The sequence below is a fragment of the Budorcas taxicolor genome, chromosome X, assembly GCF_023091745.1.
Source record: "Budorcas taxicolor isolate Tak-1 chromosome X, Takin1.1, whole genome shotgun sequence".
Lineage (NCBI taxonomy): Eukaryota > Metazoa > Chordata > Mammalia > Artiodactyla > Bovidae > Budorcas > Budorcas taxicolor.
Genome location: NC_068935.1, coordinates 118,807,948 through 118,880,036, shown reverse-complemented (window position 1 = coordinate 118,880,036; position 72,089 = coordinate 118,807,948).

Here is a 72,089-nt window from a genome sequence, read left to right as displayed (position 1 = left end):
CTTGAAGCCTGGAGAGAAAAGAAGGTCCTAGGTATATGATTTCCTAAAGGAAATCAACACTGAATATTCACTGGAAGGACTGATGCTGAAGCTCCAATACTTTGGCCACCTGATGCTGAGAGTCGACTCATTGGAAAAGACCCTAAGGCTAGGGAAGATTGAGGGCAAGAGAAGGAGGAGACGGAGGATGAGTGGTTTTGACGTGAGTTTGAGCAAGCTCTGGGAGATAGTGAAAGACAGGGAAGCCTGGTGTGTTTGCAGTCCATGGGGTTGTAAAGAGTTGGACACGATTGAGTAGAACAACAATATATATTATGCTGGACTTAACTTCCTGTTTCACTGCTATGCCTCTAAACATAAAATCATTTTTTGCCTTATTAATTTTATTCTTCACATTTCTGTAGCTTGTTCTTCAATAATACCTTTTCCAGAAAAACATTATATTAAGTTAAAATAATAAATCATATGGCTATATTAATTTCAATATATTTATATCTTAAGTAAAAAGAATGCACATATTTGGTATATGGATTTTCACATACAGGAACTTAGTATGTATATTTTAGTATCTTTTTCAGTTTACCTCATTTTTTTTCTTAATCTTTCAGTAGAATTTTAGGTTTTTAATATAGGTCTTGTACTTTTCTTGGTAAATTTATTTCTTGATATATGATACTATAGTTCACTGTGTTTTATATTTTTTATTGTGATAAAATACATTAGAAATAAAACTTACTATCTTATCCATTTTTCTTTTTTAATATAAATTTATTTATTTTAATTGGAGGTTAATTACTTTACAATATTGTATTGGTTTTGCCATACATTGACATGAATATGCCACAGGTGCACGCGTGTTCCCCATCCTGAACCCCCCTCCCTCCTCCCTCCCCGTACCATCCCTCTGGGTCATCCCAGTGCACCAGCCCCAAGCACCCTGTATCATGCATTGAACCTGGACTGGCGATTCATTTCATATATGATATTATACATGTTTCAATGCCATTCTCCCAAATCATCCCACCCTCTCCCTCTCTCACAGAGTCCAAAAGACTGTTCTATACATTTGTGTCTCTTTTGCTATCTCACATACAGGGTTATCGTTACCATCTTTCTAAATTCCATACATATGTGTTAGTATACTGTATTGGTATTTTTCTTTCTGGCTTACTTCACTCTGTATAATAGGCTCCAGTTTCATCCACCTCATTAGAACTGATTCAAATGTATTCTTTTTAATGGCTGAGTAATATTCCATTATGTATATGTACCACAGCTTTCTTATCCATTCGTCTGCTGATGGACATCTAGGTTGCTTCCATGTCCTGGCTATTATAAACAGTGCTGCGATGAACATTGGGGTACACGTGTCTCTTTCAATTCTGGTTTCCTTGGTGTGTATGCCCAGCAGTGGGACTGATGAGTCATATGGCAGTTCTATTTCCAGTTTTTTAAGAAATCTCCACACTGTTCTCCGTAGTGGCTGTACTAGCTTGCATTCCCACCAACAGTGTAAGAGGGTTCCTTTTTCTCCACACCCTCTCCAGAATTTATTGCTTGTAGACTTTTGGATAGCAGCCATTCTGACTGGCGTGAAATGGTACCTCATTGTGGTTTTGATTTGCATTTCTCTGATAATGAGTGATGTGGAGCATCTTGTAATATGTTTGTTAGCCATCTGTATGTCTTCTTTGGAGAAATGTGTTTAGTTCTTTGGCCCATTTTTTGGTTGAGTCGTTTATTTTTCTGGAATTGAGCTGCAGGAGTTGCTTGATTATTTTTGGGAGTAATTCTTTGTCAGTTGCTTCATTTGCTATTATTTCCTCCCATTCTGAAGGCTGTCTTTTCACCTTGCTTATAGTTTCCTTTGTTGTGCAGAAGCTTTTAATTTTAATTAGGTCCTATTTGCTTATTTTTGCTTTTATTTCCAATATTCTGGGAGGCGGGTCATAGAAGATTCTGCTGTGATTTATGCCGGAGAGTGTTTTGCCTATGTTTTCCTCTAGGAGTTTTATAGTTTCTGGTCTTACATTTAGATGTTTAATCCATTTTGAGTTTATTTTTGTGTATGGTGTTAGAAAGTGTTCTAGTTTCATTCTTTTACAAGTGGTTGACCAGTTTTCCCAGCACCACTTGTTAAAGAGATTGTCTTTTCTCCATTGTACATTCTTGCCTCCTTTGTCAAAGATAATGTGTCCATAGGTGCGTGGATTTATCTCTGGGCTTTCTATTTTGTTCCATTGATCTACATTTCTGTTTGTGCCAGTACCATACTATCTTGATGACTGTGGCTTTGTAGTAGAGCCTGAAGTCAGGCAGGTTGATTCCTCCAGTTCCACTCTTCCTTCTCAAGATTGATTTGGCTATTTGAGGTTTTTTGTATTTTCATACAAATTGTGAAATTATTTGTTCTAGCTCTATCTTATCCATTTTTCAAGTGTACAATTCAATGGCATTAAGTATACTGAGCCATTACCACCAATGGATTGTAAACATAACAACCAATAGATTGCTGTTTAAAATTAACCTTTTCAGTGGTATTTTTGAATGATCATTTTGTTATGTATCAAAGTTAATGATTTTATAAAAACCAGCAGCCATGTTTAATTTTCTAATTTTTCAAGCATTGTACATTTGTTTCTCATAAATATTCTAAGTACAAAATGAAGACATATGATGTCTTCTCTTCTCCAGTATTTAGACTATTGGGAAAGGCAGTCTCCTGCATGCAGTCTTTCTACCTCCACTCAGCCAAAAGGGAATGGGCCTTGGGCCTGGAACACTTCCTTATCAAGAGATAAACTGGACACAGGCTGTGTGAACTATATCACCATGTGTGGGAATATCTTTCCTTGTTTCAGATGTAACGAGCACTCGTTTGTTTCTACTGAAAGTGTGTGTCACATGGCACCTGACCAAGCCCACTGTTACGTCTGTCTTCTGAAGAGAGTAGAGGAGTTTTCCTTCCGCTGGAGCACCAGAGAGGTGCACACAAGTGAATTGTCCTGTATCTGGTCACCGGGAGGAACTCACTGGCTGTAGGGGACTGACGCTCACCACTGGAGTTTATTCTGCTGTCTCTTCTCTAAGTAAGTGAAATTGTCATTCCATCCAGTGCTTGACGGTGCTGCTTCTCTTGGCAACTCTGATACCAATATGCAATGGGCAGAAGTGTTTAGAGATTTACCCTAGAACTGCTAACTGATACATGATGGTCTACACCTTTGGGATTGATAACTAGTGCATGGTTCTCTGTCCAACGTAGATTTCTCTTGCTTTTTTTTTTTTTCCCAACTGACTGCATTTGCAGTGGTGATGACAGTAAGCATCGTCCCTTTGATCTGAGAACAATGGAAAAAATCTAGGATTTCAAACAAGGTTATTGCCTTTGTTCCCTCTCTCTGCATTTCTTCTTTAGATATTCCAATTATTTATAGATTAGTGCTTTATACTCCAGTTTTTAGTGCTTTACACTCCAATTTTCACATCAATCCTTTTTTTTCCCATCTTTCACTTTTCTGACCTCTTTTCAGGAGAACATTTATATACATTATTCTCTACATCAATTTTGTGTATTGCCAATCCTAATTTGTACCTTGTATTGTGAGTTTTAATTTTACACTTTCTTTCGTAGTTTCCTCACCAACACTGAATACTTCTATTATTTCAATTTCGCAGAGTATTATTTTAATATACTATCTTTTCATCTTGCTGCTGCTGCTGCTAAGTCGCTTCAGTCATGTCTGATTCTGTACGACCCCATGGACTGCAGCCCACCAGGCCCTCTGTCCATGGGATTTTCCAGGCAAGAGTACTGGAGTGGGTTGCCATTTCCTTCTCCAATGCATGAAAGTGAAAAGTGAAAGTGAAGTCGCTCAGTCGTGTCCAACTCTTAGCGACCCCATGGACTGCAGCCCACCAGGCCCTCCGTCCATGGGATTTTCCAGGCAAGAGTACTGGAGTGGGGTGCATCTTTTTATCTTAGTCCATTCTTAATACTCTGGATTCCCTTTCGATGGAGAGTAATATCAGGTGGTATAACTTGGGATTTCTTAAAAATGCACAATCTGAGGCCACCACATAGAACTACTAAAATTAGGATCTATTCTTAAAAGATCCCCAGTTCATTAGTATGTACTTTCAAGTTTGAGAAGTATCACCCTCCTATTTTACCCATTTGTTGTTTAGTCACTAAGTCATGTCCAACTCTTTGTGATGACATGGACTCTCCACCAGCCCACCAGGCTCCTCTGTCTATGGGATTTCCTAGGCAAGAATACTGGAGTGTATTGCCGTTTCCTTCTCCAGGGAATGATCCCAGGCTAGGGATCAAACCCACGTCTCCTGAATCTCCTGCATTGGCAGGAGGGTTCTTTACTGCTGAGCCACCTGGGACACCCATTTTATCCATAGCACATATCATTTTCAGATATGTAACTTGTGTTTATGTTTATTTTAATTGAAGTACAATTGATTTACAATATCTTAGTTTTAGGTATTCAACAGAGTGATTCAATATTTTTGTGGATTAGTCTCCATTTAAAGTTACTATAAAATATTGGTTATACTCCTTGTGCTGTACAATATATACTTATAGCTTATTTATTTCACACATAGCGGTTTGTACCTCTTAATCCCCTAACTCTATCTTGTCCCCACCTTACCTCTCCACACTGGTAACCATTAATTTATTCTCTATATCTGTAAGTCTGTGTTTTCTTTTTAGCTATATTCATTCATTTTTAAAATTCCACATTAAAAAAACAGTATTTCTCTTTCTGACTTATTTCATTAAGCATATCCTCCAGGTTCATCAATGTTGTTGCAAATGGTAAAATTTCATTCTTATGGTTGAGTAATATCTCACTGTATATGTACATACCACATCTTCTTTAACCATTCATCTGATAAAGGGAATTTAGGTAGCTTCCCTGTCTTGGCTGTCATAAATAATGCTGCTATAAATGGTGGGGTGTATGTATCTTTTTAAATTAGTGTACAGTGACCATTTAACAATTTCAGAAATTAAAGAAAGGTCATCATTACTGATACCATGATGATTAAAAGAATAATAAAGAATACTACAAACAACTCTATGCCTACAAATTTGATAAAATAGTCAAAATGGACCAATAGCTTGAAAAACACAAACTAACAAATCTTACACAAGGAAAAATTATCTGAAAAGGCCTGTATCTATTAAAACTAAATCAATAGTTAATAACCTTCTAAAAAAGAAAACACCAGACCCAGATGAGTTTACTGATGAATTCTACTAAACTTCTAAGAAATTATATCAATTTCCCACAATCTTTTCCATGAAACAGAAGCAGCAGGAATGCTTCCTAACTCATTTCATGAGGCCCACATTATCCCTTACCACAACTAGATAAAGATGTTTAAAAATAAGCTATAGACCAACATTTATAATGAATATAGATGCAATATCTTCCACAAAATAGTAGAAAATCTAATCCAAAAATGTATAGAAAGAGTTATAAACCACAAGCAAGTGGAATTTATTCCAGATATGTAATGCTTGCTGCCACAAGAATCCAGAACTGACAAACAATCTAACTGTATTACAAATGTATGAAAAAAAACAATGAAGAGAATAAGGCAAAAGGTGGTGATGTAAGTACCTCTGGAAATAAGCCTAATATGTAAGACTGAGGCAAAAGAAACTGTATATAGTGTAGTACTCTAGTTGATAACAATGTTTCCCACGGGGGTTAAGGTTAACCATCCTGATACAGCTATACACATATACTGGAACTGAACAACTAAGTAAATGAATCATAGATAGTGAGAGCCAGATTTTAATAATTGATAGATCAATCAGAGTGCAATGGGAAATTACAGAGAAGAAAGAGAAGAAGCTAGTATGGTTCATGTAGTAATGAGAGTTGGAGACATCAATGTGAGCTCATGGTAAGTTTAGATATGTGTGTATATATGGATTAATATATTAAAACACATGTATATTCCCTTGTTTTGTCAGCTGAGAGGCCTAAACAATGACACCCCAGTAGCAATAAGTTTACCCAGTGCTGGGATCTTGGTTTCTAAACCTTTTCTTCCAAGGAAAGGAACTGGGGCTCCTTTGGGAAATGGCTTGTTCTAGGACTGAGGCAGGGAATATGCAAGACAAGCCTGGAACATTTTGCAATGCTAGAATCTATGAAGGTATGTCAATGGGGTACAGGATCCAACTGAGAGACCTCCCAATGGACAAAAATGGAAAAATTTGAGTAACAAAATAAAGAGGTATCACATCATAATGCCAAATAGAAAAGAAACACCCATGAGCTCACACATTTATAAATAAATGATTAATAATTAAATGGGAGAAGTAGACAAATTGCCCATGAAGAAGAATTTCAAGTAATTTATGTAGATACTTTGTCCCCAAGGAAATAGAACTTAACTCCTTGGAGGAAAAGTTATGACAACCTAGATACCATATTGAAAAGCAGAGACATTACTTTGTCAACAAAGGTCTGGCTTAGTCAAGGCTATGGCTTTTCCAGTGGTCATGTATGGATGCGAGGTTGGGCTGTGAAGAAAGCTGAGCGCTGAAGAATTGATGCTTTTGAACTGTGGTGTTGGAGAAGACTCTTGAGAGTCCCTCGGACTGCAAGGAGATCCAACCAGTCCATTCTGAAGGAGATCAGCCCTGGGTGTTCTTTGGAGGGAATGATGCTGAAGCTGAAACTCTAGTACTTTGGCCACCTCATGCGAAGAGTTAACTCATTGGAAAAGACTCTGATGCTGGGAGGGATTGGGGGCAGGAGGAGAAGGAGATGACAGAGGATGAGATGGCTGGATGGCATCACTGACTCGATGGACGTGAGTTTGAGTGAACTCCAGGAGATGGTGATGGACAAGGAGGCCTGGCATGTTGCAATTCATGGGGTCGCAAAGAATCGGACACGACTGAGCGACTGAACTGAACTGAACTGAACCCACCCCTTAGGTGTGGGATGGGCATAATGGGTTCTTTCCAGAAATTTAGTGCCTTTTATGGAAAGAGGAGGAAAAGAGTAATTACCCAGTGCAGAAAACCTAACAAACACTAACTAGTGCAATTAAGGTTAACATTAACAGTGATAAGGCATGATGACACAAAGAAAATGGCATCTTTATGGACTTCCTCCTCCAAACACATTACTCAAGTCTAATTGTGAGAAATGCATCACACAAACCCACAAATCCTGATCAAGTGAAATGCTACAAAATATCTGACCAGTAATCTTCCAACTGTTAAGGTGATTAAACAATTAGGACTATCTGATCAACTATCACAGCCAAAGAGAGCCTAAAAAAACATGATGACAAAATGTAACATGGTACTCTGGAACAAGAGCAATGAAAAAACACAAACAAAAATCAGTATTGGGTGAAAACTAAGGAAATCTGAAAGATTATGGACTTTAGTTAATAATAATGTATCAACACTGGTTAATTAGTTGTAACAAATACACAATACTAATGTCACCTAAGATGTAATAGGAGAGATTGGATGTACGGTATACAGGAAATCCGCAATTTTTATTAAATCTAAAACTGTTATAAAACAAAAAGTTTATCTTTAAAAAGCAGTGGGGAGCTGTTTCCATGTGTAGGTAAATCCTGACTTGATCCTTTCAGGATTATGAAGTTGTATAGTCCCTGCTTCCACATAAACTCTCTGCTCATTTTGACTTTAATAAGAAATTGAAGAGGCGAAGGCCTGTTCTAGGAGGCTCAGTGAGTAAACAGGATTATAAGCATCTCCTTTAGGGACCTGAAGTGTGCCCTGCTTTTAACCCAGGCCTGCTCACCTCAGTCTTCCTCTTCAAGAACAACTCAAATATAAATGTGATTATTAGCTTGATATTTTACTTGCATACAAGCAAGAATAATGCATACATTCATTTCACCATGAAAGGCAGAAACAGGATTTAAACACTAAAAAGAGCAAAGAAGAGTAAACTGCCAACTTTTGAAATAGCAAATTCTGTTTTCTTATTCTTGAGCCATTTGCTGGTTTCCTAGCAGCCACCACTAGTTGGGGTATCCAGCCCTTGGGCAACTAGGTGGGTTATCAAAGGAAGCAGTTAGGTTGTTTGTTGCTCTGGAAAACCTTCGGAGTTTATGCGGTACATGTGACAGGCTGCTTCTGCACTATGTCTTTCAGTGTCCTTTTCAGCATTTTCGTCTTAGTGATTCCAAGTCTTCATCTTTTCCCTCACAAAAGTTCTCTCCCTTCCCTGCCTCAGTACAACTTTATGCATCTTCTCTCTCAAATACGAAACCCCATTTCCTTCTTAAGGCGCTGTAATCATCTTACACATTTGCTGACATCCTGAAGCATTTTTGTATGCCTCCTTTACATCCTCTCAAACTTCTGGTAAAAAGGTTTCCCTCTTATAGAAATGCATGTTCTTGTTTACTATCTGTGTTACTAAAAACCTAACCTGTAAGTCTAGAATTAGCTCTGCCCACATCCCCTTCATTATCATGGGAGTCCCCTCTACTTAGTTTCAACATCAATTCTGTGTGTAAAAACACTAGCATTGTTATACAGCACAAGGAGCTCAGCTTGGTGCTCTGTGTTGACCATGCGGGGTGGGATGGGGAGTAGGGGTGAGAGGGAGACTCAGGAGGGAGGGGATGAAAAGTGAAAAGTGTTAAGTCATTCAGTTGTGTCTTACTCTTTGTGATCCCATGGACCAGGCTCCTTTGTGCATGGGATTCTCCAGGCAAGAATACTGGAGTGGGTTGCCATTTCCTTCTCTGGGGGATCTTTCCAACCCAGAGATTGAACCCAGGTCTCCTGCATTGCAGCTGGATTCTTCACCGTCTGAGTCACCAGGGAAACCCAGGGAAGGGATATATGTATACTTACAGCTGATTCACATTGAATGGCAGAAACCAACACAACATTGTAAAGCAATTATCCTCCAATTAAAAAAAGAAAAACTAGCACTGTATCACGTTTATAGTCTGGGAGCATGATTTCAGGAGTCAGCATTTATTCTTTTATACCTTGAGATCCTGGTTTCACTTAATTAATTACAGGTAGATTTTTCTATCTTTTCAGAGCAAGCTGAACTAATGATTTCTCTTTGCAATAGAATTCACAGTTGTTTATATGCTTTCTAATGATCCTCTGCCCTCTTCTCCAAGGAGGGAGCGAAAGCTATGTGTGTGACTGTGTGTCCACACACTTGTGAGAGTTTATTCTTGTTCTTTACTTTACAATGACTGCTTCTAGTCAGGGATTTTGATTCTTACTGGATTCTTCATTTCTCATTTCTGTTTTGAATTTTTCAAAAGTGCTTTTCTACTCTTAAGTGTTATACTTCTGACGTTCTAGATTTCTTTTTTTTTTGCTAAAGTAAAACGTCACTACAATTTATACTCTGATTGTTTTTAGGCTTTTCCAAATTTTACAAAATGAAATAAGCAGTGTAAATGTGTTGTCATTTTCAAAATTTTAGTATCAATCCTGCAAGAGGAAACTTCTTAGAAATTTTAAGTCCGAAGTTTAACAAAGTTCAAAAGTAACACAAGGATGGAAATAGTCTGTAGTATGTGCTTTCCAATATGGTATTCACTGTCCACACACAGCTAATGAGCCCATGAAATGTAGCTAGAGCAACTGGGAAGCTAAAGTTTTAATTTTATTTAGTTTTAATTAATTTAAATATGAGTGGCTACCATTGTAGCTCTAAGGCCGGCAGATACTCTTGTGTACCTTCACTGGGTGCTTTATTACATTTTATTACAGCATGACTTAGTTCCTTCATCCAAAAATCATTAAAAAAAAAAAAAAACTATGTGAATTAAAGGTTGCTGATAATATAGGGTTGATTGCCTCCCAAAGACAGGATACATCAATGCAGACAGAATGACTTTTCTTCCAAAATAACTGAACTATACTGATGTCTGCCATAAACGATAATACAGTTTACTACTGGTATTAGTTTACTATTGTTGCTGGAACAAACACCAAAAATTTAGCAGGATGAAACAATAGAGATTTACTTTCTATAGTTTTGAAAGTCAGAAGTCTGAAATGAGTTTCCCTGGGTTAAAATCAAAGTGTCAGTGGGCCTGCACACCTTCTAGAAACTCTAGGGGAAAACTTACTTGACTTGTGGCCCCTTCCTCCATCTTCAAACCCAGCAGTGTAGTTCTGACTATACTATCTGACTCTGTTTCACCTGTTTCATCTGCAGTGTAGTTTTGACTAAACTGTCTGACTCTGTTTCACCTGCTTACCTTTATAAAGAATACTTTTGGTGAGACTGAGCCACATGATAACCTCAAGATTCTTAATCACATTTTCAAAGTCTTTTTTTTTCTTGCCATTTAAGGTACCAGATTCACAGGCACCAGGTATTAAGGTATTTTTGGGGGGACCATTACTCTGTCAGTCACACGAGTATAATAAACATATTGCCTAAGAATTGAATGATAATGACTTCTGAGGTGTGAATTTTGAAAAGTGGTTCTTTCTAGGGTTGCCCATGACTGAAATTGATCCTGTGGTGGGCATGACCCAGTTACCCTGGTCTATCATCTTAACCACATCCAGGTATGGTCACTAGGTATCTGCAGGGACATTTAAAGACTTCCCTCACAGCAGGAAAACCCAGGTCCTGAGAATAGTAAATGTAGTTCAGACATATGTATGCTATGGATGGATGTAGATAGCATCTCCTCATCATTCATTTCTGAGCTTAGGTATCTCTTCCTTCACTGATCATGGCCCAGGATTTAGTTAGATACCAAATGTATCTGCAGCACCCCTGCATTTACCCTATTTTAATGCATTTTATTCTACATTGTAACTGATCATTTACCTGAACTTTGTAAGAAAACCTATATCCTCTCCTAAAGTAGTTTTTCCCCCCTGTTCTCTATAAATCAGTAAATGTAACTTTTAGTGCCTGGTCACTTCAAGTCAGAGGCCTGAAAGGTTCTGAGGCCTCACTCTGCTCACCACTACTTGTCATCACTTCATGGCAAATAGATGGGGAAACAGTGGCTGACTTTATTTTTCTGGGCTCCAAAGTCACTGCAGATGGTGACTGCAGCCATGAAATTAAAAGACGCTTACTCCCTGGAAGGAAAGTTATGACCAACCTAGACAACATGTTAAAAAGCAGAGACATTACTTTGTCAGCAAAGGTCCATCTAGTCAAGGCTATGGTTTTTCCAGTGGTCATGTAGGGATGTGAGAGTTGGACTATAAAGAAAGCTGAGCACAGAAGAATCAATGCTTTTGAACTGTGGTGTTGGAGAAGACTTTTGAGAGTCCCTTGGACTACAAGGAGATCCAACTAGTCCATCCTAAAGGAGACTAGTCCTGGGTGTTCGTTGGAAGGACTAAAGCTGAAACTCCAATACTTTGGCCACCTGACGCAAAGAGCTGACCCTGATGCTGGGAAAGATTGAGGGCAGGAGGAGAAGGGGACGACAGAGGATGAGATGGTTAGATGGTATCACCGACTCAATGCACATGGGTTTGGGTGGACTCTGGGAGTAGGTGATGGACAGGGAGGCCTGGCATGCTGCAGTTCATGGAGTGGCAAAGAGTCAGACATGACTGAGCGACTGAACTGACTGAACTGAATATTATCTTCTCTATGTCTCTGAAACTCATCTATTGCTTTCCAATGCCATTTCCATATAAAGTTAACAATCCCTAAAATTATTCCAACAGCCTCTAACTAGTCTCCTCTTGCCTCCCTCATGTGATCTTCCAACAGAAGAAATAGGATCCTAATCTCAGCCCCATCACGGCACCTACCTTCCCCAAATTCAATTGTTCTCCTTTTCTTTTATGGCAAAAAAAAAAGGAAAAACAAAAACATTAAAAGGTTTATAAGGGCCTTGTTTTGCTAACCCCTCCATCCTGTTTGTTTTCACTATGACAGCTGAAAATATAACGTAATGACTGCAGAGTACAAGGCTCTGGAATTAGAATTCTGGTTCATCTTAGTGCAAGTCTGGTGATTTGACAAGTTCCTTCCTTCTGTGATTCACTTATACCATCTGTTACATTAGGATAATAATAGACTCTTCTTAATTGGCTCATGAGAATGCATAAAAAAGCCTCACTACACGTTCTCATGCACTTTTAAATGCTCAATTAATTATGTTGTAATTATTAGTACTGTTATTCTTAGTTACAGGTGTCTCAGTTTGCATTCCTCCAGAATTTGAGCTTCAAATAAGGGTTCCAGTATAAATAGTATATTTGGGATGTGATCCCACCCAATAACCAACTGGAGAGCAGAGAGGTCAAATACGGAAGGACACCACTAAAAAATGATGTTAACAAGCAGGTCATCATTATAATGGAGTAAACTTCACCTCACTGTGAACATGCCTTACAGGCACTTTACCCAAGGAATAGGAAGCCAGGTCTTAATCTCCAACTTGCATTCCCTCTTTTTTCAAGTCTGTTTCCAGGAACATCAACAACCAAACACTTCTGGCCTGTTTCACTCACAGATCAAACATGCTCTGCTAGTCTAACAAAGCCTTCGGGCCAGAGTTCTAGACACTTGAAACAGGCAAGACATGCACATGATCTGGCAGTCAGGGCATATGTAGCAGATAGCATCTGCTAAAACAGGCCAGAGAACTGAGGCTCAACAAGGCAAATGACTTATCCAAGATCATTACTACAAAGTATTTGAGTTAGGATTTGAACCCATGGACATGTAACTCCAGAAAATTTGAGGTTCTGACCAAATGATGGTAGTTATCAGGTTAGCGGTAGAAACTAGAGAGAAGTAAGGCTAAATATGAGGCAATCAGTCAAAAAATATGAGGCAATCAGTCAAAGAAGTAAAGACTGAGCCAGGCTGGTCATTATAATTCAAAAATCGGCCACTGTCAGAAGCAGATATTCAAGAAATATCCTTATCCACCAGCTTCCCATTTGGTACATGTTTGCCGGGGAGAGCATTACATTAGGGTATGTTCTGGTATGAATTACATCGTGCATCATAAAATACATTTTATATTAAGATTACGATTTGATTCTGGCAGTATGATTTTAGAATCTACTCTCTTACACTTAACTGCTTTTCATATTCTAACTATTTAAGATGCTAGAGTAATGCTCAGAATTGATTCTGAATCTTGTATATCTAATCAAATACATATCCTTTGGAAAAATCATTTGATCTACTAATTCCTTAATTTAATTTTCCATAAATGGTTCTCATATAAGTATCTACTTTATATAGAGGGCATAATAACTAGTATGAAGATTCACTGAAAGTGACTAGTATATGGCAGAAAGCAACACAATATTGTAAAGTAATTATTCTTCAATTAAAAATAAATAAATTTAAAAAATCAAAATGAAAAAGTGATTGGTATAAAGAATTTGAAAAACAGACTTAATAAAAATCAAAAACATAAAGAGCAGATCTAAAGTGAGAAAACATGGCAAACATAAACCACAGGACAATGCAGAGCAAGCATGCAACATTCCCAATAGTGAAGAAAAGACCATAAATAAATTCTAATAGAGTAGAGGATATACATGCTGAAATAAAGGGAGACTTAAGTCCGTATTTTAAAACAATCGGCATGTTTCATGTTCCAGGAATAATGAACAGAGATCAAAATAAAATTATACTCTGTAAAAATGTTCACAACTGAAGGATAAGGAACAAATTCTGCGATCGTACTTTTAGAAAACCAATGGGAAATGTCAGGCTCACCCTTGAATTATGTCTGTTTCATCGAAGACAAGAAAGACTGTAGATCAGAAATCCACAGGATTCAGACAGGGCTCCTGGATAAAAAGAGAATCCCTTCCATTCCCCAGGGTTGGAGCTCATCTTGTCCTGTCTCTTTACTTTGTTGGTGAGCCAACACCTGGGCCTGACCTGAGAATTCTGAAAAGCAGGGAATATTTAACAAAACTAAAGAGCTGGAGGACTTTCCTGGTGGCTCAGACAGTAAAGAATCTGGCTGCAATGTGGGAGACCTGGGTTTGATCCTTGGACGATCCCCTGGAGGAGGGCACAGCAACCCACTCCAGTATTCTTGCCTGGAGAATCCCCATGGCCAGAGGAGCCTGGCAGGCTAGAGTCCGTGAGGTTGCAAAGAGTCAGACATGACTGAGCGACTAAGTTCAGAAGCACAAAGAGCTGGAGAGGAAAGAGCCTCATGGGACACCTCAGTCAGCTGGGCATGTGCCAGGCCTGTTTCTAGGACTGTGAGAAGAGAACAGCCATCAAGCACATCTGGTCCCTGGAAATGACCTGGAAAAGGAGGGAACCACAGAAGGCCTTGGGAGGCATGGGGCCAACAAGCCTGGGTTGGGACCCTTGAGGGTCCCACTTGCCAATGACCACTGAAGTGGCCTCAGGCAGCCATTGTACCTCCATGGGCCATGGTTTCTTCTTCCCAACATTCCCACTGCTTCCACAGTATAATGTTTCCAAATTCCTGACCAATATCCTAGAATTGGGAAATAGAGACAAGATGTATGACCTTGTTCAAGGTTATGGCTAAGAAGTAAAGTGCCTGGCTGCAAACCCAGGCTCTGCCCCCACCTTTTATCCTCCAACCCAGATGAAAAGGCCCAGCTCCTGCCCTGACTCAGCCCCTCAGGGCAGAGGACAGACTTACTCTCAGGTGGTTTCCCTAAATTAATCATAACACAACACATTCTCCCTACTCCTCCCAACCACCTCAAGAGCTCCCTGAGGGCAGAACAGTGTACCATTTCCTCACTCAGCCCACCACTGAGCACTCAGTGGAATGGCTCTGTATTGATTAGTTCAGTTCAGTTCAGTTCAGTCGCTCAGTCGCGTCTGACTCTTTACAACCTCATGAACAGCAGCATGCCAGGCCTCCCTGTCCATCACCAACTCCCGGAGTCCATCCAAACCCATGTCCATTGAGTCGGTGATGCCACCCAACCATCTCATCCTCTGTCGTCCCCTTCTCCTCCTGCCCTCAATCTTTCCCAGCATCAGAGTCTTTTCAAATAAGTCAGCTCTTTGCATCAGGTGGCCAAAGTATTGGAGTTTCAGCTTCAGCATCAGTCCTTCCAATGAACACCCAGGACTGATGCAACTATTTCCTCGAAAAATAATTAAAACCAAGTGGGCAATGGTAGCATCAACTGTTATGGTGGCAAGTGCTGCCTTGGTTATTTCTGGAATAATTAATGACTGTGCTTGTCTAATCTTACTAGAGGTGTTAGGAGCAGGAAAAGGTGGGAAGTTACTGTATCTGTCCCATGAGGGATTTGGAAGGTTATTTTTATAAATTCAGCCTCAGAATCTCAGAGTGTTTGCTGAGACAGCCCCTTCTTCCCTGCTGGGCAGCTTCAAGATGACAGACAGTTCTGATTAACCTCCCCTTGAGGAGAAAAATCTGAACACATTTTACTCATACTCAGGCCCACACATCTCCACATACAAGCACTTATGACTGTCCTTGACAGCCATAACCATGGGGTAAAAAAGACAAGAAAGATTGTAGTATAGGACCTCCCAGGTGGCTCAGTGGTAAAGAATCTGCCTGCCAGTGCAGGAGCCACAGGAGATACCAGTTCCATTCCTGGGTCAGTACAATCCCCTGGAGAAGGAAATGGCAATCCACTCCAGTATTCTTGCCTGGAGAATCCCATGGACAGAGGAGCTTGGCAGGCTACAGTCTATGGGGTCACACAGAGTTGGACATGACTTAGCAACTGAGCATAGCACAAGACTGTATTAGTTTCGATAATTTTTCCCTGCAAATTACAGGAGTCATGACTTAACAAGTTATAAAGAATAAATAATACATATGTAAAATGATAGAAAGTCCATAGATAAGTTAGCTCATTCATTAATTCACTCATCTCATTGAAGACCCACATAATTTCAAATCTTCTTTGCTATTGTCAATGTTGGCTTGATTATTGATTTACATGCAAAATGGCTGGCTGTCAATGGATATACAGACAAGATGATATTCAGAGGAATATAAAAGACTATCTCTTATTGGCATTCTATCTTAGGAGTAAAAATATCTTCCCCAAGAGTCTCCAGTAAATTGCACTTATGAATTTTTAGAATTGATTCCCATGCTGAATTCTGAACCAATTCCCAGTAATAGCAGTATGATCCTTATAGATGAATATGAAGCTCAGGATAGGCTCAACATCCCCTCAGCCATTTGGCTAGGAAGAAAGAGAAAAGAAGGATGAGATAAATGATCAGGATCAGGGTCAGAGAAGAGAGAGCAATGGATACTAGGAAGGCAACTCACAGTGTGCACTGCAAAGGCAATGTAGTAAAAAAAGAGCAGATTCTAAATAAATTAGAAGGGAAAAGGCTGTGACCCAGAAACTCTATACTTAGGCAACTTTCCATTCATATGTAATATTTTCTAAAGTTTTCAAGTAGGTAAGGACTCAGAAGATCCAACAACAAAGACAATCCTTAGAAAATTGGTGAATTCTAAAGTCAGCCCAACTGAATTACTGAAATATATAAGTACTGATGAGGAGTCCTGAATTCAGTTAAAAATAATGAAATTCAAATTACTATTTTACTTATTGTAAAATCCGATTTCATATTAAAACTCCTAAACAGACGTTACAAAATTTAACTAAAATAAACTGAAAAATTCCAGAATGTACTACAGTTGACAAGAGAAAATAAGGTATAAGAATACCAACTATATTTACTAACATCTCAAAGAAAAAGAAAATATTTTCTGAAATTTTAAGTATAAACAAAAGTAAGTAACATAACTTACAAATTAATTATTTGAGGATAAAAATAAAGCAAAATAGACCATTAAGCTAAAAAAGAAAATAAACATATTAAAAGGGGGAAAAAAAAACAGAAAAACACAGAAATAAGAGCACATAAAGGAATTCAGCTTGACATTTTTTCACAAGAAAAATAACAAAGTTTATTATATTTTCTCCTCTGTAAAAGTATAGGCTTGGATAAGGCTTATAAGCACTTATCCAAAACCCTTAGGGCCTGATGTGGTATGGAATTATTTTTGGAATTTAGAAGACAGTGTAAGGCTTATACTCTTCATGGCACTGTTCCCAATCACTTCCCTAAATAATGCTAATTAGCTTATATAGGAAACCTCTGCATTCTGCTCTAGGAAAAATATGGGGCTTCCCTCTTGGCTCAGTGGTAAAGAATCCTCCTGCCAATTCAGGAGAGGTGGGATTGATCCCTCAGTCAGAAAGAGCCCGTGGAGAAGGGTATGGCAACCCACTCTAGTATTCTTGCCTGGAGAATTCCATGGACAGAAAAGCCTGACAGGCTACAATCCATGGGGTCACAAAGAGTTGGACAGGATTTAGAGACAGAGCACACACACTATGTAGGATGTATTTCCAAGTTTCAGAGTCAGCTCAATATTATATTAGCAGAACACATCAAGCTGGCATTTCAGGAGTGTAGGTATTCTGTTAATATAATCAACTGCGTAAGTAGTTTAAAGGAAGTAATAAAAAGAATCATGAAGAAATTAAAAATCTAATCATGGCTCTTAAGATAGAAAAGGGAAAGAAAGGAAGGTTCTTGATAATCTTATCACTGAAGAAAGAAACTAATCATGACAGAGTATTTTCTTCAAACTAATAATTAAAAATCAAACAAGTGAAAAAACAAGAAAAATTTCCATTCAAATCAGTTCCTCCAATAAAAGAATGCCCAATTCTACTGTTATTTAATATTGTTAAGGATTTGAGCCAGCAACTTCCCTGGTGGTCCAGTGGCTAAGACTCTATGCTCCTAATGAAGGGAGTCTGGGCTCAATCCCTGGTTAGGGAACTAGATCCCACATTCTGCAATTCAGAACTGGAGCAGCCAATAAATAAATAAAAATTTTTAAAAAAGAATGTGAGCCATTTTAATAATGTAAACTCAAAAAATAAGATAACGTGATCAAAGAACACAAGACAATTTAGTGAAAAACAATTTCTAGAGAATTTGGTAAAACAGCATACTAAAAATATAATAAGATACAAAAAAGATATAAAAAATGGCATAATATATGAGTTCAGTCACTCAGCCGTGTCCGACTCTTTGTGACCCCATGAATCGCAACATGCCAGGCCTCCCTGTCCATCACCAACTCCCGGAGTTCACCCAGACTCATGTCCATTGAGTCTGTGATGCCATCCAGCCATCTCATCCTGGGTTGTCCCCTTCTCCTCCTGGCCCCAATCCCTCCCAGTATCAGAGTCTTTTTCAATGAGTCAACTCTTCGCATGAGGTGGCCAAAGTACTGGAGTTTCAGCTTTAGCATCATTCCTTCCAAAGAACACCCAGGGCTGATCTCCTTCAGAATGGACTGGTTGGATCTCCTTGCAGTCCAAGGGACTCTCAAGAGTCTTCTCCAACACCACAGTTCAAAAGCATCCGTTTCTTCGGCGCTCAGCCTTCTTCACAGTCCAACTCTCACATCCATACATGACCACAGGAAAAACCATAGCCTTGACTAGACGGACCTTAGTCGGCAAAGTAATGTCTCTGCTTTTGAATATGCTATCTAGGTTGGTCATAACTTTTCTTCCAAGGAGTAAGCGTCTTTTAATTTCATGGCTGCAATCACCATCTGCAGTGATTTTGGAGCCCCCCAAAATAAAGCCTGACACTGTTTCCACTGTTTCCCCATCTAAATAGATAAATCTAAGTAATTTGTAAATAAATTAGACAAACTGTATTTAAAAAACTATTTAAGGCCAGCACTATCCTGATTTCAAAGTCAGATAAACATACTACAGGAAAACAAAACTATAGATCAATATCACTTATGAATATTGATGCAAAAATCATCCACAGGAAACTAGCCAGCCAAAGCTAAGAGCACATTAAAAGAATTATACACTATGGCCAAGTGGAATTTATCCCTATAATTGCAAAAATGTTTCAACATATGAAAAGCAACCAATATAATCCATCACATACACAGAATTAAGGAAAATCACATGATCATCTCCACTGATGCAAAAAAGAGATTTGACAAAATTTAATATCCTTTCACAATAAAAACAACTAGGGAAATAATATCTACTTGAAAAAAATAAAGGGTGCAAATATGATAAACCCACAACTTTTCCTCTAAAATCAGAAACTGGACAAGGATGACTGCTCTTACCAACTATATTCAACAACAACATATTCAGAGTTATAATAGCCAGAGTAATTAGGCAAGGAAAAGAATAAAAGTCACTGAAATAGGGAAGGAAGATGTAAAATTCTGTTTGCAGACAATATCTTATATGTAGAAAACCCTAAAGATTACACACATACATAAAATAGATAACTTATAAGAACGTACTTTATAGCACAGGGAACTCCACTCAGTATTCTGCAATGACCTGTACAACAGAAATTAACATAACACTGTAAATCAACTATACTCCATTAATTTAAAAAAAAAATTTTTTTTTAAAGATTACACACACGTCCTTGTCAGAATAATGAATACGGCCATGTTGCTGGATAAAAAGTCAACATACCAAATCCCTGTTTTTTACATTTCTATGCCTGCTGTACGTGCTGTCACTTCAGTCGTGCCCGACTCTTTGCAATATTACAGACTGTAGCCTGCCAGGCTCCTCTGTCCATGGGGTTTCCCAGGCAAGAATACTGGAGTGAGTTGTCATGCCATTTCCTCCTCCAGGGGATCTTCCTGACCCAGGGATTGAACCTGTGTCTTTTATGTCTCCTGCATGGAAGGCAGGTTCTTTACCATTAGCATCACCTGGCAAGCCTTTCTATACACTAACAATAAAAATTTCAAGACAGAAATTAAGGAAATAACTATTTTTAATAGCACCAAGAAATAAAAAGTAGTCAAGAATAAACTTAAAGAAAAGGTGAAGGACTTGTATACTGAAAACTGTAAAACACTGCTGAAAGAGAGTAAAGGCACAGAAATAGATGTGAAACCATCTTGTGTTCATGGAATGGAAGACTAAGTAATGTTAAGATGTCAATATTACTCGAAGTAATCACAGATTTAATGTAATCTTTATCAGTGATCTCAGTGACATTTTTTCCTGTGAAAATAGGAAGATCCACCCTAAAATTCATATCTGGAGAAGGGAATGGCAACCCACTCCAGTATTCTTGAGAATTCCATGGACAGAGGAGCCTTGCAGGCTACACTCTATGGGGTTGCAAAGAGTCGGACACGACTGAGTGACAAACACACACAAAATTCATATGGCATCTCAAGGGACCACAAATAACCAAAATAATCTTGAAAAAGAAGAAGAAAGTTGGCAGTTTCACACTTTCTGATTTCAAAACTTACTACAGAGCTACAGTTATCATTATGGACTCATGGAATGGTTAAAAAACAAAACTGCAAATCATGAATCTCATAAAGGACTAATATCAAGCATATTTAAAGTCAACAAAAATCCAACAACCCAATTGAAAAATGAAAAAAGGACCTGAATAGATATTTTTCATCAAAATGCATACAGACACTAATAGACACTTGAAAAGACGCTCAGCATCAGTAATTATTTTAAAAATGCAAATTAATACCACAGTGTGATACCACTTTCCACACATTAGGACGATTATTACTAAAAGCAGAAAATAAATATTGGGGATGATGTAGAGAAAATACAACTTCTATGCATTGCTGTTGGGAATATTGTGTCGCTGGTGTGAAAAACAGTATGGTGATCCCTCAGAAAGTTAAATATAGAATTACTATATGATTCAGCGATTCTGTTACCAAACAAGTTCGTTCTCCCCCTCCACTTGAAAGTGAAAGTGAAGTTGCTCAGTCGTGTCGACCAACTCTTTGTGACCCCATGGACTGTAGCCTACCAGGCTCCTCCATCCATGGGATTTTCCAGGCAAGAGTACTGGAACGGGTTGCCATTTCCTTCTCCAGGGGATCTTCCCGACCAAGGGATCGAACCCTGCCATCTGAGCCATGAGGGAAGCAAGTACACAGGCCATCTCAATCTTCCAGTTTAATTTGTGTATCTCCATTGTGTGAACTGCCTGCCTGGAAAGTTTACTTGTTGACTTAGTTTTAGTATTTTCTACACAGAAAATTTACTCTGATCAGGGCATCATCATTTCATGATATTATTTAAAAATGTAGCCATGACTTTAATTGTCAGTCTTCTAGCTTTCTACTCAGTAATCCCACTGGAAGTGCCAATGGTCTGAGGTCTGATTATGGGAAATTGTTCTTGGCTGGGCAAGAGGCTTCTGGGGGGGCATATAGGATGCTGGCTATGACTGTGGCAGGTGGCTTGCAGTAGGGATGAGAATATGTGGGAGTGTTTGGCACTGCAGCATGGGGGGACATCTTTATACCCCTGCAGAGACAGCAGGAGTAAGGAAGCATAATCATGCTAATAAGTGGAAGGTTGATACCACTGCTGTCAGCATGTAGCAAGGGAAGAATGGATTAGGTCTAGACCAGTGCTTTTCAAACAACATATCAATCCAGAAACATTAGGCGGCAGCAACATATGTAGTCCTGTGGGCAGCAAAAGCAGATTTGAAGTCTTCTTCCTCATTCTGGAGAGGTTTTAAAACCTACAGAAAAAATAAGATCTCCACAAAAGGAAATTAACCCTGAATATTCATTGGAAGGACTGATGCTGAAGCAGAAACTCTAATACTTTGGTGACCTGATGTGAAGAGCTGACTCGTTGGAAAACACCCTGATGCTGGGAAAGACTGAAGGCAGGAGGAGAAGGGGATGACAGAGGATGAGATGGTTGGATGGCATCACTGACTCAATGGACATGAATTTGATCAAGCTCTGGGAGATACTGAAAGACAGGGAAGCCTGGCATGCTGCAGTCCATGGGGTCACAGAGTCAAACATGACTTAGTGACTAAAGAACACAGAAGTACGAGTTTGAAAATACAAACGTTCTAAAGGAAAGGGGAATATCTTTGATGATAAACAACTGTTTACTTACTGTATCAAGTGGTCTCACTGCTTTTGCTTGTAAATGTGTCATATCTAGGGTAACTTGAATGTGTGTCTATTTTTTCCCACTTGTGGAAACTATCTCTATATACATGATTTCAGGTAATAACAGAAGTTAATTTTCTCTGGGCTGCATATCTTTGCAGTTTTTTATTCAATATGTTTCTTTTTCTTTTTTTAATTTAAATTTATTTATTTTAATTGAAGGCTAATTACTCTACAATATTGTATTGGTTTTGCCATACATCAACATGAATCCGCCACGGGTGTACACATATTCCCTATCCTGAACCCCTCTCCCACCTCCCTCCCCGGACCATCCCTCTGGGTCATCCCAGTGCACCAGCCCCAAGCATCCTGTATCATGCATCGAACCTGGACTGGAGATTCATTTCATATATGATATTATACATATTTCAATGCCATTCTCCCAAATCATCCCACCCTCTCCCTCTCTCACAGAGTCCAAAAGACTGTTCTATACATCTGGGTCTCTTTTGCTGTCTCGCATACAGGGTTATCGTTACCATCTTTCTAAATTCCATATATATGCCTTAGTATACTATATTGGTGTTTTTCTTTCTGGCTTACTTCACTCTGTATAATCGGCTCCAGTTTCATCCACCTCATTAGAACTGATTCAAATGCATTCTTTTTAATGACTGAGTAATACTCCATTGTGTATATGTACCACAGCTTTCTTATCCATTCGTCTGCTGATGGACATCTAGGTTGCTTCCATGTCCTGGCTATTATAAACAGTGCAGCGATGAATATTGGGGTACACGTGTCTCTTTCAATTCTGGTTTCCTTGGTGGGAAGGAAACCCAGTGGGATTGCTGGGTGACATGGCAGTTCTATTTCCAGTTTTTTAAGGAATCTCCACACTGTTCTCCATAGTGGCTGTACTAGTTTGCATTCCCAACAGTGTAAGAGGATTCCCTTTTCTCCAGACCCTCTCCAGCATTTATTGCTTGTAGACTTTTGGATAGCAGCCATTCTGACAGGCATGAAATGGTACCTCATTGTGGTTTTGATTTGCATTTCTCTCATAATGAGTGATGTGGAGCATCTTTTCATATGTTTGTTAGCCATCCATATATCTTCTTTGGAGAAATGTCTGTTTAGTTCTTTGGCCCATTTTTTGATTGGGTCATTTATTTTTCTGGAATTGAGCTACAGGAGTTGCTTGATTATTTTTGAGAGTAATTCTTTGTCAGTTGCTTCATTTGCTATTATTTTCTCCCATTCTGAAGGCTGTCTTTTCACCTTGCTTATAGTTTCCTTTGTTGGGCAGAAGCTTTTAATTTTAATTAGGTCCCATTTGTTTATTTTTGCTTTTATTTCCAATATTCTGGGAGGTGGGTCATAGAGGATCCTGCTGTGATTTATGTTGGAGAGTGTTTTGCCTATGTTCTCCTCCAGGAGTTTTATAGTTTCTGGTCTTACATTTAGATCTTTAATCCATTTTGAGTTTATTTTTGTGTATGGTGTTAGAAAGTGTTCTAGTTTCATTTTTACAAGTGGTTGACCAGTTTTCCCAGCACCACTTGTCAAAGAGATTGTCTTTTCTCCATTGTATATTCTTGCATCCTTCATCAAAGATAATGTGTCCATAGGTGCATGGATTTATCTCTGGGCTTTCTATTTTGTTCCATTGATCTATATTTCTGTCTTTGTGCCAGTACCATACAATATATTTCATTTTCAAGTTAAGTCATGAAATGTGAAGGTACCTGGTAGTCCATTCCTGTTAATAAGTCCGAGGTGAAAGCTCTGTCCAAAGCCTAAAAGAAGCTGGTCAGCACATGAGCTTTGTTTTCCATTGTAAGAGGCCAAGGTATTGGATCTGTTCTCCAGTGTTTGTGTTCCTATGTGTATGTAAATATTACATATTCTCCACAATATCAAATATGTATTCCTGTGGTTAGTGTGGACCAGAGGATTAAAACCACAAATATTTGTGACCTCTGAAATGACAAATTATTTTAGAATGAGGACAGGTTAATTAAAAGTTATGGAGGGCTGGTAAATCAGAAAGTCATTTTGTACAATTCTGTCCATTTGAATACATACTTAATGAGTGTCTAAAAGGAGGTCAGCTACTTTTCTTTGTTTCCATTCTCAGCCTTCATTTATTTCCTCAAAAGTGTAGGCTAAGAGGATAATTAGATTTGCACAAGAACATGACAGGCAGGACAATGAGGATCAGGGTCGTGGAGAAAAGCAAACAGACAGACAAAACACTGTACTCTGTAAGAAGAAAAGCAGAGAGCTGCCACTTTCAGTTACCCACTGGCTTCCTAAGTGTTCACTTTCTCAGAGACCTTACATGGGAGTTAAACTTTGGAAGGAAGGAGGAGATGATGGCACGTTCTGTTAATAGACACCTCTTCCATAGGTTACCATGTGCGGCTCTATTTTCACAGGCCCCCAAATGATCTCCCATCTTCTCTGACACATGTACCCTAAACTGTTAACTCAACAGACTAAGCAAATTGATTGATAGTTCTACAAAAATCCTTTCCCTGGTTACAAAATTTAATCGAAGTGGGAGTTTAGTGGGGGTGGGGGGTGGGGGATGTTTCTTTCAAGAAAATCTGGGTTAAATAAAACTTCTTTTATGCTGTAAGAGTTTCCCATATAAGGTGAACCTTCATTTCTGAGGATGAAATTCTAGTGAAATAAAAGGAGTGCACATTACTGATGCTTTCACACAGAGGTCAGTATTGGTCACTGTCCACAGTTTTATTTATAAATGCAAGATTTCCCACAAAAATGCTCTGCATCTTCATAGTCTACTGTTGGTATTTACTTTCTGGGCTTATTATTTGGTGTGGTCGATAAATGATTAACTGCAGCTTATTTTGTTTTAGCCAGAGCATTGGCTAGACTGCATTTCTCACTTTGTCTTCTCAGCAGTTGTGCGGATTACGGAGATGAGCTGTGGCTCTAGCGGAAAATGCATCATTTATATATGTCAGTTGGATGGCATCACGTGACCGCTCTGGACTTTTTCTCAGAGGCTGGGAGATTTATGACCGTCATAAAAACTTTTTTTCCCTCCATAGATCATGCTAGTAGAATACTCATACCTTTTCTGGACTTTACCCTTTCAGAGACCAGCCAGGTTCAGAAAGAGCAAAATGGCGTTTTGGTAATTTTTACCAAAATGAGAAAATGACTCCATTCTCCCCAAACTTCCCTCTCTTGCCTAACTACTAATTACTTAACATACATAGAGAGATCTAGCAGATTATTTTTCCCTTCTGACATTTCTTGTTTGGGAAAAAAAAGCATATATTTATTTTTACAGAAATCTTTTTAGAGCAAAAGGTATAAATTGCTTAACTTGGCAGAGGAAAACTCCATGGATTTAGTGTAAAAATGCACACAACAGAGTGCTGTTTTCACTAATGCCTCTCCACTTCTCAGAAATACATATGTATTTTCATTTGTTTCATCCAATGATTATTTACCATTGGTATCATCTAACCAGAAAATAATTTTCATAATCAGAGACCACTTCTGAAGCAGTTATATATGTGGCTGAAAGCACAGTAGACCACGGTGTAACATCACCAAGTCAAAGCTCCAATTCATGAAGTAGCTGCTTAGAAAAGGGAGGTCCATGCTTGATCTCTCCTTCTCTCAGTTTAGCCTGCCTCAGTCCCTCCCCAGTCCCTCTTCAACAATACAATGAGGAATAGAACCTTCTTCTTACTTTGAAAAATAGCACCAATTAGCAAAAAGAAAAGCACCAACAACAGTGATACAAAACATACATAATAGAAGACAAAGTGTGGTGATAGGAGGACGATGAGATTATCTGAGAAAATGGACATAGGCTTCAAAGAGCTAGAGTTTTGAGAAATATATTTCCCTTCTGGCTGAGACTTCTATCAGTAAGGAAAGAGAAAATCAGCAAATCCAAAGTATTAAAAACACAGGTAATGAAAATTATGTTATATATCAAGTTTTCTAAAAAGAAAAAAAAAAACACCAAAATAAAGGTAGTGGAGCATATAGAATCAGAAAACAGTAATACAGGACTTTCTTGGTGGTCCAGTGGTTGAGAATCCGCCTGCCAATGCAGGGGACATGGGTTCAACCCCTGGTCCAGAAAGATTCCACATGCGATGAAGCAACTAAGCCCATGCTGCAACTACTGAAGCCTGTGCACCCTAGAGCCCGTGTCCACAACAAGAGAAGCCACTGCAGTGAGAAGCCCGCACAGCACAACTACAGAGCAGCCCCGGCTTCCCAGAATCCTTGTGAAGAAATGAAGACCCAGCATAGCCAAAAAATGTAATAAATAAAAATTTTAAAAACAACATAGTTTTAGATGGTAATATATGTAAACACGCTGAGTCACTGTTGTATTAACAGAGGTATTTATTGTATCTATGAAAGTGAAAGTTGCTCAGTCATGTCCGACTCTTTGCAACCCCATGGACTATACAGTCCATGGAATTCTCCAGGCCAGAATACTGGAGTGGGTAGCCTTTCCCTTCCCCAGGGGATCGTCCCAACCCAGGGGCTGAACTCAGGTCTCCCGCATTGCAGGCGTATTCTTTACCAGCAGAGCCACAAGGGAAGCCCAAGAAAGCTGGAGTGGGTAACCTATCCCTTCTCCAGGAGATCTTCCTGACCCAGGAATCAAACTGGGATCTCCTGCATTGCAGGTGGATTCTTTATCAACTGAGCTATGAGGGAAGCCCTCTATTATATCTATACATTTACACAATATTTATCTAGATATACACAAATACATACACAGCATATACAACAGCAAAGACAAACATCAGAAGGCAAAACTTGTTTTTGAATGAATGAATCATCTTTGAGCAACTACTCCTGTATCTTTCATTTTCATTTGTCCCTTCTTGCAGCATCATCATAGATTAAAAAGGGAATCTCTTTCTCTACCAATTTTCATCTTTTTAAATATTTTCTTCATTGATTTTCCCCTTTTTTGCATGAAATCTTGAAATTTGTAAAAATGGGGTTTATTTACATTTCTACAGTCAATTCATAAGCACACATTAAAGGCTTACTCTGTGACATGGAAATATGACTATAAAAGGTTTAGATTGAATATGTTGTGACTTTAGGAAAAGGAAAAGCAAAAAAAAAAAGAAAGAAAAAGTCTTGGTATGAGCTTCTTTCTTGGTGACTTTTTATTAATGTCTCAACATTTAATTCATCGAAGATTTATGATATTGAGTCTTGTTCTCCCTTGGGAGGACCAAAGTTTGTCTGTGTGTCACTGAATCATATTCAATAAAAGGTTATGTGATCATCTAAGTTATGTAATAGAGAGACCAGTTATTACCCTGACAGCATGGGAAAAAGAACCTAAATTCATAGATTTAGGGAGTATTCAAGATGGAAAGACCATAGAAATGTTTGAACATATCTCAGTCATACAGATGGAGAAGCTGAAATACAGAGAAAAATGTAGTCAGGATCCTACCTTAGGTGTTACTGATTATACTGGTTTAGTAATATGGATCTAGGTATTTTTATTTATTTTTTTTTTATTTTACTTTATTTTACTTTACAATACTGTATTGGTTTTGCCATACATCAACATGAGTCCACCATGGGTGTACATGAGTTCCCAATCCTGAACCCCCCTCCCACCTCCCTCCCCATACCATCTCTCTGTGTCATCCCAGTGCACCAGCCCCAAGCATCCTGAATCCTGCATCGAACCTAGACTGGCAATTCATTTCTTATATGATATTATACATGTTTCAATGCCATTCTCCCAAATCATCCCACCCTCTCCCTCTCCCACAGAGTCCAAAAGTCTGTTCTACACATCTGTGTCTCTTTTGCTGTCTCACATACAGGGTTATCATTACCATCTTTCTAAATTCCATATATGAAGAAAAGTTATGACCAACCTAGATGGTATATTCAAAAGCAGAGACATTACTTTACTGACTAAGGTCCATCTAGTCAAGGCTATGGTTTTTTCTGTGGTCATGTATGGATGTGAGAGTTGGACTGTGAAGAAGGCTGAGCGCCGAAGAATTGATGCATTTGAACTGCGGTGTTGGAGAAGACTCTTGAGGGTCCCTTGGACTGCAAGGAGATCCAACCAGTACATTCTGAAGGAGATCAACCCTGGGATTTCTTTGGAAGGAATGATGCTAAAGCTGAAACTCCAATACTTTGGCCACCTCATGCGAAGTGTTGACTCATTGGAAAAGACTCTGATGCTGGGAGAGATTGGGGACAGGAGGAGAAGGGGATGACAGAGGATGAGATGGCTGGATGGCATCACTGACTCGATGGACGTGAGTCTGAGTGAACTCTGGGAGATGGTGATGGACAGGGAGGCCTGGCGTGTTGCGATTCATGGGGTCACAAAGAGTCGGACACGACTGAACGACTGAACTGAACTGAACTGATACTGTATTGATGTTTTTCTTTCTGGGTTACTTCACTCTGTATAATTGGCTCTAGTTTCATCCACCTCATTAGAACTGATTCAAATGTATTCTTTTTAATGGTTGAGTAATACTCCATTGTGTATATGTACCACAGCTTTCTTATCCATTCATCTGCTGAGGGACAACTAGGTTGCTTCCATGTCCTGGCTATTATAAACAGTGCTGTGATGAAGGTATTTTTAAATGAGTTTCTTTTTTTAAGCAATTAAGCAACTTATATTGAATGTCTACAGGCTCAGACAATAAAGAACCTGCCTGCAATGTAGGAGACCTGGGTTCGATCCCTGGGTTGGAAGGATCTCCTGGAGGAGGGCAACCTACTCCTGTAGTCTTGCCTGGAGAATCCCAATGGACAGAGGATCCTGGCAGGCTACAGTCCATGGGGTCACAGAGTCAGACATGACCGAGCGACTAACACTTTCACATGCAGTAAAGCTAAGGGTCCATCTTTATTAAACATTTATATATTTTTGGTGCTGCTAATCCTTTAGCTATTTCACAAGTTCTTTATATATACAACTAATAGAATTTCTCAAATATCTTATTTTGAATTAAATTTTTTATAATATTTTTATAAGGAACTTGAGAAGCCTTCTGCATATCCTTGTGTGCCCTAAATGAAACAAGAATTTGAGTTTTTCACTTTATACCATAATGGAACTGATCTATCCTTAGGAAAATTAGTCTTCCATGTAAATATCTATCTTTGACAGGAAAGGAAGCTTAGAGATAGGTGAAAAAAAAAATATATATATATATATATATACTTTTACAATTTAATACTCTACCATCAGAAAGTGCCAAAATACCTGCAAAGAAAACTCTTGTCAAAATCAATTTTATAAGAATGTTGATTTAATGAGTAGTTTTTATGGGGCACAGAAATCTCTGGCATCTTCTCTCTTTGTTGCCAACCAGTTTCGTTAATCACAAAGCAGCTAGATTTCACGACCAACTACCTGTCCTTTAGAACTGATTTCCAGGACTTCAGCAGATCTTACTTCCAAAAATTCTTCAGCAACACAGAATTACTTTCTCTAAGAATATAGGGTCTCGAACTTAAAATCCTGTAGGTTGAAACAGTCATTCTAATTAATAGGAGTTGGGGATGGGATACATTTTGTATTATTTAATATTAACTAGAATGGAATGTCACCTTCCTATCATTCTAGCACAAAGTTTACACTAAATCCTTATTACCTGCTCAGGAGTAGAAGGGGATTAGCAATGAAGTGACCTTAATCACAAAAGACTGGGCAGATCTACGAAAGCCTCCTAAATTCAGAGCAAGTGGCAGTCCAAAATACATTATTATAATCTCCTCAGGCCACATGGTTGATTTTCAGTTTTGTCAAGGAACGCTATCTTGTGGTAATTCCAGTAGTTCCTGTGGTGCTGTTACTTCTTAGATTGTCAACTTTTACTTTCTGAATTTTAACTTCCACAAAATTTTTTCATTTTTCTGATTCTCCCTGGAATCAGAAAGGGCATTCATAGTCAAAGAAGAATTGAACAGGAGATTCTGCTTTCTTAAGGATTCAGAAATATATACCTTGCACAGTCCTGGGCCAGCTTAAAGCAAATATTTTAGAATAGATCTTTTAGTAATTTTAGTTTGTGAATGCTAACATTTCAAAGTTGATATAAAATAGAGCTGTAGATGCACTGAAGAGACTATGTTTGAAATTTTAAACATATCTTGACCCCATTCTCACAAACACAAAGAGTTTTAAAAATCTTCTAAGGGATTTCAGTTCCTGGTGATATGATGGGTTAGATACCCTAATCAACTCCGCAAAGAAAAAAAGAAATGAATGAAATACATGAACTTAATTAAATGTATACCCAAGTTGGCAAGGTAAAAAACATTTCAACTTCAAAATAAAGTGGAAATGGTAAAAGTGGAAGACCACTGTTGACGTAAGTTTTTGAGGTAAGGGTAACTGCAGAAACAAGGTGAATCTGAGCTTTTTTTTTTCTGATCAGGATTACAAGACAGGAAGAAAAGCTATGGTTTGCCTTTGCCAGAGAGTCTAAAAAGAGGGCTACCTCCTCCTTGTGATGTTAAAGAGAAATAAGCCTGTCACACAGAAGAGGATGGCAACACTGCAGCAAGGAAATTACCTATCTTGACATGAATGCTTAAAGTATCTACGGTAGGGACTTCCCTGGCAATCTAGTGGCTAAGACTCTACACTCCCATTGCAGGGGGCCCAGATTCGATCCCTAGCCAGGGAACTAGATCCCACATGGTGAACTAAGAATTCCATGCCACAACTGAGAGTTTCGAAGTTGTAACTAAAAGATCCCACGTGCCACAACTAAGACCTGGAGCAGCCAAATAAATAAATACAGATATCTTTTAAATCTATGGTAAACACTAAAGGATTATATATAATAATTTATAGTCAAAACAAATTAAATTGAGCAAATAATCATAATACATAAATATAGACAAATGTATTCAATTTTTAAAAGGGCTTCCCAGGTGGCGCTTGTGGTAAGGAACGCTCCTGCCAATGCAGGAGACTTAAGAGATGTGGGTTCGATCCCTGTGTTGGGAAGATCCCTTGGAGGAGGGCATGGCAACTCACTCCAGTATTCTTGCCTGGAGAATCCCATGGACAGAGAAGCCTGGTGGGCTGCAGTCCAGTGTTGCAAAGAGTTAGACACGACTGAAGCAACCTAGCACGCACGCATGCATGCACTCATTCAATTAAAAGTAAAAGAAATTCAGTCCCGAGTTCACTATATCTAGCAATATGTTTTTATAAAAGGGACCCTCAAAACATTAGGACACATAATTCTGTAACTATACATGGTGATGGATGTTAACTAGACTTACTGTGGTGATCATTTTTCAGTATATATAAATATCAAGTCATTATGTTGTATGCTTGAAACTAATATAATGTTGTATGTCAAGTATATTTCAATTTAAGACAAACCCAAAAAACCCTAAAACATTAAGATATAGAAGTTTGAAAATCAAAGAGTGGAATCATATATACCAGGCAAATACTAACAACAAAAAAGTTGGTATAGATAAACTAATAACAAACAAAATAGACTCAACAACACACAAAAAAGTATGTATTACTCGAAATAAAGAGGATCTGGTCATATGATAAAAATTTCAATTCACCAGAAGACATGCAAACTTTAGATTTGTGTGTATAATACAAGTATTAAAACAACTACAACAAAAAATTACAGAAATAAAAGGAGACATACACATATACATTGACAAAGTGGAAGATTTTAAAACACTTCTCTCAATAATATATAGACTAAGGGTATAAAGATCAATCAGTAAAAATAAAAGAGATGAACAAGTTTTATCTGTGATATATGGGGTGCTAAACCAAAAATTTTATTCTCATTTCTCTTCAAAAACACATGAAATACTTAAGGAAACTGATCATGTATTAGGTCATAAAGCAAGTTTCATCAAAGTTCAAGGAAATGCTATAACACAGATAATATTCTTTGACTATAATTTTAAATTAATAAAAATAATGTTAAATATCCATATCCCTGGAGATTCAAAACACAAACTTTCAAATAACCTATGGATAAAATGAAAGTAATGAATATTAAAAAATACTCAACACACATGTGTGAATGTTATACCTCAAGAAAGCTGTTCAATATAGTTAAGATCTAAATACACACCTAAATTATCTTTATATCTCAATCCTTTTAATCAGAATCCTAATAGTGATCCTCATGGTAATGTATAAACTGATTCTACCATGCTTATGTAAAAGCAAAGGACAATAGTCTGAAGAAGAACAGAACCAAGATTTGGCCCAACCAGATAGCAGGACATTAAAAGCAGTGTTAATTAAGGTATATAGATTTGGTACTGTGATATATACTGCTCCCCTGGTGGCTCAGAGGGTAAAGCATCTGCCTGTAATGCGGGAGACCCGGGTTTGATCCCTGGGTCTGTGATATACAACCTGATCCAAAGATTGGAAAATGCAGAAATTGGGCAACAGTGGATTATTCAACAAGGCACTGAGACAACTTGTAATCTACAAGGAAAAGCAAATTAGATCCTTACCCTTATACTACTATAAACATTGAGTTGGATTAAATCATTATAAAAGTAAAAAATTAAAACTTTTAGAGGACAGTATAGATAACTAATTTATGAACCCTGGGTAGGGAAAAATTTCTTAAACAGGACTAAAAATGCATAGCCATAAGAAAAAAAATTGTAATCTGAAAACTAAAAACATTTGATTAACAAGAGACACTGGAGGAGAAATGAAAATTCAGGGTACATACTTGGAGAAGTCATTTCCAATTTGTATAACTGATAAACGAATAGGTGTCTACTTATCTATCATCTATCAAAAGGCAGATAAACAATAAGAAAAAAAGCAGACCCTCCAAAACCTCACGAACAATAGTTCTCAGAAGAAAAAAATCTCACAGAGATCAAGAAAATAAAATAAAAGCTGCTCAGACTTTTTAAGAATAAAGAAAAGTCTGAGAAATTAAGTGACATTAAGAATGGATGACAATAGGAATTATACACTGCTGAATGGATGGCACAATCATACAAACATTTAAAAAAATGACATGGCATTAGCAAGCAATTGTGATAGTACAGATAATGATGACACAACTGACCAACTCCTAGGCATATACTCTATAAATTCTTACCTTTCTGCTCCAGGAGACAAACACAAGAAAGGTCACAGTCCAGTAGCCACATTTACTCTGGGAGTTGGATGGGATCAGTTTGTGTAGATTACTGGTGATTACAAGTGAAATGACACAGAACATGCGAGACACACAAGAGACAGACAGGACACCACTCTGGCCAGAGGAGCAGAACTGGGCAAAAAACTAATTGCCATTTATTATTATAAAGCCCCCTGGGCAGAATTCCATACTGTATGAATAAGCCTTTTCAGTACAGTGCAGGTGCATACATGTTATTGTACAGCAAAGGGGAGTGAAATCTCTGTCTACTGCAGAGTCTGCCCAAAGCCCCCATCTCCTTCTTATCTCAAGAAGGGAATGCTCCCTCGTTTGCAAGGGACCATTAAACTCAAGGCTGTGTCCAGACTCTTTGGCAGAACACCTCGTATGCAAGGACGCTCAGCCCAAGCAGAGAGACCTGTTTGCAGGCACATCTCTGCTACCCTATTAACCCTTCAGTTTGGACATCATCACTTGGCCCCCTTGCCTTCCAGCCAAGGGGAGGCTCTAGAAGACTCTGAGAGGCTTGAAGGAGGGTGAGGTCTGTGCATTTGTTCCAGAATCACCTCCCTGCGAGGTCATCGTGAATTGGCTGCCTTTTACCTCTGTGGAGACCACAATTCTCTTCAGGCAGTCCTCTCCCTATACTTTCTCTGTGTCTATTGTACCTTCTCCAGATTTCTGTAACTGCTTTCTCTCCCTTCAGATCTCCAGGGTTGGGAAGAGCAATCCACTATTGCACTATCGATTGCTGGTTTGCTGAAACCCTATCACACTTTTGAAAAATAGCCCCTGTATTAAACTCTATCAATGTGCTAAGTTTGAGTTAGCCATCTGATTCCTGTGCAGATTGTTACTAATACAGACTCAGTGAAACACTGCTAATAAAATGAAAATATAATTTGCATTACATTTATATAATTACATTTGTATAATTTAGATTGTTTAAGTATAATAGAGTAGTAAAATGTATGAATTATAGGTGTATGAATTAATATGGTTATATCTCCATAACTTTACTGAGCTAATAAAAAAGACAGAAGGGGCCTAAGTATCATTTCATTTATGAAAAGGTATAAAAACAGAACCAAACATATATATTTGCAAATACATTCACATATCGTAAAGCTATACATTTAAACAAAGAAATAAATTGGGTTCTTATCTGGATGGCAACTATAGGATGTATAGGAGAAGAAAAGTGGGCATCTAACATTTTGCTCCAGACTTTTGCTATCTACAGTGCCAATGTAGACACTTCATTATAGAACTGTTGTTGCTGTTATCAGTCAGCATTTAGAAGGACATAATGCATGGTTTAAAATGGCGATCCTTAGATCTCCAGTTTCACTTATTATCTGTACCCTGCAATTGGGCTTCAGTATGCATAACTTCCTACTGTGAGCTCAAGTTTAATAAGTATAGGGCATTTGCATTTCGAAGAAGAAGGGTTCTAAGTCCTCATACCAAGAGGAATATTTGAGTTCCCCCAACAAAATGAAAAACTGTGAGAGACTAGAAGGAAATGAGTCCCAGAAGAGATGGAAATAGAATTCTATTACGCATGCTATTGTTTCCTCTTACTGCCTTCCCCACCCATTAAAACATTACAGCTGATGACAGTTTTTTATTTAATTGAAGAGGCAGGAAAGTAGAACTATTCCAAGCCAATAAAATAGTCTTTGATCTGGGTGAACATCTAAATAGTAAAATGGAATGACAATTTTGAAGCATGGGTTCAAAATCTGCCTACTTGAGGCATCAGCCTACTCATTTTCTCTCTACTTCCTCTTGAGTAGAATCTTTCAGGGATTTAAATATATGTGGGGGGAAAAAGCTAATGAACAACATTTCAAATCCTTTTCAAGTTGGTCTGAGAATTTGAACCATGAAGTTCAAATGAAAGGAGTCCTTGTTAGAGGAGGGAGATTGGGTATAGGAGGACAAAGCAGTCCGAGAAAGGAAAATGCATTCTTACCACTAAGGGATCTCCTGTGTTTCTCTTATACTTTGTAGAGGAGGAGAAATAATTTTCCCTCTTCTAGGTTCTTGGCTGAGACCCCATGTAATAAAAAGACAGACTAACAGGAGAAAAGCAAACAGAAGTTTAATAACATGTATGCCTCCTATATGGGCTTCCCTGGTGGCTTGGTGGTAAAGAATCTGCCTGCCAATGCAGGAGACATGGGTTCTATCCCTGGGTCAGGAAGATCCCCTGGAGAAGGAAATGGCAACCCACCCCAGTAATCTTGCCTGGGAAATCCTGTGGACAGAGGAGCCTGGTGGGCTACAGTCCATGGGGTCACAAAAGAGTCAGACACGACTTAGCAATTAAACAACAACAATATCACCTATATACACAGGAGAGACCCAGGAAAACTGAGTAACTGCAGGAAAAGATCCAAGCTTTCACATTAAGTACTGTCTCCAGCTAAAAACAAAAGATGCTGGGAGCAGGGAGCTTGTTATGAAAGGTTTTCCGGAAAAACACAGTAAGCAAGAGTAAGGTTGTTTTGCATATCTAAACTGTTGACTTCTCTACTGCTATATATAAAATAGACAAGGACCTATTGCATAGCACGGGGAACTACTCTCAATACTTTGTAATAACCTATAAGGGAAAATATCTGAAAAGGAATATATATATGCACACAACCGAATCACTGTGTTGTACACCTGAAATTAACATGATATTGTAAATCAACTATACTTATCAAAAATAAATTACAAAAATAAATGAATAAATTGGTGCCTTCTCCGCTGATAAGAGATTCTAGAGATTTCATCATCCCTTCTTCTTGGTATGGAGAAGGAGACACCCTTACAGATGAGGTTTTAAATATTTAAACATAAATGTTTCTAACAAAAGGCTAACTTTTACTGGGTTTTCAGAGTTTCTCCGATGTCTGCAGATTCTTAAAAACAATCAGCCTAAAATAATTCTTATGCCAAAGAGGCATATTTTGGTATGGCAAATTTTACTCCCCTTCAGTGTCCCATTAAGTAAATTCTCAAAGAGCAGGGAGTTCATTCTTTCATTACTGCTCCCATCAAGTTATTTTAGTAAAGAATATTTGTTGGTTGATGACATGATAAACTCAAATATCTTGTTGACACTAGGATAGTTACACAGAAGATTTACTGAGAGGTTATTTGGGGATGACCCGTAAGTTTTATTATTAACTTAAACCAAAAGGTAATCAGTGGAATTCCAATATAGTATTGCTGGAAAAAAACAAAAAAAAAAAACAAAAAAACACCTATAAACTCTTTCGGAATCCTCAAGTTCAAAACTTGAGAAGGATTTTCACACAATTTATTCATTGAACTATTCACTCATTCATTAAATACATTTTGAGTGACAAACACTATTTTAAAAATTGGAGGTACAAATATGAATAAGACACAATTTTGATTATTGTTGGCTAGGAGGAAATTTCCTTCTTTACCCCTCTTGAGTTCTTGTGGCTGGACTAATAATAAAATTGACACAAGACTGATTAACAGAAGAAAAAGAAATTTTACTTCGTGCACACAAAGGTCTCATAGAAATGACCTAAGAAATAGCCAAAGCAGTCTGTTTTTATACTTTTTAGACAAAGAAACAGTAAATTTGTGAGGAGTTGACAGGACAACGAAACCTGGGCTTCTGTGCTTAATTAGTGAAGACTAAGGAGAATTTGAGCTCCGGGTAGTAAATTAAAGACTTAACAAGGTTTGTGTATATAGGCTTCTCTGCCTGATCTCCCTATTTTTGGTTAGAAGAGTATCCTGCCTCCAGATGCAGGGAGTGCATCTTCCATATAAGAGATTTATTTCCTGCTTTCAGGGAGACAGAAAAGGGAGGTCAGGGTGCCCCTCCTGCATTAACCATTTCTTAAGTAAGTTTAACTCAGAATAATCAATATGCTATTGAGGCATATTTTGCAGTGGCTCGCCCCGGGTTGCAGCAATATTTAGGATTTCATGGTCTATTTTGAGAGATGTAAACATGAATCATTATATTTCTATACAAGGTAACATGGACTGTACTAGCAACAGTAACAAAATACTGTACAAAACAAAAATGTTACGATGCCTGCAATGTTCAAGGAAGGATTCACAGTAGAGGTGACACTGTGTTTTAAAGAACCAGTAGTAGAAAAAAAGTGATAAAGCCATTAAAGCTGTCCAAACTTGATGCTGTTGATGAAGAAATTTTTCTATTTGCAGAAATTTCTTTATGCAATATTCTTTGATGTGATTGCTTCAATAATCACATGAGCTGGGCTTCAACTCCATATTTTTTTTCCAAGGGAATAAACAGAAGTTCAGAGGGATTAAATTATTTGACCAAACTTCATGGCTGCTAAGATAATAAATGAAAATCCCCCAAAGGGAATTGTCCATCTCAGGAAGTTGGGAGTCTCCCACTATGGTGGATGTTTGGGAATAAATTAGATGAGCAGTTGGCAGGAAAGATAGATTGATGATTAGTACTAGGAAGTGGATGAATCCTTTTAAATCTCACCATCTTGTAGTTTTCAGGGCTGTAGTAATTATGAATTTAAATAATGAATGTAAAAGAGCTTTGTAAATAAAGAAGAACCATCATCAGCTTCATTTATCAGGCACTTCTTGAAATACTATCCCAATAGCAGAAATGCCATATTGGGAGCTTGGGATACTAACTGAATAAAGTTTGGCCTCTGCTTATTAAAGAAGAGAGCATGTACTTCAGTTACATTTCTGTACAAGTTAGTAGTAGTAGTAGTAGTGGTATAACTAGCAGCAGTAGTAGTAGGGTCATTTAATTATCATGTTTATTTAAGATCTGTCCCAAATAACTAAGAATTATCAGTGTTTTCAATATTGTTAATAGCCAGGAAAAAAGAACACACAAAGAGAAATGAAATATAAAGGCAATTATTCATGTTGCTTGGGAAAATCATTTGAGAAAAACATTTAGACTCCAAAAAGTTGCAAAATTATACCAGTTATTCAAGTAGTTAGCACATGCAAGGGCTTATATAGTCTGAACAAATTAACTGATTATTTTCTACACATCTCATATGCTAAATAGAGTGTGAATCACTGTCATACTGCTACAAAAATATGTCAAGGTCAATGTCTTCATATTAGAAGTTATTTGCATTTTGTGATACTGGAGCTTATTCTCACGAAACATATTAAGAAACAAAATCAACAAATGCCGTAAAAATCTCTCAGCTCCGCCGCCCTCCCCACTTACCATCCTCAACCTAGGCAGCTGAGTAATTCTTTCTCATCCACTTGCATTCAGTATTCCAAACCTAGAAAAGCCCCACAAGTGATCCTCTGTCTTTGGATGATTTGCCCTCTGCTTATAGTATCTTCCCTCTCTTTTACCAGTTTCTAATTAAGTATGCAATGTTGCAGACCCACCAGTGAGCTGATCCATTAAAAGACATTGTGTTGTTAAATATTTCATTGTTATGAGCTCACACTTAAATCCAAAGAGCAATCAGTGAGAGAACGAAGTATTCAAAGATTTTATAGCCCATAAAACAACCCTCTGAGCCACAAGTCAACCAAGGGCACTGGATGGTTAAAGACCCAGGATCTTCCTGCCCACTTCGGGAACTCCTTCCTTGTGCTGTGCTTAGTCACTCAGTCATGTCCAACTCTTTGCAACCCCTCTGTAGCCCACCAGGTTCCTCTGTCCAAGGGGATTCTCTAGGCAAGAATACTGGAGTGGGTTGCCATGCCCTCCTCCAAGGGTTCTTTCCAACCCAGAGATCGAACCCAGGTCTCCCGCATTGCAGGTGGATTCTTTACTGAGCCACCAGGGAAGCCCAAGAATACTGGAGTGGGTAGCCTATCCCTTCTCCAGGGGCTCTTCCCAACCCAGGAATCGAACCGGGGTTTCCTGCATTGCAGGCAGGTTCTTTACCAGCTGAGCTACCAGGGAAGCCCAACTCCTCCTTTAAGAAGGCTCATTTCCATGTCTGTGATCAGTACTGTACCACCACCACTAAGAGGACTTCCTTCCGTTCTGCTTCCACTCACAGCAATTAGCAAGTAATCTCAACTGGCATCATGAAATAATTTCTCACACAATGTAGGGACACCGGAAAACTAAAGGAAGCAAGAGGAACGCACCAGCAGAAAGCCAGGAACAGAGGAAAACCACTTTGAAATATCAGGAGAGCCAGGACTCCTGGACTTGTATGAAAATGGTGCTGGGAGGGTGAGAGATGCCAATTTTGCCATCTTTACTTCTGGGTCTGCTGCTTGCCCTAAAGCATCTTTTCTCCTCTACTGAGTTTCACTGACAACAACACCCTTCCCTCGGGGTCCTAAAGCTGTTTGTTGCAGCTGTGCTGGCAACTAAATGATTTCCTATCATATTGCTTCCAGGGTGAATGTATTAAGTTGAATCTTTGTCTCTTTTGACACAAATAGTTGAGCTCCATGTGTACCGAGAGAATAGGCAAAAGGAAATGGAATCAGTTGAGCTACCACTAATTTAACACTGAACAATGACATAAAAAAATAAATAAATAAACCTTACTGCTGAAAAGGACAAAAAGAACTTCCTGTTAATTCTGTACCTCCTTTATTTTAAGCTCTCATTTGAGAGATGAAAATTTTAATTTCTGAAAATAATGTGACTGATTAGCGATAATATCAAATCACCAAGGCAGAATGATATACTATTCATATAAGAATAAATTTCTTACTCTAACCACATGGCTAAATTCTTAAAGCTTCTCCATAATATTGGTTTCATAATAGGCATATTAACCTACGCTTAAATACACCCAGAGGGAGAACACTCGTTTCTTGCGCAACCAAAGCATTTTGGAAATTTTAGGAATTAGAAAATTGTTTTACTGTTCACCTGAAAGTTATGTTTCTATATGTTCCATTTCTTCATTCCCTTTGACCTTTTGGAGCCAAAGAGAACTCACATATTTTAACCATGCTTTCAACAACTTTACTTAGCCCCTGCCCCACCCCTCAGGCAGTTTTTCTCACTAGAGATATTATATTTCTTCATCTCCTTTTCTCTCTGCAAAGAGCTACATATTCTCCAATCAAGGCTTCCCAGCTACCGAATATTAATCCATTAGTACAGGCGTTTACTATATCTCAACTGTTGGCTGGTTTCCTTCATTTATTTTCATAATGATGTTGATTTTGTCAGACAATTTTGACCACCTGGTACCACTGGACACTTATGCAAATACGTCCATAAGATAAAAATGTTGGCCACTGAATTGCCAGATCAAAACATTTGTGTACTATTCAGGGAAAACATTTGTATTCTTTTACCAGTCTCTTATCTACCAGCTATATCTGTCCAATTTTGCTTCCACGAGACAATTTGTAAGCTCTTTGAAAACAGAGTATGTGTGCATGCATGCTAAGTTGCTTCTGTTGTGTCTGACTCTTTGCAACACTATGGACTGTAGCCCATAAGGCTCCTCTGTCCCTGGGATTTTCCAGGCAAGAATACTGGAGTGGGGTGCCATGCCCTCCTTCAGGGGATCTTCCCGACCCAGGGATCAAACCCACATCTCTTATGTCTCCTGCATTGGCAGGCCACCTGGGAACCCCAGAAACAGAGTATGCCGTAGAGGAAATCAGTGCTCTGAATGTTATGAACTGGGCATGAAACGGGCTTCTTGTGATTTTGAGAAGGTATCAAGGGCAACGTGTCTTAATTTATAAAAAGGTGGGTCATTCCCTAAATGGGAAAGAAATTCAAAAAAGAGGGGGATATATGTAAACATATAGCCATTTCACTTTGCTGTCCAGTAGAAATTAACACAACATTGTAAATCAACTATACTCCAATAAAAATTTTTTTTTTAAAAAGAGTCACTCCATCACTGGCATTCTTTCTGCCCTCCCTTCATGGCACTTCATAACTTGTACTTATGTTCATTACATATTCATTATCTTGAAGTTTTTAAATAATCTTCACATGTATTTTCAATGTTTTATGCTATCTCTTTTCTATCAATATGGCTTTTCAAAGACTCTTTTAAAATGTAGAACTAGAGATAACTAACAAGAACCTACTGTATAGTACAGGGAACTACACTTAATATTTTGTAATAACTTACAGAGATCCAACCAGTCCATTCTGAAGGAGATCAGCCCCGGGATTTCTTTGGAAGGAATGATGCTAAAGCTGAAACTCCAGTACTTTGGCCACCTCATGTGAAGAGTTGACTCATTGGAAAAGACTTTGATGCTGGGAGGGATTGGGGGCAGGAGGAGAAGGGGACGACAGAGGATGAGATGGCTGGATGGCATCACTGACTCGATAGACATGAATCTGAGTGAACTCCAGGAGTTGGTGATGGACAGGGAGGCCTGGCGTGCTGCGATTCACGGGGTTGCAAAGAGTTGGACATGACTGAGTGACTGAACTGAACTGAACTGATAAGGGAAGAGAATCTGAAGAAAAAAAAAAAAATATATATATATATATATATAATATGTATTTATACCTAAATGTTGTTTCACGTTGTAGGGGAGGAAAAAGTTTTCCTCAACCTTCTTAGGGTCCCTGGTCTGAAAATTAAACTGATAAAGACAGATTAACAGATGCAAGGCATTTAATGTACGTTTTATATCTCATGGTAGCCTCCATAAGGAAATGAGACCTGAAGAAATAGTTAAACCTGAGTATTTTTATGCTGGGTTTGATGAATAGTGGATAGTCATGTAGAAAAGTGATATGTCAAAGAGTATAAGGTGAATGCAGGAAGCTAGGGATCAACAGCATGGCCTCTTTGAATTTTTTTTCAGAGTCCTTTTGTCTTCAGAGATAAAGGATACTCCTTTCCTTCGGGTACAGGTGTGGGCACCTCTCACATCATGGTTTTGAGACCTGTTGCAGAAGATACAGGAGGGAGGAAGTCACAATGACTTTCCTGTTTCTGCTGTTTTCTCAAACTCTTTCAGCTAAAATATTCAGTATGTCAAGGTGCCATATTTGGGTGTGCTGCTAAGCTGCTAAGTAGCTTGTCCCAAATCTCATCAATATGTTTCCATGCCTTGGCAAACAGAATGTCTCGAGGGAAACAAACATGGAACATGTCCTACATTCTGCTGCACTGAAATGAAAATGTAACACCTATCAATCTAGTAGATTTATGAAAAAAAGAATGTTTTTCATAATCCATTTGGTTCCTATTTACTACCATTTTTTCAAGCATCTGTTCTGTTAGTTGCTCAGCTGTGTCCAACTCTTTGTGACTCCTCAGTCCACATACTTTTCTAGGCAAGAATACTGGAGTGGGTTGCCGTTTCCTTCACCAGGGGATCTTCCCGACCCAGGGATTGAACCTGGGTCTCCTGCACTGCAGGCAGATTACCATCTGAGCCACCAGGGAAGCCCTTTTCTAGCATAGTTATTTTTTATTAACTAATTATTAATCTATGCACCAATTATGTTGAAATTGTACAATGAACTTCCCCCTGCCTATCTGCTTTTCCTGTTCTGAAAATCAGAATATGTGTCTCTTTCACTCTCATGGATAACCTCCGCTGTCTCATTTTTCAAAAAAATGTTTAATGTGTATCTCCAAGTTTATCTAGTGTACTTTCATTATCTGAGAATATAATTTACTGAAAGCTGAGGTTTGATCTCATTTACAGCAGGTAGTTGTTATTCTACTTTTATTGTCCTTTGACTTTTATTGATTTTGAGTTTGCATTATTTGTCATAACTTTCAAAAACTGAATGTAATGTGAATTATTAGAAAGTATAAAATCAGTACTAAATAAAAATAAACACAAAAGGTTACCTTTGTGGGCAAGTGCTCGTGAAAGAGAGCAATTGAGGATGAATTACTAAGCTTTGTTTAGCGTTCAAATATTCATTAGCTATTCTTTTAGATAAATGTAGAAATGCTTGATGGTTTAGGACAGTCTTTCTTAGTTATCTTAGTCACTATGAGTGGTTACTTAAGAGCAGCCAATTCATCTAAATTTCTAAAGTATATTCCACAAATGCCTTTACCTTAAAGTAATTCAAATATATTTGGAAAATCCTTTGTTGTATATCCCAGTGTAGGAAATTCCTATTTTACCTTAGCATGTTCACTTCAAAGAAGTATTATTGAACCCAGAATACCAAAGTGGTAACAAAATCCCCTGCCTTTGTTTTCCATATATTTAACATGAGGTGCAGCAACTCTTTGGGTAGTACTGCAGAAAGCTAAACTTCATGTAGAAAGTTAAAAATGTGAGGCCACATTTTATGTAGACTCTGACTCCACATTCTATTTCTCTGGGTTTTTCCATCAAACTTCCAGGGACTTCCGAATATATTTAATTTTCACCATGATATTTATTTTTATTACTTATCTTTATTGAGTATACAATACAAGTGCAGTGAACAAGATACTATCTCTTTGATTTGTGTCCCTTTTAAACCCATCCTTTATTTTAAACATATTTACCCAGGCTCTGAGTCACAAACTAAGCATAATCACCAAGTTGTTTCTTTTCTTGTGTGTGTGTAAATAAAATTCTTCCTACTGGATAATTTTATTTACACTTAACAATTGTTTTTTTCATTTATACTAATGGCGCTCATCATCTTTAACTTTGAATTAAAACTTATTTGATTATTCCAGTACATAATTATATAAAAAATTCTGTATCCTGAAATCAGCTTCACATAATATAATACATTCATCAATATAATTGCAATTAACTTGTGTCTCACAGAAGACAAAAATAAAATAGAACAGAGTGGTGATTAACAATTTGTATTCAGCAGGCAGCTTATCCAAGATTTCAATTCTGTCTCTGAGATGAGCCCTTTTTTCTCATTTGTTAAAAGAAATAATAGTTTCTTTCTCAAAGAGTTGCTGCAGGACTTGAAATTAGATGACAAAACATATATCAAACAGAGTTCCAAAAGAGTGGCAAGCACTTCAGGGAGTATAATTTAAATAGGAAGAAATGCTTTCTCTTTCCTGGTGGCTCAGACAGTACTAATCTGCCTGCAGTCAGTGAGACCTGGGTTTGATTTTTGGGTCAGGAAGATTCTCTGGAGAAAGGAATGGCAACCCACTCCAGTATTCTTGCCTGGAGAATTCCATGGACAGAGGAGCCTGGTGGGCTATAGTCCATAGCATCGCAAAGAGTCAGAAACGACTGCGTGACTAACACTTTCACTTTTCACAATTTGAATTTTGGTAAATGCATACACCCATATGATACATGCCCCAATCAAGACATAGAGAATTTTCATCATCTCAAAAATTTCTCAAGTAACTCTTTCCAGTCTATCCCTACTTTCTCCCTCCAAAACCACTGTTCTCACTTCTGTTCTCCTGTACCAGTTTTGCCTATTCTACAACTTCACGTAAATTTAAGCACACAGTAAGTGCTTTTATTTGACTGCCTTCTTTGGTTCAAAATAATCCTTTAAGAATTCATCCGTATTGTTGTGTGTATCAGTAGCTTATTTCTTTTAATGGCTGAACTACTACCATGTTTTTGTCATTTATTAGCAATATCATACTTTCCTCCTAAAATGTATGTAAAAATATGCAAGGTATAGAATTATAGCTTTAAAAAATCACATATATGTTTATGTTCTTTTTTTCCCCCAGTTTTGTGTGTCTTTGAGTTCACATATAAATTCACAGTAGTTATTTTTTTTAATTCTTTATGATATTATTTAGAATTATAATAAAAAACTTATTTTAGCCTCTCATTCATCTTAGACTTTTGTTGGAATTTCTAGTGATTCCACTACTTTCTCTGAGTTTTCAAGTGTTTCTGAAGTTTGACCATATCAAAATAGGCTCAGTTTCATCTTTCTTTACTCTTAGCAAGGTTCAGTCCATGTCCATATACCCAATTAAATTTTGTTGTTTGCAATTAAGTTAGAGTTGCAATTTCCATAATTCTCAGCATTGCTTTGTAATAACTGCCATTTGCTGTCGAGGTTATGCTATATTTTCTACCATTAAGAACTTTCACACAAGTCTTTAATTTTTTTGTCATTCAGTTTAAATTTCTGAAGGAGAGCATGCTTTTTCTGGATTTATATTTTAGTGGCTAAACCAGAATTTTTACCAACAAGTAGTTTTAAATTATTTCAGTTTAAATAGTGTTTAAATAATGTTTTTTTAAAGACTGTTTAGTGATTTATTTAACTGGAAACAATATGTTTTATATTGAATTTCTTTGAAAGCAATATTACATCTTATTCATGATCATACTCTAAAGCTTTACCAGGCATTACCAGGGTACAATAAATTTTTATTGTTTAGCCAATACAAACACTGCCCCTTAAAATTAATATAATTAAATTGAAAAGAGATTGTTTAAATCTCCTTTATCATCTTCACATTTGCCATAATCCTAAGTGAGAATATGCCGTAAGTGATGAAGACATTTTGAGAACTCAAGATCAGAACTGGAAAAACCTGAATGAACACTGAAAGAGCCACTGACTGGCTTTGTGTCCTAGACAAATTACTTTATCCCTCTGTACTTCAAGTATTGGTATTGTTTATTTTGTTGGTGTTTTAACTGATTTTTATTGGGGGTATAATTGATATACAACTTTATATTAGTTTCAGGTGTACAAGATAATGATTCAATATTTAGATATGTTGTGAAATGATAAGCACAATTAGTTTACATCCATCATCATATATAGTTACAGCGTATTTTTTCTTTGATGAGAACTTTTAAGATTTACTGTCTTAGCAATTTTTAAATACGCAATACAGTATGCTAACTATAGTTGCCATGCTGTACATTTCATGCCTGAATTTAATATTTTTTTAAATGAACTGCAGATCATCATAATAGTTCTTCATAAGGTTATTGTGTGGGTTTAATAAGATAATTCATGTAGTGTGTGTTGACTTGGCAAAAAAGTGTTATGCAAAAGTGTTATGCAACTTATTATTATCAATATTACTACTATTATCATATATTTAAAAGAGATCTGAATAACGGTAACATCTGTTTGCATAAATAATTTTAGGATCCAGGAGTAAAGTTTATAAAGTCCTGCTGCTGCTACTGCTAAGTCGCTTCAGTCGTGTCCGACACTGTGTGACCCCATAGACGGCAGCCCACCAGGCTCCACCATCCCTATGCAGACAAATGTCCTGATTGTTAAACATCGGGTCCTATAAACACATTTAATTCTTGTCTTGAAACTTAAATATCTGTTGGGAACAGAGCTCCACAGGGCTCCTGACTCTTCCCATCAGTCTGAAATGTCAGGCACAGCTTGATTGGAATAATATATAGCCTAAGACAGCTGTGAATCACTTTAACATTTCAGCAGAAAGGTAAGACAGTTACACGTCTCTTAAAACTTCAAGATGACTAAATCTTGCTGCTCCTATATCCCTGTATAGTGAAAAACACAGCTGTTATCAAGTTGCATGAAACTTTTAAACAAACTATAAATTGATCCTTATGGCAAACATAGGCTTTGTAATGTAAAAAACAAATGTATCTAGGCCTGCATTGGAATTCTGTATCTAGAGTTTTTTTCTATATATCATTACATGTATAGAAACATGGAGACAGATTACGACAACCGTTTACTTCATTCATGATAGTAACAAAGAAGAAGAAAATAAAATTTGTAATGAGAAGATTAAAAATTATTGAAAATATATTAAATGAAAAACTTGCTTTTTCTAAAGGAAGACCTTGGAATTAATTGTACATGGTTACATTTTACACTCCATTAGGAAAAATTACATGTTGAAAAGAGGCTGAATGGATATAGCTCCTGCTCTGTGAATTGACAGCAGCTATCTTAAGCTGTTATGTCTTTCTTATAGCAGAGAACAAATACCAAGTATGCCATGGAAACTTCTCATATATATATGTGACAAGATGCAGAGATCCTTTGAGCTTGTGAGATTTCCAAAGATTTCAAAATAAAGCCCAATTGGCCATACTGGACATTAGGTGGTAACATAAGCTTCATATATTGAGACTCAGGAGGGAAAAGTGATAATCTGTGTCATTTTAGGGTTTCCCAGGTGGTGCTAGTTGTAAAGCACTCACTGAGCAAATCTCAAGATATAAATTATTTAATCAAGATGAGTCATTAGTCAAAAGTTCCATAATTTCCAAAGGAGATTGGAGAAGCTGGTTAAGGGCAGCTTTTTTTTTTTTTTTTTTTTTTCACAAAGAATAGGTATCCAAAGCTCATTTCACAATTAAATAATAGGGACTAATGAAGAAAAGCAAAAGTTAGTGAGGTCAAATTTTAAAAAGTATATCACATTTAGGTGAGATCTGAAACACACACATACACATATTTCTTGCCTACCCTAGATCATAGCAAACCTTGTCCTCTTCAGTTCCATCCCATCCTTCTTTGGACTCCATTCTCCACTGCAGGGTCTACAGACCTCCAATCTGGAGATTCAATTTCATTACTCAGTCTGGAGTCAATCCTGGCTGAGTGTATCAGTGAAAGAAAGTGAAAGTTGGTCAGTCGTGTCTGAATCTTTGTGACCCCACAGACTTATACAGTCCATGGAATTCTCCAGGCCAGATACTTGAGTGGGTAGCCTTTCCCTTCTCCAGGGGATCTTCCCAATCCAGGGATCAAACCCAGGTCTCCTGCATTGCAGGCAGATTCTTTACCAGCTGAGCCACAAGGGAAGCAAGTTGGGGTGAGTTTTACTGTCCTCGAACTGGTGTTATATGGTTCTGAGCCACACCACACTGACCAAACTCCAGTTGCTAAACTCTCATCTTACTTTACTTGTTCATTTAGCAAGACTTTTTTTCATAGTTTTGTGTCAGGGGATGCTATGCTCATTTTTCTGGGATTTTTTGAAGAGAACTTTTAAAATAAAGGAATTATTTTAAAAGGTAATTGGACCCTGCTTTATGATACCTTCACTTACTTGTCTGGAGTCCTCTTTCATATCGAAAAGTTCCCCTGAGGCATATCAATATTCTCTATCCAACCAACTTCTATAAATACAGAGCAGAACTGTTCCTAGGAAAATGACAGTGGGTCTATTGACTACTGACTTCCTATGTTCTTCTGATCAACCCTGCAGTCAGATGAGTAATCATACATCTCTGGTACTCTTCAAATATATACTGTATCAGCAGCACATTAGGAACTGTTGACTCAAGATCACCTAAAAACTGTTCTTATCTTCAAAGAACTCAGAGTAATCATCCTGCTCTCAACTGTTCAAGTACTCCTTTTCTTTTCCTCAAATTTTGCAATTCAGATTCCAAAATCCATCTCCTGCATTGGCAGGCAGATTCTTTACCACTGCACCACCTAGGGAGTCCAGGAAAAGTTTAGGTAAAACCTAACGCAACATACTTAATTTCCCATTTGACTTATGTTAGGAAGAATGTATGGGACTCTATCTAAGTTGATACTTGGGTGACTCAACATTAAAACAACCTAGCTTTTAGTATGGATTGTTGCCTGACCCTTGAAAGCAGATTTCTATTTTCTGTCTCTTTTCCAGTAACAGGATTCATATACTTATAATCTTTCTAGTTGCCCTATGTTTCAAAGAATAGATCTCTTTACTTCCTTAGGTCAAGAAATTATGAGCCTCCATCAGCCCAGTATTAGGCACTTTTGACCTAACAAGTGAAATTACTTCCTGTCTTAATTATCTTGAGGAAATGCCTATGGTATGGCTATTTAAAAAATTACCTTTGTATCACTGCATTTATGAAACTGTGTATGTGTGTGGATGTCTGTGTGTTTACCTGATTCATTGAGGTTCTTATATCTTTTAGTTTATACTCTCCCAAATCTGTGAATGTTTTGGAATCATTTCCTGAATTATTTTTCTCTCTTACCTTGCTTTCTTTTCTCTGGGAATCCAACTATTTATATATATATATATATATATATATATATGTGTGTGTGTGTGTGTGTGTGTGTGTGTGAATGTATGTATGTGTGTGTGTGTATACATATGTATATTTTAGACTTTTAAATATCATACAGTTCACTAAGGTATCAAAGTGTTAGTCTCTCAGTCATGTCTGACTCTTTGCGAACCCATGGACTATAGCCTGTCAGGCTCCTCCGTGCATGGGATTCTCCAGGCAAGAATACCGGAATAGGTTGCCATTTCCTTCTCCCGGGGATCTTCCCAACCCAGGGATCAAACCTGGGTCTCCTGCATTACAGGCAGATTCTTTACCATCTAAGCCAACAGGGAAGGTCCACTAAGGTATACTGTTCATTTATTCAGTATACCTTAGTGGTATACTGAGGTGCTTCATTTTGAATAATGTTTATCACTATGGTTCATCTTCTTTGATCTTTTATTATGAAGGTCTATTATGTTGTAATTCAATTCAGTGAAATTTTTAAGTGTTGTGATTTTTATTTCCATAAATTTTATGTCATCCATTTCCTTCCTCACTACATTCCTTAAAATTCCTGAACATATTTATAACAGTAGTAGAGACACAGCAAAGGACAATCAGCTCACCAAGTTGATTTAATATAGATGGAATCTGGAAACCAGGTTTTTGAAATAATCTAGAAGAGAATAATGTCTTGCAGCACAAGGAAAAGCAAGAGAGAAAAGAAGGGAGTAGTATGAAGAGAGACAACGAAAGTCGATTTTATATGAGTAGATAATTAGTGTGAAGATCAAAGAAAAACTCACCACTGATTCTCAAGTTTTAAACCTGAGTAATAGCGAAAAGGCTGATTCTTCTGTCTGTCTGTCTCTATGTAGGAAAGTCAAGAGGAAAAGTAACTGTAGGAGGAAAGATATTGAGTTTTAACATTTGAAATGCTGTTCAAGAAGCAGGAACATAAAATAAGCCTTGGGAAACTTGAGTCAAGATCTTTAGAGAAAAAGAGGTCATAGATGATGTCAAAGTGGATAAGATAAGATCACCAAAGGACAGAATCTAGGCTGAAGACAGAACCTTTGGTTACACTCTACCTAGTATTAAGAAAAACTACACAATACACAAACTAATTATTTTATAAATGGCACCCCACTCCAGTACTCTTGCCTAGAAAATCCCGTGGACGGAGGAGCCTGGTAGGCTGCAGTCCATGGGCTCGCTGAGGGTCGGACAAGACTGAGCGACTTCACTTTCACTTTTCACTTTCATGCATTGGAGAAGGAAATGGCAACCCACTCCAGTGTTCTTGCCTGGAGAATCCCAGGGACGGGGAAGCCTGGTGAGCTGCCGTCTATGGGGTCTCACAGAGTCGGACACGACTGAAGTGACTTAGCAGCAGCATCAGGTTTGTAGACATGTTGGATCAAAATCTGTGTATAAAATAACTACAGAAACAGAAGGTTTTATATAATTTTCTAAAAGCTTCCTGGAATTGGAATTAATGACTAAATGGTAACAATCTCAGAAAAGACAAATAAGTTTGAGTAAAACAACAGCATGCTTATTTGGTTTCCAATTGTGTTAAAGTTAATTATTTGACAGCTGGGTCTATTTTCAAACACACAAAGTTCCTCTCAGTGGGAGAGAAAACACATAATAAGAAAACAGTAGACATAATGCTATTTACATTGTTATTCCAAATATCCTATTGTTTAATAGGTAATTTAGTTTTTAAGCAAACCTATTTGGCAAGTTGTCAGAAGTGTAATAATATCCTATTATTTTAATATCTTATTTATACAAAGGACATTTCTATTTTTTATTTCCCCATCTAACTGGAGTCTTGATGTAATATAATGTTATGAGAGAAAAAAACAACTTCTACTGCTGGTGTTTGCTCAGGAAAGATGAAAATAAACCTCTCCAACCCTGGCCAACACACACACACACACACAATTAAGGAAAGAACCACAGGGGCCTTGACCCTCAATTTTGTCTAAGAAATTTATCAGAGACCTGAGAGGCTCTGTAAGAAAAATTGCCATTTCAAATGCTCTGGGTATTACTAAAGATGGAGCCATGAAATCATTTTTGATAGTAGAAAATGCTTTCCTTTAGGAACATACAGTTAATAGGGCCTTGAATCAGATCGAGCAAAAGAAAACTACAAATTGGCAAAGTTCAGAACAATATAAGAATCTGAATACTAATGCAACATGGTTATTTTATTTGAAGAATTTTTTTAAGAATAGCTTTAGTTTTCCTTGGTGTCTGAGAGATCAGCTAATGGAAGGAATCTGGAAGTGGATTAAAGAGGATCTGAAAGAAGTGATTAGCTATCTCTTGAATCCTAGAAAATTTCTAGGAGTTCTCATACAGGAAGCCAAGGCTCAGGGAGGGGGAAAAAAACCCCCAAATCTGCCAGTTTCGAATTTCCTATGCCAGACTTCAGAAATATTATCTAATATATAAAATATCTTGGCCTTTCATTCTATAATTACTCTTTTACCTCCATCCCTTAATAAAGTGTGCTAATCACTGAAATGCTAGTATCAGTATAGCTTAAGTATCATCACAGGGAATGGAAAGAGGAATGCTTTGAAGATAAGGAAAACCTAGAAAGAAATAGAAATCCAAATTGACTATATAAAACAGTAGTTTTCAAACACCAGAGAGCACAGGATGGTGACAGTTCAGACAGTGAAAGTGAAGTCACTCAGTTGTGTCCAACTCTTTGTGACCCCATGGACTGTAGCCTATCAGGCTCCTCCATCCATGGGATTTTCTAGGCAAGAGTGCTGGAGTGGATTGCCATTTCCTTCTCCAGGGGATCTTCCTGACCCAGGAATCGAACCCGGGTCTCCCACATTGCAGGCAGACACTTTAACCGTCTGAGCCACCAGGGAAGCCCCTAGATAGTTCAGATAACTGCATTTGAAAAAGCAAGTGATGTCAAAATGCTGAAATGACTTCAAAAATGCAAAATGTGGAGGAATCACACACCCTGATAATAGGATCTACAGCAAAACTGCAGTGAATAAGAACTTTAAAAAAGATAAACACAAACGTCAATGAAATAGAGTCTAAAAGTGAATCTACATACATAAGGTAAATTATTTTTTGACAAAGGTGCAAAGGTAATATAATGGAAAAACATAGTCTTTTCAGTAATACTTCTGGAATCACCGCAGATCCATTTGCAGAAAAAATTGTTTTGAATTTTACTTCATATTAAACACAAAAATTAACTCAAAATCAATGGTTTGTACAAATGTAAAACTAAAAACTATAAGGCTCTTAGAAGAAAGAATAAGAGAAAGCAATCATGATTTTGAGTTAGGCAAGGAAATCTTGGATAGACCACAAAAAGCACAATCCATGAAAGAAAAAGAAAGATTAGTTAGACTTTTAAATTACACAATTAAACTACAATTTAAACATCAAATGAAAAAAGTTAATTGCATTTTAAATTTTTTAATTAAAAATTTCTTCTCTTTGAGAGAACCTATGAGAAAATCTAAAAATAAGCTACCAACTAGGAGAAAATATTTGGAAAATATGTATCTGATTGTGACAGTTTCATATGCTAATTTGACTAGGCTACCTAGTTGGGGCTTCCCGGGTAGCACAGTGGTAAAGAATCCTCCTGCCAATGCAGGAGATGCAAGAAATGAAGGTTCGATCCCTGGATCGGGAATATCCCCTGCAGTAGGAAATGGCAACCCACTCCAGTATTCTTGACTGGAAAATTCCATGGACAGAGGAGCATGGTGGGCTACAGTCCATGGAGTTGCAAAGAGTCAGACATGACTGAGCAACTGAGCGCATGAGTGTGTGCGCATGCACACACACACACACACACAAAATACCTAGTTAATTAAATACTTGTCTAGGTGGTGCTGTGAAGGTATTTTATAGATGGGAATAACATCTACAATCAGTTGACTTTATGTAAAGGAGGAGAAGGGGATGACAGAGGATGAGATGGCTGGATGTCATCACGGACTGGATGGAAGTGAGTCTGAGTGAACTCCAGGAGATGGTGATGGACAGGGAGGCCTGGCGTGCTGCAATTCATGGGGTCGCAAAGAATCAGACACGACTGAGCGACTGGACTGAACTGAACTGAACTGAAAGGAGATAATCTCTGATCATCTGGGTGGGCCTCATCCAATCAGTTGAAAGGCTCTAAAAGCAAAACTGAAGTTTCCCAAGAGAACCAACTCTGCCTGTGGAAGAATAAATTTCACTTCCAACTTCGTTGATCTCTTTCAGTATCACATTGGCTAGTCTGGGTCATTCACTTTCCATGTAAACTTTGCAATCAATCTGTCAGTATTTCCAGAATAATGTGCTAGGATTTTGATTGAGACTGCATTAAATCTATAGATTAAGTTGGAAAAACCTGAGATTTTGACAGTATTGCATCTTCCTATCTCTGAACAGGGAATGTCTCTCCATTTATTAAGTTTTTTAAAATTTTGTTCATCAGTTTTATAGTTTTCCTCATGTAGATATTATCTATATTTTGTTAGACTTATACCTAAGTACTTCATTTTGTGGGAAGCTAGTAGTGCAGAATCCCAGGGATGAGGGAGCCTGGTGGGCTGCCGTCTATGGGGTCGCACAGAGTAGGACACAACTGAAGCGACTTAGCAGCAGCAGCAGCAGTAGTGCAAATGGTGGGCTCCCCAGGTGGCGCTAGTGGTAAAGAACCTGCCTGCCAATGCAGGAGACACAAGAGACACAGGTTCGATCCCTGGGTAGGGAAGATCCCCTGTAGGAGGGCATGGCAATCCACTCCAATGTTCTTACCTGGAGAATCCCATGGACAGAGGACAGTCCATGGGGTCGCAAAGAGTTAGACATGACTGAAGCAACTTAACAGCAGCAGCAGTGGTATTTTGTTTTAATTTCACATTTCTTTGTTCATTGCTGGTATATAGAAAAATGACTGACTTTTGTATTTTAACCTTGTTTCCTGCAAACTTACTATTAATTGCTTATTAGTTCCAGGAATTTTTTTGGTTGATTCTTTCAGATTTTCTACATAGATGACCATGTCATCTGTGAGCAAAGATAGTTATAGTTCTCCCATTCCAGCCTTTTTCTGTCTACCCCTTTAACTAGAGCTTCTTAATACAAAGTTGAGAAGGATGGTGAAAGGAGATATCCTTGCTTTGTACCTGATCTTAGTGGGAAAGCTTTGAGTTTCTCACCATTAACCATGATGTTGCCTGTAGGTTTTTTATAGATATTCTTTCTCACATTGAGGAAATTCCCCCCTCTCTTCCTAGTTTACTGAGTTTTTATCATGAGTCATGAATGGTTGTTGTTGGATTTTTCCAAGTGCTTTTTCTGCAACTATTGATATGATAATGTGATTTAAGCTTGTTGCTGTGGTGAATTCTATTCCTTAATTTTCAAATGTAGTTCCAGCCTTGCATATTGGGTCCATCTGGGGTTTTTAAGTCTCAGCGTTTTCAACACTGAACCTCCAGCAAGTCATCAACTACAGTTCAAGTTTTCCTATCCTGGAAAATTTTTTTGCCATTATTTTGGTTGTGGTTGTATATATTGTACACTTAAAACTGATGAGAGCTTTTGTAAATTTTACTTCAATAAACTTGATTTTGAGAAAAAAAAACTATCTCAGAAATCTGGAGAATGCACAAGTGAAAAGAAAATTTCAGGTTATTCTTAGCTCCATGACCTATCAGTTTGGGTGTGATTTATATACACACCAAGATTAACATTTAAAAAAGGAAAAATTCCTTCAAACAAATAATCCTTATATGTATATGTATATATATATATGTATATATGTATATATATATATGTATGTATATATAATATATATAATATGTTTCTCCTTGGACATTTGGTTTCACATAGAAATCTAAATACTGAAGCCATCCAATGTCAACAGTTTTAGTATATTAATAGCTATAATTGTACCATGATAATTAAGTTGTTCAATGGCCAAGCTGGGAAACAAAAAAAAGGTGAGATGTTTATGTTCCTTTCTGATATTAAAAAAAGTGGAATTATCTTATATTCCTTTCCAATTTGAATTAAACATGCAATACTGGATTATGCAGAAATGGAAAAACATTTCCATTTCAATCTCTTCAATCACAACATTATTTTAATAATACCATGGTTAACAGTATAGACTTCAGAGTCAAATACCTGGGTTCAGACTCACTTCTGTGGCTTATTAGCTATGTGGCCTAGGGCAAATTCCTTAACTTTTCTATTTATCAGCTTCTTTATCTGAAAAATTGCTATAGTGCTTATCCCATAAGGTTGTCATATTGGCTAAATGAATTAATACTGCAAAACAATTGAAATTGTTTCTATTATACAGTAAGCATCAAACAAATCATGGCTACTATTGTTGCAGGAAGGAGGACCCCTTCCAGGGCCCGAAACTGGGCTCTTGTCTAACACTCGGAAATGAATTGTCCGAGGAGACACATGTGCTGACAGAGCAAGAGATTTTATTGGGAAAGGGCGTGCTGGCAGAGAGCAGCAGGGTAAGGGATTAGTTTCCAGGTTGTCTTTAGCCAATCTTTCTGACTCAGAGTCCTTCCTGGTGGTGCATTCCTTGTTCAGCCAAGACAGATGCCAGCAAGAAGGATTCTGGGAGGTGGTCAGGCATGTGGTGTCTCCTTTTGACGTTTTCTGACTCTTCCGGTTGGTGGTGGCTTATTAGTTCTGTTTTCCTTACCAAGACCTCCTGTCATAAAACAACTCATGCAAATGGTTACTATGGTGCCTGGCCAAGGTCGGCAATTTCAGTCAGTGCACTTCTCCTAACATTATTATTACTTACTATCCTCCACTGTCACTGGACAACTAAAAGTGTAGTCATTCAAAACTCAAGAATAAAAATAAATAGAGATGCAAAGAAATACTGTGATAAAAGTGGCTGTGACAGAAACAAAATCTACTACTTTAAGGCAAGTTATTATATCTCTTCAACTCTTAATGTTCTGCATATTTCAACTTTCTTTCTGGTATAGAAATATTTACATTTTAATATATTTTTTTAGTTTTTTTGATGTGGACTCTTTTAAAGGTCTGTATTGAATTTGTCACAATATTGCTTCCATTTTATGTTTTGATTTTTTGGCCCTGAAGCTTGTGGGATCCTTGCTCCCTGACCAGGGATCGAACCTGCACCCCCTGCACTGAAACGCAAAGCCTTAACCAGTGGACCACCAGGGAAGTCCCCTACATTTTAATATTCTTTACTGTCATATACTTTTAAAGTTTCTTTTAAAGTATCTCCTAGAGACTTGGATATATCAGGATACAATTTTCATAAGTGGGACAATTCTGCCTCATTAGTTTGAATTAGAATGAAATGTATTTGGATCAAGGTAGAAGGTTTGAAAATCATCTACTAAACTTCTGTAACTACTAATAAGTTTTTCTTCATGAAGACAGACTCCTATACACAATAAATTTCTAGCTTGCACTCAAAAAAGTTCAAGAAAACTATGTTGGCATAAAAAAACAACAGTTTTTAGAATTGTCTTAAAATCATTTCATCTTACCAAAAGAGAAAGATATAAATGAACTGAAATTGTTCTTTATATTTTAAATTTTGGGAACAATAAACACTTCCTGGTGATAACAGTTCTGCTATGCTGCATATTAAAGTGCTCTGGAAATTGAAAAAAAAATCACTTCTAAAAATGATAACAGATTGGATTCTGGGATATAACTTTGAATTACAGGGATTAGTTATTTCATGTCATCACTATAACTTAATGATATTTTGAAACTATTCTGTTTCCACAGTATCTCACAAGTACTAATATATAAAAGATAATTTTGCCCCCACTCACACAGAACGTTATAAATAGGATGACAGAAGTGAAGAAACGAGGACAAATGACACAAATTCTTACAAAAAAATTGAGAAGCAAAAATATTTGTAGTCAATCTATCAGTTTGCATTTGTATAATTAAAGATTTTATTGCCATAGATTAGGACATCATTTGAATATATATATATGGATATATACATTTGGATACGTGTATATATATGCATATATGTGTGTGTGTGTATGTATATATATACACACACACACAAGCATTATACATTATATACATTATATATATGTGTGTGTGTGTGTGTGTGTTCTCAACCATCCTTCAGAATCTCAAGACCATACTGATATGATGAATTTCATTCATATTGATCAGTGAATTTCACAGACATAGAAGTCACAAGAATGGAAAGGGGTTTTGGCGTTTAGTTTCAATCCTCTTAAATTCAACTTCTTCTTCATTCTTATTGACTCTTATTTTTGTAACGGCTGGCAATCTTAAGTGATTTTGTGACCTTTCACTTAGAATATATCTGTTCTCCATCTTCGGGTTTAGATAATCTAATGTTTAAATGATATAAAATATAAACCAGAAAGTTCCTATTCCATTTGATCACTGAATCTAAAGGAAATAAGTACTAGTGACATCATATAGCACACTACATTTAACTTGTGCAAGGCTTATTTTTTCAGAGGCTCATGTATCCACAATATAGCTTAGAAATATGAAAGTATTTTTAAAGCTTCTGAGCATTTGAAATCAATGTCATACATTTCAGTATCCTAACGTAAAGAAAATCCTCTCAGGCTATCACACATAACTTACTTTTTTTTTTTTTCTTTAAATATTTTTCTATAATATTTGGTTTTCAGATTACTTTAGTTAGTAAGATTAGAAAAGCATAGAGCTAAAGCTCAAATATCAGCACACTGATGACTGTCAGAAATAATAACTGCTAAACTGAAAGTGCATTAGAGATCAGAAAACAATTTTAATATTTTGAGAAAAAACATTATAGCAGGGCAATACGGGTAAATTTCAGGTGGGGATAATGAGTCACGTATATTTCAACTATCCCCCTGCCTCCGACCTCCTCAGATTATAGCTGCTTTTTTGCAATGCTTTTCACAATAGTGAAATAATTGATGTGCATGTTTATAACCATCATTTTTTATAAACAGTTCATAAGTAATTTTGCTATAATTTTTAAGTCAACATAGTACTGTTAAAATGTCTCTTTGAAGGATTTTTTTTTTTTTTTTTTAAATCTGAGACTTTGGTAATTAAAGGTAAATTTGAGTTACCTAGACAATTCCCTTGGCCTAGAGTGGAAACACTCCCTTCCTTATGGGCTCAATATTATAGAGTTTTTCATGTTTCTTGCTTATTGCTGAGAAATTATGTATATGATAACATCATTACCTGTATTAGATACAGTGCACTAAAGGAGTATTTGAGGAAATAGCACCATAGCTGGAAGCAATGTTAGCAGCTTAGAAATACTTTAATCCTCATAACTTTGTCTTCCACAAAAAGCAAACAAAAATATCAAAGCCTTTGAAAATTACTCCTGTGTGTGTTTGCCAAATGGCATGTTGTTTGTGTCCTTTGTTCTTTGATGTCAATGATGCTATAGAATCATTTGATGATATTTTGATGCTGTCCAGTCCAACTCTCTCATTAGATAAATGAAGGAAAAGATCCAGAGAACTCAGGATATGTTTCTATGCTCTTATCAACACTGGATGAAGCACAAATTTAAATTTCTTAATTTCTAGCTTTTTCTTTTTTTATTTTACTATGACTCTAAGTAAAAGTAGAGCCTTTAAAGAGATACATCCAGTTGATACAGGTCCACAGGGCTGACATACCCTAGAAACAGCTTCTTTGCTTCCCCTGGGATAAAAGCTTTCTCCCTTTGATCTGAATTAAGTCCTTTAAACTTGCTCCAGCCTGGACTGCACTTCTTGGTTTTACTCAGTTCAAAGCTGCATACCTTAAGCTACATTACTAGCCAGAGTTTTCTGACTTACCACTTACATTAGTCTTAGATAGCCTTGTTTTGGCCACAGAAAGGGGATCAGACTGACCTGCTTGCCTTTACATGTAATGCCTTGCTCTCCTTGAACTGGCTGGAATCACCTTCTTTTGGGGCAAACCCTATCATCTAGTCCTATGATCATATCCTGTTGCCAAGCCTTCAGTTTTGATCCAGTTATCTTTAAAACTCCAGCTTTCTGATGGTCCATCGACCTTTTCAGATTCTTTCTGTTGTTTCATATTAGGTGGCAAGGTGGCACACTGTTGCTGTTGTTTACTCACTAAGTCACGTCCGACTCTTTGTAACCCCATGGACTGTAGCGCACCAGGCTACTCTGTCCATGGGATTCTCCAGGCAAGAATACTGGAGTGGGTTACCATTCTCTTCTCCAGGGCATCTTCCTGACCCAGGGATAGAACCCTCATCTCTTGTGTCTCCTGTATTGGTAAGCAGATTCTTTATCACTGCACTACCTAGGAAGCCCAAGGTGGCACATAGGAGCCTCCAAATCACTCACATATTAAAAAGTAACCCATGCCAGCAATTGTGAAGAAAAACAAAGGAATTTGTGCTCTATGTTGATGAAGAATTGGGTTGCACAAATGTATGCATTTGTCAAAATTTAGTAAGTGTCCACTTAAAATTTGTGCACTTTATTTTGCATGACTATTACCACCAAATAAATATGGATATTTATGTTGAAATATTTAAGGAAGAAATGTACAGAACTCTGCAATGCATTAACGGAAAAAAAAGAGGGCTGATGGTTGGAAAAATTAATGAATAGATGATAAATAAATGTAGACAAATGTTCATGATATACCCATGGAAGAGGTATGCAGGTATTTAGAAAAATCTTTTCAATTTTAGGGGCTTCCTAGGTGGTGCTGGTGGTAAAAGACACACCTGCCAATGCAGGAAACATAAGAGATGCAGGTTTGGTCCCTGGGTCTGGAAGATCCCCTGGAGGAGGGCATGGCAACCCACTCCAGTATGCTTGCCTGGAAAATCCCATGGACAGAGGAGCCTGGCAGGCTACAGTTCATAGGGTCATAAAAGAGTCAGACATAACTGAAGCAACTTAACAGAGCATGCTTTCAATTTTGCCCTAAATTTGAAAATTTTCATAATAAAATGTTAAGGGGCTGCTTTGCCATAGAGAGCGAGTATATTATCCAAGGATTGGTTTTTAATTGAATAATTTTTACATATAATATTATGTATATTGAACATATACACGTTACTTTGATTAACACTTATATGTTGTATTATGGTTGTCACTGCAGTGATATTTGCCACATTGCCTAATGATAATACAATACCGTCATCCACAGGGATTTTTAATTTAGGATAACTGTACCCTAAGGAGATCACAGCTAGAATTCATGGGGTCTGTATACTTGGATTAGAAAAAAATCCTACATCTTTATTTTCACAAATATCCAACTGAAATTTGGCATTTTCTTTGGTTATGAATTTAGGCAACATCCTACAGTAGCTTCAACAGTACCTACGAGTTTTTCACCAAGAGATTTAATTTTTATATTATATTAAAATTATTTCACCTAACTAGAATTATTGTTTATACCCATCATGATTCTGAAATTACAGAGCTATTCACATCCTCTACTTGTTCTTATTATTTACGGCCTTAATGAAAGAAAATATATTACAATGTCACAATATGCTTCCAATCATTTTGATAACAGTAGTTTAAAATACAACTTATTTCCTTGGTAATCCCATGTATTATATTTATGTATTTAAAAACATTATTTTGAGAAGGAGTCCACTGGCACCAGACTGTCTCCGTGACACAAAAGAAGTTTAAGATCCTCTGACATCTTCCATTACACTCTGCTGTCCCTTCCAAGATGTAGCATATATGGCACCATATAGGATGGAGGGCCTGTATGGAAGTTTGGCAACATCCCTCAGTCTCGGCCTGGAAACAATGATCCCAAGGACATATTACCTTAGTTTTCAAACTCAAGTTGTAGAACTAATCAAAGATCTTTTCACTTTATCACTGATCTCTCTCCCCTCTCCATGCAGTACTTGAGGGACAAATTTTATTAAAAAAAAATTCTCAAAAAAAAATCTCATTTATCTGAAGTCAGATTTAACTAGGTATCTATCCTATGTTTTACCTGTCCACCTTGGTCATGGGATCAGGAAGTATTCCCATGGATATTTAAGACAAAATATACAAACCCCTTCCAGTGACATATAAGTAGGACTAGAGGGGGTGGTTTGAATCTGGCCAATTGAAATTCAGGAACTCTACCCAGCTGGGTGCTGGTTAGCACTGGTCTCTATTTCCTTAAATTTACAGTCACTCTGTCATTGGATCTGCTATGGATTGATTTTTTTGGACCTTACTCATTGCATTATGATAAAGCTTTACTGTTGCTCAGTTCTTTATAATTATTCTCTCATTTAAACTTCACAAAATCTGGGAGAGTGTTCATGTTTTCCCCAGGTTAGAAAGGTCAATCAACTTGCCCTAATTTACACAACTATTCATTGTCAGAGATAAGGACTTAACCAAAATCTATCTGGCTCATGCTTTCCCACATACTATGATGTCTCTTATGTTAAGTCAGAAAATGTCAGAAGCAGAGCACATTATGCTAGGTGCATTATAGAATTTCACATTTTAATGGAGTGAAATAATAGGGCAAAGTTTAAGAATATTTACAAATGTGTAGTCCCGCTGAAACTTAAAAATATTTTAAATAAAATTGTCTCTTTTGTTTAAACATCAAAACAAACTGTATTGACAAAGCAACATTTTTTTCCTAGCATCAGAAAATGCTGAGAAATGTGATAAAAATCAACAAAGATAAAAATGTGTACCACTTTGTTTTTAAATTAAGTGTGATTAAAACATCAAAAATCCCAACATAATAACAGTGGATAGAAAATCCTGATATTTGGCATGCAAAATAATGGCAAAACAGAAAGCAGTGATTACAACTTGAAAAAAGCAAATAATACACAGAAAGCAAGTAAATGTAGATTACGGTATTTAACCAATGAAAAACATAGCTGAATAGTTGCACATGCAATGTCTTCCTTATACATTAGAAAATATAAATATGAGTTCTGTCTTCTCTTATGCATGTCTCTGATGAAAACCAAAACTGTTGGTGACCTTAAAGGGGTGAGAGAATATAAAAACAAAGTATAATTGTGCTTGCCAAGTAGAAGAATTACTTTGCACTTTTAGTTGTATCACGCTATTATAGTAAACACTCTACCTTTATTTTATAAAGGAAAACATCTCTAGAGACTAAAGGAGTTTTTCAAAAAAAAACTTTGCAATTCTAAACAAATACCAAGGGAGTATCCTTATGGTGCACAAGATGACTGCTTTTGTAAAGATCAGCTATTGACTGAAAGGTGTGTGTGATTAAAGGTATGTGCACGTATGTGTGTGTGTGAATTAAATCATATTTTAAGCAAATCAGTGGAGAGCTTTTTAAGAACCACCTATTATATTTGTTCAAAAGTATATTGCTGTTTTACATGGATGGACCTAGAGATTGTTAGACTGAGAGAAGTAAGTCAGACAGAGAAGGAGAAATATCATATGACATCCTTTATATGCAGGATCTAAAAAGAAATGACACAAATGAACTTATTTACAAAACAGAAGCAGGCTCACAGACTTAGAGAATGAACTTACGGTTGCCAGAGGGGATGGATCAGGGAGAGGGATAGTTAGGGAGTCTGGGATGGTCATGTACACATTGCTATACTTGAAATGGATAACCAACAAGGAAATACTATATAGCCCTGGGAACTCTACTCAGTGTTATGTGGCAGCCTGGATGCAGGGGAGTTTGGAGGAGAATGCTGCTGCTGCTGCTGCTAAGTCGCTTCAGTCGTGTCCAACTCTGTGCGACCCCATAGACGGCAGCCCACCAGGCTCCCCCGTCCCTGGGATTCTCCAGGCAAGAACACTGGAGTGGGTTGCCATTTCCTTCTCCAATGCATGAAAGTAAAAAGTGAAAGTGAAGTCGCTCAGTCATGTCCGACTCTTCAAGACCCCATGGACTGCAGCCCACATACATGTAAATATATAGCTGAGTCCCTAAGCTGTCCACCTGAAACCATCACAACATTGTTAACTGATTATACCTTAATATAAAATAAAAAGTTTAAAGAAGGCATATTGCTGCCTTATAACATGAATAAGCACCTAATAAGAATCTACAGAGTTGGGATTTTAAAAATTCCCTTTTAAAGTGCTAGGTAACTCTTTACATCAACACAAAGATTCATAGTATTGTTTTCCTTTTTGCCAATTAATCTATATTTTTTGTGTAACATACATTTTAATGTGTCCATATTCATCATTATATAACAAAAGATTAGAATAAAACCATTAAGGCAGTTAATGGAATGGGGCAATCTATATTTATATATTACAACTATATAATATATATTACAACTAAATGATATTATCATTGTAGTCATATAGCATTTGTTATACAGGTGTGAATAAACAACCAGATGGCCTGATTTTTTTTTTAATGTATAGCACACCCTCCTCCAATTCATAGCAGCTGTTTCTGTATTCATTTTGCTACGTTGACTCTGGATATGCCAAGTATTTTCTTAGGTGCTAGATACGGACAAAGCCAAACATTTTAAATGAAGAAAAGGCAATTCGCCAACTTATTGATTTTTCTCCATGACATCAAATAATGCATTTTACCTACATCATTTTCTATGAAATGACTCCTCAGGATATTCTTCCTTTGCTTCTGACACCTCTGACTGGGTGTACACCTCTTCCCCAAAATACTACCATCCCAACAACTGGCCTGGGTGCGACATGAGAGAGAGAGCCTGAAAAATCATAGGTAGTTTATGTAATACGGCCCTTATCCATTGGACTCTTGTGAATGCTGATTGATACACCTGGTTCTTTGCTTGTGTATTCTGTGACTTGGACTCTGAAATTTTAAATTATAGATTAGTAGAAAAATTCTCAACCTTGATTCTCAATGTTACACATTGGAATCACAAGAAACACATCTGCTGGAGTTGCCCCCTGACATATAAAAGAGAAAATCAAGGTATGGGGCCCTGTATAAAGCTTTACAGATGTCCTGTGTATGTGCTCATGACAGAAAGATGGCTCTAGAGTTGTACCTTTTTGTTGTTCCCTTTCCTCTCTGCTCATACCTGGCCTTGAGATACAGACGCTATGTCACATATCGCTGAGTTTAGATGGGTATACTACTTACTTGTTTGGACCTTGTTAAATTATTTAGTTGATTTATTTTGGTTTTAGATTCTGTTTTCTTTCCATGGCCCACATCTGTTTGTTGTTCTCCCAATGCCTAGTTTCCATGTCCAAAAAAATTAGCTTTCATTCTGCAGGTTTTTTGTTGCATCACAAAATAAAATAATCCCCTGGATGTTCTATCATCTCGAAAGCAGGAAAACAAACAAACAAAAGCTTGATATTTGTATTGAGAGTTTGTTATTATTTTAATTATTTATAATTAAGCATTCTATAAATATGCAAGAGTCTCAGAGACAGTAGCTTAAAAATCAAATTCTAGCTATCAATCCTTATAGCCAGTGGGCATGGAAATGCTGCTAAGTAATCCTAGGTATCATTTAAGCATATGAAGGATTTTAGAGATAGTTTCAGGTCGAAGTTTTGAGTCAGAATGCTTGAGGCTGGCAAAGGAACTGCTATGCTATTCAGGTGTGACCCTAACACCTTTAAATCCCAAGGCCTGGCTCACATTATTGAATCATTGTTCCAAAGGCATAAAGGCATTTAATATTAAAAGCATTAATATTTTACTTTTTGCCTCCCAGCTAAAACATTTCTCCTACCACTGTGCATCATAAAGTCATGCAGAAAAAGGGTGGACAGGTGTAGGCATATTATTTGGTTCACTTACTCCTAGTTAATTACCTTTATGGTTCAAATACCAAGTGATAATAGGAAAGCATGATAAATAGCTCTCCATTAAAATGCTTGGATAAAAAATGACTTGCTTTCTGCCAGCCAATTCTCAGCAAATTATTTACCTCCATAGCATGTTGTTCAAAACAAGACATAGATTTTTTTTCCCCATCCAAGGGATATGTTATAATGCCCCAAGCTAGTTAAGATATGCCACTAAAATATTTGCTACAATAAGCACTTTAACGTGTAATTTACTTTTATTTGTTCCTTCATTTAAGAAAATAATTTTAAAAAAAGAAAATAAATTTAGGATTAAATTTCTACAGATGTTTTACTTTAAATTCATGTATTATAAAAGGACAGAAAACATGTCTGAAGGGTAAAATTTATTAATATTGCTAAAAATGCTATTTTTGCTGTGCAGATATATTTTTTGAAATTTTATAATGGTTTCCATGTGATTAGAATTAGGGTTAATCACTGCATGTGTAAATATCCACGTCCTAATCCCCAGAATCTGTCAATGTGTCATGTTACAAGAGAGAAGGGAATTAAGACTGTTCATCAGCTGACCAGAAGATAGGAAGATTAGCCTGTATTTTCCAGGTGGGCCCAATGGTGTCACAAAGGTCTTGTGTGTGTGTATGTGTGTGTATGTTAGTCACTCAGTAGTGTCCGACTCTTTGCAACTCCATGGACTGTAGCCTTCCAGGCTCCTCTGTCCATGGCATTCTCCAGGCAAGAATACTGGAGAGGGTTGCCATTCCCTTCTCCAGGTATCTTCCTGAACCAGGGATCAAACCACGTCTCCTGCACTGCAGGCAGATTCTTTGTCGTCTGAGCCACCAAGAAAGCCCCACAAAGGTCTTAGAAGTGAAATTGGAAGACAGGAGAGTAGAGCTAGAGGGAAACATTAGGAATCAGAGAGATGTGACACACTTGCCTTGGAAAATACAGGAAAGGAAACAGAGGCCAAGAAATATGGATTGTCTCTAAAAGCTGAAAAAGGGAAAGAAATATATTTTCTACTTGAGCCTCCAGAAGAAACATGGCCTTGCTAAAAACCTTGATTTTTAGCCCAATGAAACTTGTGCCACACTTGATTACAGAACTGTAAGATTACATATTTCTGTTTTTTTTTTAAACTGAAAAGTTTGTAGTAATTTTTTAAAGAATGCAGGTACATTATTCTTTTAAAAGATATCATTTTCCTTTCTCCTAGCCACTGAGTTGGAAATATAGTCATACCTCAGAGATACTGTGAGTTTGGTTCCAGAGTATCACAATAAAGCAAATATTGCAATTAAGCAAGTCACACGAATTTTTTGGTTTCCCAGTGCATGTTTGTAATAAACATGTTTATACTATCGTGAGGCCTATTTAGCTTGCAATAGCATTATGTCTAAAAAATATATATACATACCTTAATCTTAAGATGCTTTATTGCTAAACAATTCTAATCATCACCTGAGCCTTAAGTAAGTCATATTTCTTGCAGTAGTAACATCAAAAGGTCACTGATCACAGCTTGCCATGACAAACAAAATAATAATTTAAAAGTTTTAAATAATGAGAGAATTACCAAAATATGACACAGAGACACAAAGTGAGCAAATGCTGTTGGGAAAATGTCGCTGATACGTTTGCTCAACACAGAGTGTCACAAAGCTTCAATGTGTAAAATATGCAGTGTCTATGAAGCACAGTAAAGCTAAGCACAATTAAACAAGATACGCCTGAATGTCCAAGGTGTACAAAGGACAAAATTTCATCCTTATATGAGTGATAGTTACTAGAACAGGGGATAGGTCTTTGAGATGAGCAATAAGCTACCTTCTATATGTGTGTGCTCAGTCATGTCCGACTCTTTGTGACCCTATGAACTGTAGCCCACTAGGCTCCTCTGTCCATGGGATTTCTCAGGCAAGAATACTGGAGGGGGCTGACATTTCCTTCTCTAGGAGATCTTCTTCCAGGGTCAAACCCACGTCTCCTGCATTGTCAGGCAGATTCTTTACCACTGCACCACCTGGAAGGTCCTTACTTATATTCTACAAATGTTTTTACAAAAGCATCAAAGAATTCACTTCTGTGTAGTATAGAAAAATTCTCAAGAAGCCATTGCTCCCATTTTATGGGCCAAAGAACTAAACAGACATTGCTCCAAAGAAGACATACAGATGGCTAACAAACACATGAAAAGATGCTCAACATCACTCATTATCAGAGAAATGCAAATCAAAACCACAATGAGGTACCATTTCATGCCGGTCAAAATGGCTGCTGTCAAAAAGTCTACAAACAATAAATGCTGGAGAGGGTGTGGAGAAAAGAACCTCTTACACTGTTGGTGGGAATGCAAACTAGTACAGCCACTATGGAGAACAGTGTGGAGATTCCTTAAAAAACTGGAAATAGAATTGCCATATGACCCAGCAATCCCACTGCTGAGCATACACACCGAGGAAACCAGAACTGAAAGAGACACGTGTACCCCATTGTTCATCGCAGCATCGTTTAAAATAGCCAAGACATGGAAGCAACCTAGATGTCTATCAGCAGACGAATGGATAATAAAGCTGTGGTACATATACACAATGGAATATTACTCGGCCATTAAAAAGAATATATTTGAATCAGTTCTAATGAGGTGGATGAAACTGGAGCCTATTATACAGAGTGAAATAAGTCAGAAAGAAAAATACCAATACAGTATATTAACACATGTATATGGAATTTAGAAAGATGGTAATGATGACCCTACATACGAGATAGCAAAAGAGACACAGATATAAAGAACAGACTTTTGGACTCTGTGGGAGAAGGCGAGGGTGGGATGATTTGAGAGAATAGCAATGAAACATGTATATTATCATATGTGAAATAGATCGCCAGTCCAGGTTTGATGCATGAGACAGGGTGCTCAGGGCTGGTACACTGGGATGACCCTGAGGGATGGGATGGGGTTCAGGATGGGGAACACATGTGCACCCATGGCTAATTCATGTCAATGTATGGCAAAAACCACCACAATATTGTAAAGTAATTAGCCTCCAATTAAAATAAATAAACTAATTTAATAAAAAAAGAAACCATTGCTCCTATTTTAACAGTGCAAGCAAGCTGAAGAAATTAGACATACATAATTCTTAAGCCTGCAAGAGAACTGAAGATGCAAATAAATCCAAATAGGCTAAATTCCAGAAAGCTCTTAGGAGGGAAGATGTGTAATGGTACACATCTGCTTTTATCTTGATGGAGCAGTAAGATGAGAAGGTATCAGCCATAGATGGAGTTAAGGAAAAACTAGCCAGATTTTAAACAAACTTTTCATGGGGGTGAGTGGGATGAAGAATGAATGAGAATTGTGCAGTGCTCCAGCTGTAGAGTGAGCCTGCCCTGATCTGCCAACCCTTTCCTACAAACTTATCCTGAGTGCACAGGAGTAGTACAGTTGAAGTCCCAGTGTCAAACTGAACTGGCAAAATCTGTGCATATTTATTGTATATCAATTTTACCTCAATTTGAAAAAAAAAAAGCCTTGCAAAAAATAAACAGAAGTAGAAGGACTCTTGGGCTGATGTAAAGTTGAACTATGGGGTCCTAGAAACTGGACAGAAGGGCATAAAATAGAATTGTTCATTCTTTTTGGCAAATCTCCACTGGTGTTTTATAATTGTATTAGAATTTATTGGTGACTTAGTATAGCATGTTTATAAGTGCGTCAGTCCCACGTTAATATGGATGACTTTTGGAGATTTCTTTTTTTAACTAACTTTATTGAGGTATGATTGACATACAGAAAGCTGTACATATTTAGTAAATGCAACGTAATAAACCTGAAGTATACATGTGTTCCCTGTTGGCTCAGATGGTAAAGCATCTGTCTACAATGCAGGAGACCCAGGTTCGATCCCTGGGTTGGGAAGATCCCCTGGAGAAGAAAATGGCAATCCACTCCAGTACTATTGCCTGGAAAATCCCATGGACAGAGGAGCCTGGTAGGCTACAGTCCATGGGGTTGCAAAGAGTCGGACACGACTGAGCAACTTCACTTTCACTTTTATACATGTGTGAAACCATCACTGCAATTTGTGCTGTAAATATATCTATCACAACTACAAAAGTTTCTTCCTGCCCTCTTTGTTTATTATTTTTGTGTGATTAGAAACACTTAAGTGTAACTTCAAATCAAGAAAAGCCAAAAGCAATCACAAAACCCATTTGTCTCTGCAATAAATAGTATTGTTGGCATTCCACAGGTTAAATATAAAGACAATTTTAACTGTATCTACACAGTTTTATTTTAAATTTGCACAGGAACATGTATGTGCTTAAATTTTTAAAATACTAAAGTGTACCAAAATACATAAATTGCAAAATGAATCTCTCCCTTCTCAGTGATACTCTCCAAAATTTCACTTCCCAAGAGTCTTTAAAGTCTTTAAAATGCTGGATGTATTTTATCAGGTTTTGTTTATGAGAACAAACTCAGAGGATTCTTCTGTAGTAAAACAGTAAATTGTATACCAAATTTTTGGTATACCATTTAAGTCATTTCTTACCCTTCAAGACATACAGACACACAACAGCAACAATGACAAAGGCCATCTTTGCTTAGAGTTTTCTTTACTCTCACAATTATGCCTTGATCACCTGAAGGAAAATGCTGAGCTCAGCTAGTATAGATTTATAATGGAAAAAGATAAGAGTCTCTGCTTCCAAGAAGTATGCCTAGTGAGGACAAGACAAATAAGAAATGACTTAGATACAGTGAAATAAACCAAGTACCAGACAGGAAGAGTAACTGTATATCATGTTGGATACATAAGCACTGGTAAATTTAAAAAGTTACGGTTGCCTCAGCAGTTAGAAATTGCTGATATCTAATAACAAAGCTTCTGTGTTGTACTTTGGAGATTGATAAAGTCCAGTCAGGAGTACTGACTGTTCAAGCACGGGCATGGGCATGAGTGCTCAACCACCTGCCAAGGTTGGTTGCCATGAAGCTGCTTATATGCCCATGTGAAGTTGGTTGGAAAATCAGTAGTTACTCAGGGAAATTTCTAGGATCTCTGTGATTCATATGGTCTAGCCTTAAATATCCAGTTTATTTTTGTGTGGTTTTGTAGCTTGCCAAGTAATACAAAAAATAATGCACAAAATAAGAGCTTCCTCATTAATTCCTCCAGCAAGATAAAGTGTTAATTTGATTATCTTGTGTATGTACTATTACTACATGACATGTGTGTGTGTGTGTGTGTGTGTGTGTGTGTGTGTGCTTAGTCACTCAGTCATGTCCGATTCCTTGCGACCTTTGGGCTGTAGTCAACCAGGCTCCTCTCTCCATGCAATTCTCCAGGCAAGATTACTGGAGTGGGTTGCCATTCCCTCCTCCAGGGGATCTTCCTGACCTGGGGATTGAACCCACATGTCCTGTGTCTCCTGCACTGTAGGCAGATTCTTTACATGCTGAGCCACTGTCACATTATGTGACATATTATTTTAAAAAGGGTTACAAAGGAGATCAGTCCTGGGTGTTCATTGGAAGGACTGATGTTGAAGCAGAAACTCTAATACTTTGGCCACCTGATGCAAAGAGCTGACTCATTTGAAAAGACCCTGATGCTGGGAAAGATTGGGGGCAGGAGGAGAAGGGGACAACAGAGGATGAGATGGCTGGATGGCATCACCGACTCAATGGACATGGGTTTGGGTGGACTCCGGGAGTTGGTGATGGACAAGGAGGCCTGGCATGCTGTGGTTCATGGGGTCGCAAAGAGTCAGACACGACTGAGTGACTGAACTGAACTGAACAAACATATTAAAATATTAATAGTAACTGAAATATTACCCTCTGAGAAAGTAAAATTCTGTAACAAGGGAATTACATGAAAAGGCATATGCTAAAGTATAGTAGTCTTAATTCAGCTACTGTGAAATCATTTTTGCACGTATTACATCCAGCAATCCAAATTCCTACTGAGGAAAATATATGTTACAAAACCACATTTCCTCCCATTGTCAGTCCAAGTGAGGGTTGGGCAGCCAACAGTGGGATATCTAGCCTAACCACTGTGACATTTTAATATGTTAAGTTTGGGAAAGATTACAATCTTCTGAATTTAACATTTATTTAAGGTGACAGTATTTTATATTGGCAGTTATAAAGAGAAATACAAATGACCAAATGCCTTGAAGTGTAAATTTCCCAGTTCTACAGTGTTTGTTTCTGTTTTATTCAGCCTTGATTCTGGAGATCTTAGAGTACCAGAAGGAAATACACTATGTGTAATGGATGGTGTGTGCCCACAAAAGCACCATTGTTTATGAGGGAAGAGATGAAACACATAATAAAAATCTATAAGCAAGGATGAGGTGAGACAGCCAAGGCTTCACCAGAGAAAATGACATTTGCATTGGGTAGGGTAGGCTCTCTTCAAAGTGCTAAAGCTTCTTAAATTTGCACAACTATAGATAAAAATAACCAAATAATTACAATATGGATTCATTTTTCTGATGTCTAAGATAATAAGCAGGTATCAAATAACTAAATTTTCCAGGTAATGGAAACCTCTCCCTTTTAGCAGCCATTTTGATTAAGGATTTTTCTAAATAATATTAGAAGGCTTATATTATCTCTAAATTAATACACATGATATCATTTAAACTTAGGAAACAAGCACATTATTGAGTTAATCAATTATTGCATTGCACTTTAAGTTCTGATTTCCTCAAAAGAAACAAGTCATAGGGTAACTTATACTTGATTTAGATGGACTCAATCTACTACTTTCAATTTTATATTTTATATTTTGATCTGTGTGTCATATGTGTGGGGTTGGGACAGGAATGGTGAGGATAGAATTTCTAAATGTTTTGAAAAAGAAAAACACTCGTATTCTCCACATCTAGTATATGTGCTGCCGAAGCAAGTGCAGTATTCTCATTTGTGCAGTGGCTCTGTCTTTGTATTTATGTACATTTGTGTATAAAGATACTTTTTGCTGAATCATTTGGAAGGAAATTGTGATACCACATATATCACCATAGATACCCTGAGATCAAAGTTTATAACCAAACTATCGCTACCCAAAACACACAAATTTATTATTTTAACAATATTATTATAGTCCACTACCCCAATATTGGCAGCTCAAACGGTAAAGAATCTGCTCGTGTTGTGGAAGACCCAGGTTCGATACCTGGGTCGGGAAGAACCCCTGGAGAAGGAAATGGCAACCCACTCCAGTATTCTTGCCTG